Here is a 72,089-nt window from a genome sequence, read left to right as displayed (position 1 = left end):
TTTTCTTTCTTTCTTTCTAAAGAGCGGGAATAGGCCTGCTTGGTACAGCCCTATGATATGGATTAGTATTCATAGATGGTTGGTTTGTAAGCTCAAAGCCCAGCAAAAAACGTGACAAGGTAGCTTAAGCCTAAGCACTCGCAGCCTTAGAACAAGCGTCTCTCCCTGAAATTCAACTATCTAGGCTAAGAAAGTAGCCTATGACTGAGACCCTCTCAGTCTATGCACCCCAGGGGTTCAGCCCATTGCACTGGGTTAGATGAGAGGTCTAAGTCCAGCCAGCTCTTGCCTAAATAACTGTGGTACCTAATAGTAGGTTGACAGCCCTTACACTCCTGGGAGCTATACTCCATTGCACAGGAATGGGTGTCAATTCCTCTTTACTATCCCTTAGCCCTTGCACCCAGAGGACTGGTTTCCATTGCACCTGGTTAGGGTAAGGGAAAATCTTCGGGCTATAAGCTCTTGATTGCTTATTCCCCCAAGATGGAGTTTGCTTGATCGGGTTTGAGTTCGAATCTTAATTGGTACTACATTTAATAGGCAAAAGGCTGTTTCATATTAATAATTTAAACAGGGGGAGATGTAGGGAGCCGCAATATAATCTGCCACCCCAAGTTGGCACTAGAAACAATTATCTGCGCAGTTGCTAGGCAGAGAGCCTGCCAAAGTCACTGAATATTGGGTGGTGAGCGAACAGCCAATCAGAAGTGAATATGTCACTCTAGACTGTATTTAAGCCAGGCCCCTTCCACAGCTCAGCCCTTCCGCGTTTTTCCACGTGTGTGATACAGATTAAAGCCTCGTTTTGCAGTAACTACCCGATCTCTGCGTCTCGTGTTTTATCCTCCACGGATGCAAGGCTGGGGGTGCGCGTTAGAGCAAAAGCCTATAAATACCCCAGATTCCCCTTCAAGAGAATACAGGAGGCAATGAGAGAAACAATAAACGAGAGAGAGACACAATAAACGAGACTTGATCAGAACCTCTGTCTTGTCTCCATTCTTCCCGTCTCTTCCCCTTAATCCCCACTCTCTCTTGCTAGACCCTGACCCGCAGACTGGAGCAGCAGCTTGGGCCGGGAAACAGTGGCCGCCAAGTGTTGAGTGGAGAGGGCTACAACATTTTTGGCGCCCAATGTGGGGCAGTGGGAACGAGAGACCCAGTGAGGGACGTTACTGGAAGAAGGATCTATTGATTGCCGCAGGAATCTGCTGCTTGAGAAAGGTATAATGAAAATGGGGCAAGAAATAAGTCAGCCTGAACTTAACTCTCTGTTTTTGTTTTGTTTTTACTGCTCACGTGTGTTAATTGCCTGCTTTTGTTTTGCTGTTTAAATGCTGTCTTTCAGGTTCAAAATAAAAAGAAACCTCCACTTCCAGAGGCTCCCATTGTGAAGACAGTGGTTGTAGATCTCAGAAAGGAGTTACAGGATAAAATTTCTTTTCTTACACAACAAATAGAGTTAGAAAAAGAGTATCAGGACTTAATCAGCTACAAAAATTAAGGACAGGGAAGAGGTCTCGAGAGGCCAACTTCGAAAATCCCCCGGATTTTCATGTTCTTCAACCCAGTGTCCAAAGGCAGTCCCTATCCTCTAGCTTTAGTTCAGCTACAGATCAGCCAGAGGAGGGAGACACTAAGGCTTTCCCTGTATCAGAGACCAGAGACGCTCAAGAGGTTGCTTGGCAACATCACACAGGGTTTAATTTTCAAATTATTAAAGAATTAAAAAATGCAGTATCTCAATACGGTGCCACTGCTCCTTTTACTCTTGAAATTTTAGAGTTTGTTGCAGAGGAGTGGCTGACTCCTAGTGATTGGAATACGTTAGTGAGAGCAGTTCTTAGTGGTGGAGACTATCTTATTTGGAAATCAGAGTAACATGAGAATTGTAAAGAGACAGCTAGGAGAAACATTCAGGCAGGCAATGGTTGGTCCTTTGATGCCTTAGTAGGAGAAGGGCAATTTGCTTATAGTGATAACCAGATGCATTATGACCCAGGTTTATATGCTCAAATTCAAAATGCAGCTATGAAGGCTTGGCGTAAACTTCCGGTAAAGGGACACCCTGGTGCATCTTTAACAGCAGTCAGGCAAGGGCCTGATGAACAATTTTCTGACTTTGTTCATTGATTAATGACAACAGCAGGAAGGATTTTTGGTAATGCAGAGGCAGGTGTAGATTATGTGAAACAACTTGCACATGAAAATGCTAATCCTGCCTGCCAAGCGGCCATTAGACCTTATAGGAAAAAGACAGACCTTACAGGGTATATCAAACTCTGTTCTGACATAGGTCTCTCTTACCAACAGGACTTAGCTATGGCAGCAAGGACAATCTGTAAGAGATTTTTTGGTAAATAGAGACAGAAAGACATGTTTTAAATGTGGCAAGCCTAGACACTTTGCAAGAGATTGCAGGGTAGAAAATGAGTTAATCCAGAGACAGCCCAGAAAATATCCTGGGCTCTGCCCACGTTGCAAATGTGGAAGGCATTGGGCTAGTGATTGTAGGTTTAAACAAGACGCACAAGGTAACACCCTTTCCCATAATCATGGAAACGGGAACAGGGGCCAGCTCCAGGCCCCGAACCAATGCAAGCCAAAACAGGCTTATGGAGCAGTCAGTGTCATACCAGCAAACACCAATCCCTTTCTGAACTTAGTCAAGCAACACCAGGAAGTGCAAGAATGGACCTCAGTTCTGCCACCTACACAGTATTAACCCCAGAAATGCGACCTCAGGCCTTACCCACTGGAGTGTTTGGACCGCTCTATCCAACTGTGTTTGGCCTGATAGTGGGAAGAAGCAGTGCTACTATGCAGGGACTACAAATTTTTCCTGGAGTTATAGATAATGATTATCAGGGTGAGATTAAGGTTATGGCCCAGGCAATTCAGAATATAGTCACCATTCCTATAGGAAAGAGGATAGTTCAACTATTGTTACTTCCATTATACCCTACTAATCACAAATATAAGAATCCTAAAAGAGGGGATCAAGGCTTTGGTTCCTCTGATGCATACTGGGTACAGCCTATAGTTAAACAAAAACCTATGATGACAATTTGGCTGGATGGAAAGGCATTCCAAGGCTTGGTTGACACAGGAGCTGATGTGACTATCCTAAAACAAAGTGATTGGCCTGCCACCTGGCCTCTTACCCCAACCTTAACCAATTTAAGGGATATTGGCCAAAGTCAAAAACCACTACAAAGCTCTAAGGTGCTGACGTGGAAAGATAAAGAAGGAAATACAGGAAATATACAACCCTATGTCATCTCAGGCCTTCCCATTAATCTCTGAGGCAGAGATCTGTTATCCCAGTTGGGATTGATTATGTGCAGCCCTAATGAAATAATTACAGCTCAAATGATAAACTCTGGATTTTCCCCAGGGAAAGGATTAGGAAAAAGTGAAGATGGGATCACTCATCCTAGTGAGGTTTATGGTAACACTGGAAGACAAGGCTTGGGGTATTTTTGATTGGGGCTACTGATTCATCTGCACCCCTAGGGCGTTGTGCAGATCCCATCACCTGGAAAGGGGACTCGCCCATCTGGGTGGATCAGTGGGCCCTAACCACCGGAAAAATTACAAGCTGCCCAGTTGCTAGTGCAGGAGCAATTACAGGCAGGACATTTAGAAGAGAGTAACTCTCCCTGGAACACCCCAATATTTGTCATTAGGAAAAAGTCAGGAAAGTGGAGATTGTTGCAAGACTTGAGGGCTGTTAATGCAACCATGATTAAAATGGGAGCCTTACAACCTGGGCTGCCCACACCGGTGGCCATACTTTTAGGTTATTATAAAATAGTTATAGATTTAAAAGACTGTTTTTTTACTATCCCCTTTCATCCTAATGATAGAAAATGTTTTGCTTTCAGTGTTCCCTCTATAAACTTTAGAGAACCTATGAAAAGATATCAATGGAAGGTATTGCCTCAGAGTATGGCTAACAGTCCTACCTTGTGCCAAAAGTTTGTGGCTTCTGCCATAGAGGGTATTAGAACTATGTGGAAGCAAATCTACATGATTCATTTCTTTTTGTTTGTTTGTTTGTTTGTTTGTTTGTTTTTCGAGACAGGGTTTCTCTGTGTAGTCCTGGCTGTACTGGAACTCACTCTGTAGACCAGGCTGGCCTTGAACTCAGAAATCCTCCTGTCTCTGCCTCCCAAGTGCTGGGATTAAAGGCATGCGCCACCACCGCCCGGCTACATGATTCATTTCATGGATGATATTTTGATAGCTGGAAAAGATGGAAAACAGCTACTCCAGTGCTTTGATGATCTTAGAACAGCTTTAGAGACTGCAGGGTTACAAATAGCACCAGAAAAGGTGCAATTACAAGATCCATATACTTATTTAGGATTTCAGATTAATGTCCAAGTATTATTAATAGTAAAGCCACACTGAGGACTGATTCCCTTAAGACACTTAATGATTTTCAAAAACTATTGGGAGATTTTAATTGGCTATGACCATATTTGAAACTTATGACAGGAGAACTGAAGCCTCTGTTTGATATTCTCAAGGGAGATCCTGACCCTAAGTCTGACAGGGCTCTAACAGAGGAGGGTAGAAAAGCCTTACAGAAGGTAGAGAATGCTATTTCATCTCAATTTGTAACTCATATTGATTATTCTAAGCCTTTATATTTTCTTATTTTTAACACTAAACTAACTCCTACTGCAGTTTTTTGGCAAACTGCACCCATATTACGGGTTCATCTTCCCTTATCCCCCAAGAAGGTTCTTAATCCATACTATGCAGCTGTAGCAGATATGATTATGTTAGGCAGAGATAATAGTCAAAAATATTTTGGAAAAGATCCTGATATCATAGTACAGCCCTGTACAAGGCATCAGGTTGATTGGCTTACGCAGAATTCTGAAGTCTGGCCTATTGCATGTGCCTCATTTGCTGGTCAGATAGATAATCATTATCCACCAGATAAATTGGTTCAGTTTTGTAATCATCATGAATTTGTTTTTCCATCTCGTACTGCACATGAACCTATCAAGGAAGCATTGCTAATTTTCACTGATGGTTCCTCATCAGGAACAGCTGCTTATGCCTTTAAAGATCAAGTAATCTCCTTTGCTACATCATCTGTGTCAGCTCAATTGGTTGAATTACATGCTGTTATTGCAGTGTTTCAAGCATTTCCAAATCAAACTATTAATATTTATACAGATAGCTCATATGTAGCTCAGTCTATCCCTCTGCTAGAAACTGCTGCACAAATAAAGCATTCCTCAGAAGCAGCTGATTTGTTTTTACAGTGCCAACAATTAATTTTGAGGAGAAAGTATAAATTCTTTATAGGACACCTGAGAGCCCACACTGGGCTACCAGGTCCTCTCGCTGAAGGAAATACCAAGGCAGACCTAGCTACTCGTATAGCTGCAGTGACTTTATCAGATCAGAAATCTAACTTGGATCAGGCCATAAAGGATCATGAGTTACATCACCTTAATTCTAAAACTTTAAAAGTTATGTTTAAAATTACCAGAGAACAAGCTAGACAAATTGTCAAACAATGTCAATCATGTGTTAAACTTTTACCAGTTCCTCATTTGGGTGTAAATCCAAAGGGACCGATACCAAAAAGTATCTGGCAAATGGATGTTACTCATTATAATGAATTTGGTAAGCAAAAATATATACATGTATGTGTAGATACATACAGTGGTTTCATTTATGCAACATTACAAACTGGAGAAGCAAGCAAGCATGTGATCACTCATATGCTTGCTACAATCGCTGTATTGGGTGTGCCTAAACAGATAAAAACTGACAATGGCCCAGGTTATACAAGCTCCAGTTTCCACCAATTTTGTGAAAGATTGGGAATACTACATAAAATGGGTATTCCATATAATCCACAGGGCCAAGGTATGGTAGAAAGGGCACATCAAACCATTAAATGTCAATTTGAAAAAATTTAAAAAGGGGAATGGTATCCTACCAAGGGATCCCCCAGAAATATCCTTCATCATGCATTCTTTATTTTAAATTTTTTAACTTTGGATTCTGAAGGAAAATCTGCTGCAGATAGATTCTGGCATCCTGATACCAAAAAGAATTTTGCAACAGTCCTCTGGAAAGACCCATTAACTGGAACCTGGAATGGGCCAGATCCAATGCTTATCTGGGGAAGAGGTTCTGTTTGCATATATTCCCAAACTGCAGATGCTGCATGCTGGCTGCCAGAGAGACTGATTAAACAAATAGACAACAATAACAAATCCAGGGAGGAGAAACCCCCTGAGAAGCGTATTTTTTCTTTGCAGGAAATATGAAGGAAACATGAAGATGCTTCACAATTGCCTTCAAACTGGAACAGATCAACGAGTAAACCTGACTTGGGGAGTTATCAGTGCTGAAGGAGCCATCACCACCTGAATCTCCAGGGTGGCTTTATGGGACTCTTGATTCCCTGACTTATGATTTAGTGGGGTATATTGTTTAAACCCACTACCACAGTTATTATAGTTGTTTTTTTTGGGTTTGAGATTGATTGAACAGGGACAGGGATTTCCTTACTTGTTTTGTTAAGATCAAAGCTATGATCAGTTCTGTATTTTTGTGTGATACCCTTAAAAAATAGTGTTGCTTTTATACTGAATATTCAGGCATTGCTAAGTCTCTTGTCTCTTGGGTTGATGTGGTTCAACTGACTGATGGCTTTTATACGACAACAGCTATTCAAATGAAACCCATACAGGTCCAATATTACAGGCTGGAAGTAGGGGACTCTGAAACCTCTGTTATCAAGACTAATGAGGATTAACCCCTAACTTACTCGCTAAGCCTGATAGTCAATGACCCGTAAGAGAGCATACCGAGACCCTTGCCCCTAAAAGAAGGGAGGCCTCACCATCCTAAGACAGGAACTCAACCAATGGCTGTTGAGTATCCAAGGAAGGAAAAGGGAGGCTGGGATCCTTTGTTTCAACCTAGGACAGGCACGGTTTCTGTAAGTTTTCCCAGCCTTCCCTTTTGAAAAAAATTTAAAAAGGGGGACCTGTTGGGAGCCGACTTTTAGCAGAAAGTGGCTATCAGCTTTGCAGCCATCCAAGCCTGCAAGGCACACAGTGCACGTGCTATCCACGCTATCCACGCTATCCACGCTATCCACGCTATCCACGCTATCCACGCTATCCACACCTGTAAGGCTTACGTCATATCAACACCTGCAAGGCACGTGGTATCCACATGCCTACAAGGCACATGGCAAAAGCCTATAAATACCCCAGATTTCCCTTCAAGAGAATACAGGGGAAAAAAAGAGAGAATACAGGAGGCAATGAGAGAGACAATAAACGAGAGAGAGACACAATAAATGAGACTTGATCAGAACCTCTGTCTTGTCTCCATTCTTCGAGTCTCTTCCCCTTAATCCTCTCTCTCTCTCTCTCTCTCTCTCTCTCTCTCTCGACCCTGACCCACAGACCAGAGCAGCAGCTTGGGCCAGGAAACAGTGGCCGCCAAGCGTGGAGTGGAGAGGGCCGCAACAAGGAGCTGTGACAGGTTATGAGAAGAGAGGACAGTTATGGACGATCCCAAGGTTAGTTTCTTTGACTCTCGAGTAAGGAGTTCAGCAGCTGCTAAGAATACAAGGCACCCAACCCTGGATGGTTAGATCTAGTTTTTTTGACAAGTATGCTATGGGTGCAAAAGAAGGTCCCAGTTGGTGACCTAAGACTCCAAGGGCAAATCCCCTCCTTTTCAGTTACATAGAGGAAAAAAGGACGAGTCAGGTCAGGAAGATGTAAGGCTGAGGCCTTAAGGAGAGCCTGTTGGAGCCTTTGAAAGGGCTTAGTAACAGGTTTGAGAAGAGGTTTGTGGATGGGGCCTAATGCTGCTTCATATAAGGGGTGAGAAAATAGGGAAAAGGAAGGAACCCAGGCACACAAAAAGCTAGCCATTCCTAGGAATGATAAAATCTCTGCCTTTGTAGAAGGAACAGTTAGAGACTGAATCAGATTCTTTCTAACTAAGGTAATAGTCTTGTGGGTTGGGGTAATTGTTAGTCCCAAATAGGTGACCTGACAAGTGTACAATTGGACTTTAGAAGGTGAGACCCTGTAGCCTCTACTGGAAAGAAAATTTAGAAGAGCAGAAGTGTCAGCTTGGCTAATTTCTAAAAAAGGGCTACAGAGAAGGATGTAAAGTATAATCTTAGATTTACGGAGAGACAGAGACGATAAGTCAGAAGCCAGAGCCTGGCCAAATAGGTTGTGGGCTGTCCTGGAATCCCTGGGGTACAACAGTCCAGGTAAGTTGGGTAGAAAAGTGGGTGTCAGGATCTGTCCAGGTAAAGACACATATGTTCTGTGACTTGGCATCTAAAGGGCTAGAGAAAAATGCATCCTTGAGATCTAGGACTGAGAAATGGGAAGTCCCTGAGGGTGTGTAAAGCGTTAGCCACAACAGGATGGAGGGGAACCACTGCAGAATTAATGCATCTGAGGTCTTGAAGCAAGCGATAGGTACTATTAGGTTTCTTAACTGCTGGTATAGAGGTGTTAAAGGGGGAAGAGGTGGGGCAAAGGAGTTTTTTCCTCAAGGGGTTAGAAATGATAGGCTTAAGTCCCCTGAGGCTCTGGAGAGAGAGAGGATGTTGAGTTTGAGTTATGTACCTGGTAGAATCCAGTAACTGGATGACAACAGGAGAATGGTGTTTAGCAACAGAGGGGTTCTGGACGTCCCAGACTCGGGTAAGGAAAACAAATGTTAGTGTTAGTAGGTTGACTGGCTAGAAAAAGGAGCAGAGGAACCGCTGGCGAGCTTGGGTTTAGGTGAGTGTGGGTAGCAACGGAAATAGAGGCTCCCAAGCTAGCTAGAAGATCCCTTCCCAATAAGGGGACAGGACATGTTGGCACTACCAAAAAGGAATGGGTGAGAGAACACCCCTAAAAACACAACTAAGTGGTGGGGTCTGGTGAGGAAGGTAAGGTTGTCCTCCTACCCTGACAATAGGAAAATGCGAAGGTGAAGTGGGTCCCCAAAACTCCGTCAGGACTGAGTAAGTGGCCCCAGTTTCCAAGAGGAAGGAGATCAGCTGCCCACATACCACAATGGCTACCAGGCTAGAGGCCTAAGTCATCAGTAAGGCTGGAGGCCGGCTATACACTGTAAGTCCTGGACTTACTAGAAAGCCTCTCCACCCTAGGCCTAGGGATTTCTTAAACAGCTGCAAGAGCCCAGAGGGGGAGGGGTACGAGAGCTGCTTTCAAGGTATGTGGTCATCCAAGAGTTGATGTCCTATCCTGTATGTCAGCTGGGAGGCTAGTCATAATGACCGTGGCCGTGAAAAGCCAACCCCTTATCCCAAAAGAAAGACTGGCCACAGCCGGGCATTGGTGGCCCACGCCTTTAATCTCAGCACTTGGGAGGCAGAGGCAGGTGGATTTCTGAGTTCGAGGACAGCCTGGTCTACAGAGTGAGTTCCAGGACAGCCAGGGCTACACAGAGAAACCCTGTCTCAAAAAAACAAAAACAAAAAACAAACAAACAAAAAAAACCAAACAAACAAGAAAGAAAGAAAGAAAGAAAGAAAGAAAGAAAGAAAGAAAGAAAGAAAGAGAGAGAGAAAGAAAGACTGGCCAGACAATGTCTGGGAAATTGAGGTCCTTCCCACCGACTGGCCGTCCAATAAGTCGGTGTCTGTGTGAGGATTTTAGTGATCTGGTAGCAGGAAAGAGTGGAACTGAATGGCTGGTGTGGGCCTGAACAACTGAGTAACCCACGTGACAGAAGCTAGCCCCACAGTGTGGACCAGGGAGGCACAGCTCAAGTGGTAGAAGTTCTTAGGTCCCACGGCGGCAGCAGCTCACATGGTGGAAGGCTGTGAAGCCTGCAGCGGCCAGCAGGTGGCAGTTCTGCAGTAGGGCTGGGAGCCGGTCGGACGGCTTTGGTCCACTGGCTATGGGCTAGGTAGGCAGTGCTTCTGCAGCTGAGGGGCTGGGATGCCTGCTGTTCCCCGCCCTCCCGGCAGCTCCTCAGACCCCAGCACGGCGAGCAGCAGGCCCAGGGCAGAAGTTCCCCCGGGCTCTGGTTGAAGCTGTGGTGTGGGTGAGGGTCTTGGAGCTAAGCCAGCAGCGGCTGTGGCTTAACAGTGGTGGCGAGCTCTTGCTCATGGTTCAGTCATAGCAGCCAGCTGGCAAAGGTCCATGTGGCCACAATCGGCCATAGGCCCCCAGCCTGCTCCCTGCAGCTGCTGGTGGCTCCCGCTGAGTTCCCAGGTTTCAACACCAGTGTTCTGTTAGATAGACTTCACCAGGCCAAAGCAGTTCCACAAGGCAGAGGTTTTATTAGGAAAGACCAGGGACAAAGAGGAGAGAGGGGAAAAAGGGGGAAAGGGGGGTTGAAGGTGGGGAAAGGTTTGCCTTTTATCTAGGCTGTGACATAGACTGTTAGCAGGTGAGTGTGAGGAGTGGGCTCTAAGAAGGTATGCAGGGTTGTCATGGCAACAGATGTCACCTATGTGTGACATTCCTAAGTTTGGAGCCAGTTTGCCAAACTGGCTCTAGATACCAACACCTACTGTGTGCTTAGCACTAAGGTAGACTCTAAATATACCCTGTCTCGTTTTCACAAGGGCACTCTGAATCGGGCACTATAGCGCCCACCAACCTATAATCCAGGAAACCGAGGCTGAGAGACTAAAACATCTTGTATTCCCGCCCAACCTGCACCAGTTTCTCCACATCAGCTGTTAAAAGCCAATGAAGGGAGGTGGAGCAGTGTATGTGAAAAAGTTGTACTTTGATCTTTGAACTCTAAATTTCTTCCATACTTAACAAGCCAATTAACCTTAAGCCAGAGAAATAAAGCCATAGGGGAGGTAGAGTTGTGTCAGAGTGGTGGGCACCTTCATTTGTTTTACCCTGTGAGTTCCTCCTCCCCAGAAACCACTGAGAAAGCTAATGACCTAAAATAGATCAGTGGGACGTTAACCAAGGTAGCCTCCTGTGATCACACCGACGCCAAAGAACTCATCTTTGGAGCCTGGCATGAGGGTGCCTGCCAGGACACTGGAGTCTGAGGCAGGGTATTTATTTCAAGCTTGAGGACAGCCTGGGCTACTTAAAGAACCCTGTCTTGGGTTCATGAGATGGCTCAACAAGTAAAGGCACTTGCCAGGAAGCCGAACTCTGAGTGTTTCCTATAAGATGTGTGTGGTAGAAGGTGAGAACTGACATGTACACGTATGATGTGGCGTGTGTGTGTGTGTGTGTGTGTGTGTGTGTGTGTGTGTAGACTCACCTTAGTATCTTAGATGTCCTTCCCCAAAATCCTGGACAAAACATCGGCATACTGCTGTATTATTAGAGCCTCTGCCCCGAGGCCCACAGCTCTGCCTACATTCTCCCCTGGAGAAGAGAAAACAACTGATGTTAGAGAAAACTCTCCAGTGTCAGCTACCAAGATCCCATTCATTGGTACATCCCCAATAGGCAGTGCTACTCTTACAAAACAAATAAATGCAGTATCAGCAGGTCCTCCACCCCAAGCTAGTGACTCCATCAAATCTAACCACTTAAAGGAGAGGTGTGAAAGGTGCTTGAGAGTCACTGAGGGAGGATCCCTCCTAAGGCATGGAGGACACAGAAGGAACTGCAGGTATTGGTTCTCACAGGGTTGATACAAAAGGCTGTGGTTGCCTGGTAAATGCCAGCTGTTCCTGCAGAGACAGGCTCAGACACACCCGGTGCTGCAGCCTGATATTTGGGAGCCCAGTGTGGGAGTGGTCATTAACTCTTCTCCCAGATTGTAGACTCTATGCTGTCTGTGCTGGAGCAGGCTGAGGACCTGTCTCCTGGGAGATTTTGGTTCCTGGAGACTAATTCTGATAATGGGATCCTGTCCTTGTTAGCTTACAGGGGATTCCACTGGGCTCCTCCCAGTGACCTAGGAGTGACCAGCTTACACCATTACCTCTGCTACCAAGTGTGGGCAGTGTACAAAAGACTGCTCACCAGCCCTGTTCTCTCTCTCTCTCTCTCTCTCTCTCTCTCTCTCTCTCTCTCTCTCTCTCTCTCTCTCTCTGTGTGTGTGTGTGTGTGTGTGTGTGTGTGTGTGTGTCTCACCTGTTCCAAGCCTCTCTTCTCATTTCTGTCCTCCTCTGTCCCCATGGCTCTGCTCCTGTCTATCTGCCTCTACCCCTTCTCCAGGCTCTCACTCCTCTCCCTTCCCCCATGTAAACCTCTTTATTACCAGATCTGTTGCGTGACATAGTTTCTCAGGGGACAGCTCAGCGTGGGCCCACCAGGTGCCCCCTTGTCACGTTATATTTCATAGTAGTCCTCAACTGCTACAGTGGGCCAGATAAACCTGCTAAGATTCGTTGTGGTCATCTTGTTCACCTTTCCCAAGAGCTATGGGGAAACTGAGTGTTAGTTGTTAGAAAAAGTCCGACCGCAGTTCAAGAACGGACCACTCCAGACCACACGGTTCCAAGGGGGAAGAGGTTTATTCGGGAGATAAGGCAAAGGTAGGGAGAAGAAGGTGGAAAGATAAGAGAGAAGAGAAGTAGAGGCCGGCCATGACCACGTGGAGAGAGAGGAAGGCGGGGAGGGGACAGAGAGGCAAGAGGGTAAGAGAGAGAGTAAGAGAGTAAGAGAGCGAGGAGGGGGCAAGCAGCCCCTTTTATAGTGGATCAGGCCTACCTGGCGGTTGCCAGGTAACTATGGAGGTGGAGTTTAGACAAAATACTAACACTGAGGCTACAGGATACAGAATTAACTACGTGTACAGGGAAATGTCACCATGGGGCGGGGGTGCTAGAAAAATAACCTGTGTGCTTCCCATGCCAAATCCAGTCTTGGCCCTTTGGGGTGTGACTGCGACAAGGAAGTCTAGACCGGTTCCGTGGCCCTCAACTGGTCACGTAGAGCCTAGAACACCAGTGTGTCCACTGAAGGGGAGCAGGAAAGGGGGAAGGAGGGAAACAGGAGTGAAGCAGGAGGCTGACATCCAGCTTGTTCACAGCCCTTCACTGCTACATGGCATTTACTAGTCTAGTGACCATCAGAGGCTTTCACAGGCTTCCAATAGGTGAGAAAGTTGTCGAAGTAAGCTGGTAAGCGGGTGCTGGTCATGGGAACACCAACAGACCGGAAATCCTCCTCCGCTCCTCCCTTCCCATCCAGGTGCAACGCCTTCAGCTTGCCCCACTTGACCAATCCACCTTCTCCAACCTGCCCTATACCACATAGTTTCAAGGCCCAGGTGCTTGACAACATCTGCCACCAGCTTTCCCTGATGGACAAAATGAAAGCCTTTGCACACAAACATTTACATTTTTTTCTGATGTCTGCATACCATTTGGATTTTGTGGGCAAAATGGAGGAATACGTACACAAGTAAATATATGTATTCTTCTCCTTCCTTTTTCTCTCTCTACACCTGGCTTGTGGATTCTCATTTTTGGTTTTAGTTCCAAATGTCCTCCTGTCTCCTCCTCTCTCCCTTTTGCCTTCCTTTCTTCATGTTGCTTTATTTTACCTAGAAAACCTCATGTAGCCACAGTCAGGAGAGGCGAGCCTGAGAAATGATGGATAACCCTGGGTTTGGGTTTTAGCTGAATTGATGAATGTCAGAATTAGAATGCAAGAAATACTTTTAAAGGGGGGTGGAGGCAGGGCTGGGAAACTGGGCCCAGTGGCACGGACCTGAAATCGCAACTTCTTGGGAGCCTGTGGTAGAAGGATCACAAATTCAAAGTCTTTTTGGGCTGCAGACTGGGTCCATGCTATCTTGAGCAACTTGCTAAGACCCTGTCCAAAAAACCAAAAACCAACCAAACAAACAGTTAAAAAGAAAGAAAAAGGCTGAGGAGAGAGTTTAGCAACAGAGAACCTATTACACCTGGGTTTATCCTCACTACAAAAACCAGCAGGATTCCAACCACCCCTCCCAGATAGGACACCCCCAAATTAACTCAGTAAACAGTAGGTAGCATGCCCAAATCAGCAAACATCCCAAGGTAGGTCCATCCTGTATTTACTTTTCTGAATTGTGCCATTTTGACAAATAGCTGATGCCATCTATAACTTTGTAAAAGCTTAATAAGTTTTTTCAAATTTACACACACACACACGCACACAGGTAGGAGGGTCGGGAGAGGGAATTTTCACAGGAGAATAGATCCTATGATTTAAAAGAACAGTTCTTGGCTGGCCATAGTGTCTCACAGCATTTGGGAGACTGAGACAGGAGGACTGCTGTAAGTTTGAGACCAGCCTGGGCTACCAAGTGAGTACAAAGCCAACCAACCAACCAACCAAGCATAATCCAGCTTCCTGCCCCTACCTGCTGACCAATACCCTGCAGAGAAAGCAGCTCCTCTTTCCTTAATTCTGGGGAAACACATTTATTGCATGCCTCAATTTTCTTGTTCAGCTACCTAGTAGGTTCCTAACAGTAAGGACTTAGCATCGTCTCTCCTCTCCATATCCCTCTTCCACACACACAAACTGGCACAGAAAGCTCTCTTCTACTAATATACAAAGGCACCATCCACTTTTGCCCCAATGCACTGCCATGGTGTGACCTCGGCTTGGTGTGACACACAGCAGAGATGTGTGAGTCACAGCACACTTTACGGGTGCCCTTACTTCCCCCACAAGCTCCTCCTTCCCTGGAACTGTTACTGGATTTACCAGCTTGCTTATTTTTTTTTTTTCTTTTTACCCTTTACTAACTCATTCCATATTCTCTGCTTGAAGTATAAATATACTGTTCATATTTTTTAAAGATTTATTTATTTATTTAATGTATATCAGTACACTGTAGCTCATCTTCAGACCATAGCTGCCCTTCAGACACACCAGAAGAGGGCATCGGATCCCATTACAGATGGTTGTGAGCCACCATGTGGTTGCTGGGAATTGAACTCAGGACCTCTAGAAGAGCAGTTGGTGCTCGTAACCACTGAGCCATCTCTCTAACCCTATTGCTCATATTTTACCTTCCCACTTCTATCCAAGTAACATCAGTGTATGTGGAATATCCCTGCCCTCTACCTACAAGCCGTGCTAAGTGGAGAAGTTAATGGTTGGGTCTATTAGGCAGCTCTCCTCAAACAGCCAAGTTCTTCAGCTTTGAACAGATGCCATATAATCTTAACTGTACCAACACTACTTCCGCAAGGATCTAAAATACGTCTATCTCCTAAGTCCCAGGGTGGATGTTGTGGGGTGAGTCATATTTTGGGGACCAAACTGAGACTAGCACAGACAGAAGTAGATCTGGAAAAGGGGAAGGGACTTGATGAAGAAAGAAAGAATGCTTGGCTCCCACCTGACACACTTCCTTCTTTTTGCTGAGGTGGTCCGAGAAGTTGGTCACCAAAAAGGCTTCATGGTCCCTTTTGAGTCTTCTTCCACAGATGCGAGTCATCTAGGTAGCATCTGACTGCCTCAGCACCCAGGTCCCAAAATACTCAGGCCCTCTGCTGAGTCACATCCCTGGTCAGTACTCTCAAAGTGAATTGTTTGTTCTCCAGAATGAACCTGGCCACAGAGCCACCCTGAGCCCCTGTCAGGAGAAGATGAAACACAAGGTCAGAAACAAGGATCAGTGTGGGGCAATGGACCGTGAGAGGAAGCCTGGTAGGGTCAAGCTAGGGCTTGAAGCCCCGGGGTCCCTAAAGGGGACAGTAGGAGCTTTGCCTGCTCCAGGTACCAGCCAGTCATGTAGCCAAAGAGCCCTGTAAAGAGAACCGTGGCCATCACTCACTTAGGGGCAGTGCCCTCAAGACCCTCCACATGTAGACGAGACATTTCAGACTAAGCCAATAGGAAGTACCTGCCGTCAGACCCCAACCCATCCCAAAACTATATATAAGAGCCTATCCAGAAGGAATAAAGGTGTGTGAGCATTACTCCACACCGGAGAGCGAGTGTCTGCCACAGAGCTGTTACCACTGCCTGGGAAGAGAGTGCCCTCCCAAAGCTTTCACCACCAGAAGCTTCCCAGCACTCCACGCACTAGCCAGCCCTCTGCAGGCTCAGCTCTGCTGGGTTCGGTTCAGTGAAGCCAGGGCGTCTAGGAGCAGAGACGGCTGCCCTGGCAGTGGCACCAGGGGAGCAGCAGCAGCAGCAGCCAAGTGGGCAGAGGCACTTCCCCCTCCCTGCTCATGCCCTTTCCCCTTTGACTGAACCCTCCCACTGGGCAGGAACAGAGATCTCCACGGATGGCCTCCAGTACACAGACCAGCAGATCAGTAGAAGGTCCTAGCTGCACACAGAGATGTTATTGAAGGATCCACTTCTAGAGGCACCATGGGGGAACTTTAGGCATCCCATAGCTTTTAAATTATTTAGAAGTACCTTTTTACCAGCCATAGGAGGAAACAGAATAGGAAAGACTGGAGGGGAAAAAAAAAAAAAAAAAAAAACAGGCTACATGATCAAATGCCAGACCCCCAAACTCCAATAAAACAAGGGCAATTACATTATTATGCTGGCATAGATATAATGTTGGTTTTTTTTTTTTTTAAGTTTTTAGTTCCCACCCCTCTCTCCAATTATATTTAATATTTAGGTTTTATTCAAAAATTTTCAGTGCTAAGGATTAAGCAAGGGCTTCACATATGCTTAGCAAATGGTTTACTACTGAGCTGCATCTCCCCACGCTTAGTCTATATTTATAAAACATTTTGAAATCTTTTACAAGTTTTCCTTTTGCCGTTGTTGCAGCTGTTTTGCCATCCATGGCCAATTGTAATGGAATCATGTAATTAGATCCTATTGTAACAGGATCTAATCACCTAATTTATGTTTTCTGAATATTATAATACAGGCCAAGTGCTGTGCTGTCTGAAAGTGACCTCTCTTAAATGGTTCTTTTAACCTGTCTTGGGAAGCTGACCCTTTTGTATTCTGTCTATGTCTGTGTCAAATTGACAACCCGACCAGCCTCTTGTCAATAGTCACAGAAACATAGCACTATTAAACTATAACCTTTCCTTTCTTGTTTATCCCCAAGATCTCATATCAATATCAACATCACAATATAAAACACATTCCAACTTTTAAAAGTCCCACCATCTTTAAAAATTAAAACAAGTTAAAAGTTTAATCTCTTTAAAACATCCAAAGTCTCTTCAAAAGTTCAGTCTCTATAAAATATTATGAGTCTCATAACTGTCGGTTCTGTAAAGAAAAAAAAAAAAGTCACATATTTTCTTACTCTAGGGCACAGTTACAAAACTGAAGCCCAGCAATGTTACAGGCCGTGTCAGACATTCTGACTCCATGGCTTGAGCAGCTCCTCCTCTCAGGGCCTGCCATTCCACACAGTGGTACTCACAGAGCATCTCACGGGTGCAGGCAGCCTCCTTTCCACTGCCGCTGCTATGCTTGGTGCTCCTCCCAAAATGCACTTCACCCACAGCCTCTTGGGGGCTCTATTCAGGAACTCTGACCCAGCCACATAGTGTCAAGCCTTAACTTTTCTTTATGACCTCTTCAATCCTGGGGCTTCAAACTACAACTGAGGCACACCTTCACAAATGGCCTCTGCTGTCCTCTCACAAAACTAATACCACCTTGGAGAATTGTAGACAATACCAAGTTTGGCTACCAGCATAAGGTACAGACAGCCTTGACCCCTCTGGACCACAGCTTCTCTATGCTGACTATGAGGAAACATTTCAAAGAAGATTTTACTTCAGTGATACTGGTCTCTTCTCAATCACAGAAACACAGAATTTTTTCCCCCAAGACTGGGTTTCTCTGTTTAGCTCTGGTTATAGACCAGGCTGGCCTCTGCCTCCGAGTGCTTGGATTAAAGGTATGTGATACCACTTCCCTTTTATAAACCACAGATTCTTAATTCAAAATATCAAATGGCCCTTGACAGTCTCTAAGGAACTCTCAAACTTCCCTCTGAAACTTGACAAGATGGGCTTCCACCATCTGCACTGTTCTCAGCCTTATCTTCTAGATTCCCATAACGAACACTCCCTAAGCTCAGAGAACTCAATAATTTTTCTAGCCAAAAGTTTCCAATTCCTTTCACAATCGTCCCCAAACTACGACCAAGTCTGTCCTGGTAATATTCCAAAATCCTGGTACCAATTTCTGTCATCATTGACTTCTCCTTTCTCCTTCCTCACCCCTTCTCCCTTCCGTTTGTTTGTTTTTTGTTTCTCTGTGTAGCCTTGGCTGTCCTGGAACTTGCTTTGTAGACTACACTGGCCTTGGGCTCCCAGAGATCAGCTTGCCTCCCCAGTGCTGAGATTAACGCTGTATGCCACCACCACCTGACTTGATAAGAATTTCTAGTGCTGTGATAAAACGCCATGACCAAAAGCAGCTTGGGAGCAAAGTGTTTATTTCATCTTCCAACATTTTTTCAAGACAGGGTCTCACTGTGTAGCTCTGGCTGTCCTGGAACTCACTCCATACACCAGACTGACCTTGAAGTCACAGAAACCCAACGGCCTCCTGAATGCTGGGATTAAAGGTGTAAAACACTTTGCTCAGCTAGATTTACATTTTAAAAAGAATTATTTTTATGTGTATAAGTGTTTGGGGCCAGAAAAGGGTGTTAGGGCTCCTGGGATTGGAGTTAAACACAGCTACCATTTTACAACTTTTTTTTTTTTTTTTTTTTTTAGACAGGGTGTCTCTGTGTAGCCCTGGCTTTTCTGGAACTCACTCTGTAGACCAGGCTGTCCTCGAACTCAGAAATCCACCTGCCTCTGCCTCCCAAGTGCTGGGATTAAAGGTGTGCACCACCACTACCACGGCCATTTTACAACTCTTAAGGTCACATTTCACCACTAAGGGACGTCAGAGCTGGAACTCAAGGCCAGGAACCCAGAGGCAGGAAACAAAGCAGAACCATGAAGAAATGCTGCTTACTGGCTTACTCCTCATGGCTTGCTTGGCTTGCTCCTCATGGCTTGCTCAACTTGCTTTCTTTTTATTTGGGTATTTGAGACAGGGTCTCATGTAGCTCTGGCTAACCTGAAACTAGCTATGTAGACCAGGCAGACAAGAAACTCACAGAGATCTGTTGCATGTAGCTCCAGGAAGTGACCGCACTACCAGCCCCCTCCCAGCTTCCCTTGAATCTGAGGATAAAACACACATTCACACACACACACACACACACACACACACACACACACACACACGTTTTTCCTTTTCTATTTGCCTTCTTGGGACAATTGCTGGGTGTTACTATCTCTGACCTGGAAAAGTGTGTCCTTGATATTTTTATCTCTGCTCCTCCTACCTGCCCTAAATTTCAGTGGCTAGTCCCATCTTGCCCCTGCCAAACATCCCTGGTCACCTGCCTGTAGTAGTGGGCCCAGGCCCCAGCTCCTCCCAAGACTGTTGCTGCTTTTTCTCCCTCCCAAGCATGGCAAAAAACTCCTTGAATCTGCCTTTTCTTCCTGGGACCTGGAACTCCCGCCTGTACCTTCCGCCAGCAATTGGCCCATGGCTTTCTTTACTGACAGATCAAGAACCAATTGGGGAACAGGACCTTAGCACCATAACCTCTCCCTACACCTCACCTTTTCTGTCCAATAAAATTTTTTTAAAAAGACAAACTCTTCTCCTAGCCATAAATTGAACAAAACCATAACAATCATGTATATTACATAATATTATATACAAATGACATCCAGTCCCTCATAGTTGTCAATTAGATAAAGTACTCTATCATCATTCCAATCTGAAAGAATTATGATTCTATCCCTAGATTATGTTTGGATGTTAGCTTGTAACACCATCTGAAAAACATGTCTTCCACTCTATAATCTCTCTCAATATTAAACAATTTGAGTTTGATTATGAGACTAAAACTAGTTTTCAACCCCATCATATATCTGAGAACAACTTAAACATTACCTAGGTATATAGGAAGCATCAAACTTAAACAATTACTGAGATAGCTGACTACCTAGGCAGTCCCCTAATTCCTCAAAATCTTGGAGCATCAGTCTTTAGCCTTCTGGACCAGGATCATCTAACAGACCCCTGCAAAGCAGAATCATTAAAGACTGCTTACTCTGTCTTGGCAGAGCCAACAGACATTCTGTATAATGTGTCATTTTCCTGGGAAGTATTTTGTCTGCAGATGAAATAGGCAGTTCCTGCCCAGTGGCTACCTTGCCAAAATAAGCAACCTTGCCTGGAGGTGAAGATGATCAAAATTGTCTTTGAACCAAGAAGGGAGAAGGGGGTGCTGTCAGGAGCATGTCTCATTGTCAAATGATTAAATAACATTAAATGTCACATTCTATGAATTTCTGATATTTTTTGAAGACTATCTATCTATATATGAGGTAATCTGAACTGTTAAACCTTAACTACTCTTAGCTATTTCTAATTGGAATATATTGAAAACACTCGTTTATAATTAAATCAGAATCTCACATAGCCATGCGTTTGCTATCTGGCCCTTAACTCATATTGCTTAATCATCTAAATACAGTTTATCATAGCAATTATAGAAGGACTGGGTCTAAGATTTGTATTCTTAAATGAGTTGCATAGGGACAATGCCTATCTAAGAGTAACAATATTAATCATAAATTTTGTATCAATATTAGAAATTCATACCAAATGAAAACCTTAAATCTGTATCAAAATAAATTCTGTACCAATGTAAAAGAATTATAACTTCAACTTTGCATCAATTATAAAGATTTCTACCAATTAAAATTATGGCTACATGATCCCACCTATTTCCACCTTGTTCAAAATTATGACCATTCCCAAATTATCCCTTAAATGACAATTTTTCTTTCTTTCCTTTTTTTCTTTTTTGATTTTTGAGACAGGGTTTCTCTGTGTAGCCCTAGCTGTCCTGGAACTCACTCTGTAGACCAGGCTGTCCTCGAACTCAGAAATCCACCTGCCTCTGTTTTCCAAGTGCTGGGATTAAAGGCATGCGCCACCACTGCTCAGCTGACAATTTTTCTAAAATTTGTAAAATAACCATTACCAGAACCCCAAACCCAGGGAATTTGTCTGATGACTCTCCATAGCTTTTTTTTTTTTTTTTTTTTTGTTGTTGTTGTTGTTTTTCGAGACAGGGTTTCTCTGTGTAGTCCTGGCTATCTTGGAACTCACTCTGTAGACCAGGCTGGCCTCGAACTCAGAAATCCGCCTGTCTCTGCCTCCCAAGTGCTAGGATTAAAGGCATGCGCCACCACTGCCCAGCTCTCCATAACTTCTTTTGACTAAACATTGGGCAACAAAAAATTCCTTAAAGGGGATGGGGGTAGGAAAATTAGAAAATTTGGTTAGATTTTAAGAAAGCTAACTTTAGCATCTGTTATCCAGTCTCTGTATGCTTAGAAGGCTCGGGGCTTGACTGAAGTTCTGACTGTATCCATCTGAAAGGTTGAATGAGGCAATATGACTTGGAATCCATGACACAGGGGGTCCAAGTAGATCAGCTCGGCATCTCTAAGGATGAATCTCATCAAAGTTGTACATTCTGTAATACATAAATCTCACAGCCAAAATTTTAGTACTATTAAGATATCCATATGGATTGTACAGGGTGCACAGTTTAGTTAAAGATGAAATTCTGCTCCTTGTTTGAGCATGTGAAAGACAGCTGCCTTTTCTATGAGTTCTTTTATTAATAACCAATTATAATGAGTCTTCATTCATGCCATGTGAGGGATAGCACAAAGAATCTTTACCTGTCCTATTTGATTCTCTTGAATATTTCTAGTTCTTCAGGGGGTCTCCCCCTGTCATATCAGATCCATATCACTCTGTAAGGGGTCCAGAGGCTATTCTCCTTTCCTGGCAACACAAATGCAGAGTCTTTCTCCCAAATTGTCCTTGGTCCAGTAACAGAAAATCATTAAACCTTTAGCTTGACCTCTCTCCCAGAGGAATTTTAGTATAACCAAACTCAAAATTACACTCATTTTGATAATTAAAACAATTAAAAGCAAACAAAGCAATCTAAACAAACATTATCTGTTGAGACAGTGCTTCTACTGTCCCCTGCCCCGACCTTCCATGAGATCAAGGCCTCAATTACTTATTTAATATCTCTGTCTACTTACTGCATGAGCCTATTTCTAGGCTCTCTCTTTATTAATTTTCAAGGCCTAAATTCCTACTGTTTGAGATAGGCTAGGCATCCTATTCCCTGCCTACTGTATAAGCCTGTTCTTAGGCTTTTACTCTGTCATGCCAGGAATATTGATCCCAGAATTCCCATGGAGTCCACATTCACAGAATTTGAGTATATCCTGGCAAGACCCTTTCAAGTCTTTCCTAAAGCATTTTTTCACTCATCTCACTTCTATCTTTAAGAACAATTAAACCAAACTTTAGAATTTTATCTTTTGATTACCTGTTTATAGAAAGCAGGCAGCTTTTGTCTGGCTCTCTGCCTCAGAGCAACCATCCTGTCTCTTTTCACAGCAGGGTGAAAAAACCCAAAGGGGGATTCTCACTCAAGTCTCAGGATGGTGCCCACCCAAAAACTCACGAGAGACCGGCTTGCTGCAAACACATGAGGCAGTTTAATATCAGAGCTCTGGGCCAGCCCATATCTCCATATCTCACATAGGAGATAGAGGGACTGACTCCGAGGCTCAAAGGATTAGGACTTTTATAGGCAAGGGGTGGGGGAAGTGGGAGATTTTTATGTGGTACACATGCTTGGTTGTTTTACATTTTTGAACATCAGCAGGCTATGCAGTCCGAGTGGGCCCAAAAGGGGGAAGGGTGGAAGAACACCAGATGGCCCATTACTCATTTGGACATATCTCTGTTCTTCTAAGGATGTCCTTGCATACTTTTTATCTTTCATGGTCAGTCAGTTTCTTGGATGATTCAACAGGCCTTTGTCTTGTAACTCCACATCCTCTGTAGCTAATTAACTGGGCCCAAACCTGCTGACAGGCATTTTTAACTATTTAGGTTAGGGAAAAGGAATCACAGGGCCCTGCTGTTTTTATTAGTTTGGGCCTATTTCAAAATTTTCTTTCAAGGGAATCTCAGCTGTTGCTGCCAGCAGCAACAATTGAACCGGGTTCACCTGTAAGAGAGGTTAAGAATAGGGAAACAGGTGGGAAGAGATGAAGCCAAGACAAAGTATTCTGATCAAGGCCCGAAGTTTAATAATTTGCTTTCACATATAAAGGGGAAGCCCCACCCCCCCAGAGTCTCTTCTCGGTTCAGCCCAGGGGCTGGGCAAGGAGATAGCAGTCCAGAAGGTGTCAAGGCTAGCTCAGCAGGCAGCCCATTCTTCTTAGCTCAGGTAGCAGGCTCCAAGGCTCCAAGGCTGGTAATGCAATGCCTCTCCTAGGTCCTACTGTTGCTTGGTCTATTGTGGTAAATGACTTTGCAGGCCTGCTCAGGCCTGGGGGAAGGGCACAGTGTGCCCCCCCCCCCCAAGGTTCACCTGGTTACTGCCATTTACTTGACTCATTCTGACTCTGCAGTTTTCTTCATGGACTTGTTATGTGGCTGGCTTTGAACTCATAGAAGCCTACCTTCGCCTCCCGAGTGCTGAGGGTAAGAGGGCAAGGGGGGCACAAACAGCCCCTTTTATAGCGAGCCAGGAGGGCTGGAGAGGTGGCTCAGCCATTAAAGACTAGGCTCACAAACAAAAATATAGTGAGTCAGGCATACCTGGTTTTGCCAGGTAACCGTGGGGCAGAGCCTAGAAGGAATGCTATCGCTTTGGAGCTACCTTTATTTATTTATTTTATTTTATTTTATTTATTTTTTTTATTTTGGTTTTTCAAGACAGGGTTTCTCTGTATAGCCTTGGCTGTCCTGGAACTCACTCTGTAGACCAGGCTGTCCTCTTACCCTCTGTCCCTTCTCTCGATGTTCCCCTACCCGCTCTCTCCACATGTTCATGGCTTCTCTCTCTCTCTCTCTCTCTCTCTCTCTCTCTCTCTCTCTGTCTTCCCCCCTTCTCTGTCTCTACTCCCCCAACTCTCCTTATGCCCTAAATAAACTCTGTCATATACTATATCTGTTGTGTGACTGGTACCTCCCAGGGAAGGGATGCTTCAGCATGGGCCTGCAGAGGCACCCCTTCCACCTCACCGGTGATACTGAGCCTCTACTAAACATATCCCGGGTTTCCATTTCTTTTTTATAAAACACAACATTGTGCTGTAACTGGGATTTAGAAACTCACAGGTTCACATCTCCACTGATGTGATGGAGTTACAGCCATTAGATTGCAGATTGTAAGAGTCCCATTCTTGGCAGGCAGGTGTCTTCTGGTGAGGTTGGGGTACCCCAGGCCTGAGCAGGCCTGGGGGAAGGGCACACTCAGCATCAGTCAGTTGAGGCTCTCCCTGTGTTCCTTTGTTTAAGTTTCCTGTGTGCTGCTGGAGACACTACATGACTCACTTTGCTAAACCAATTCTCCCCTCTTCCTAGACCTGTATCACAGTGTGTGTGTGTGTGTGTGTGTGTGTGTGTGTGTGTGTGTGTGATCAATCCAAGAATGGATTCTTGCCTTCCACGTTATGCATCATCTGTTGCTTTAGTTTTATGCTTTATCTGCCTTTAGCTCCAGGAAATGACTATGCTACCAGCCTCCCACCTGACTTCCCTTGGATCCTCAAACAAAAGACACACACACAGTTTGTTCCTTTTTAACTTGCCTTAGGGCACAATTGCTGGCTTCGTCTCCCTCCAAAGCATGGCAAAAATCTCTCCTCTCCTTACTTGCATCTGCCTTTTTCTCCTGGGATCCAGAAGTCCTGCCTGGACCTTCTGCCCAGCAATTGACCCATGGCTTTCTTTACTGACAGATCAAGAACCAATTGGGGAACCGGACCTTAGCATCAGAACCACCCCTACAGGGATCCACCAGCCTTGCCCTCCCACCCCCATACCAAGTGCTGGAATTAAGGACACACAACACCACACCCAGCTTTCCCCCCCCCCAAGATCTTGTTAAATGGCCCTACACCATGAAGTCTAGGCTAGCCTTGGACTTCTAACCATCTGTGTAAGCCTACTAAGTGCTAGAATTAGGCCAGTGCCACATTCTCAGCTTGTTTGTTGCTTTAGGGATTTTGTTTTTATTTTGTCATCGTTGAGACAGGGTCTCATGTAGCCCAGAAGAGCCTTGAACTCATAATATATCAAAGCTAATCTTGAACTCCTGACCCTCTTTCCTTCCAAAAATTGGTATTACAGGTGTGTGTAACTATACCTTGCTGCAAAGAATACTTTCTGCAAAGAATACCAGGAGCATAGTACCTCATCTCAATAATCAATGAATAAGACCACAAGGGTTTAAAGAAATATCCAATAAAAATAAATAAATAAATAACCACAAGGTTTAAAGAGGCTTCTGTGTAGCCAAGGAAACAATCATCAGCCTACAGAGTAGGAAAGAGAAATACTTCTCAACTATGTATCAGATGAAATTAAAATCTAGAATGTATCAAGCACCAAAAAAACTAAACCCACAAAATCTATCTAATCAATAAATAGGCTATTGAATTGAAAAGACAGTTCTTAGAAGAAGAAATAGTCTACAATCACACCACTCTGAACTCACCCTATCTTGTCTGATCTTGGAAGCTGAGCATCATGGGGAAGCTAAGCATCATAGGGCTTGACTAGTACTTGGAAGGGAGAAGAAATGCAGAGGGCCAGTAACTATTTGGAAAAGTGTTCAACATCCTTAGCCATCAGGGAAATGCAAATTAATATTGCTTTGAGACTCCAGAAACAGGACTGGGAAGATGCTAAGTGGGTAGAGGACCTGCTGTACAATCATGAGGCTCTAAGTTCTTATCCCCAAACTCACATAAAAGTCAGACATGGGTGGCACCCCTGTAACCACAGTGTTGGGAGTGGAGACAGCTTATCCCTGGGATTTACTGGCCAGTAATGATGACCTTAAAGTTCAAGGAGAGATCCTGTCTCAAAAAGTAAGGTGGAGAAAGGGCTGGCTAAGAACACTTGCTGGGGACCCAGGTTCAAGTCTCAGCACCCACAAGACAACTTACAACCAACTGTAACTCTTTAGGCCTTCATAGCCACCAAGTACCCACATGGTGCAGACATACATGGAGGTAAAATACCCATAAACATAAAATAAAAATAAGTCCCTTTAAAAGTATAAATAGTGCCGGGCAGTGGTGGCACATGCCTTTAATCCCAGTACTTAGGAGGCAGAGGCAGGCGGATTTCTGAGTTCGAGGCCAGCCTGATCTACAGAGTGAGTTCTACGACAACCAGGGCTACATAGAGAAACCCTGTCTCGAAAAACCAATAATAATAATAATAATAATAATAATAATAATAATAATAAATAGTGATAGAGGAAGATATTGAAAGTGTGTGCGCATGTGGGCATGCATATGTCTGTACACACACACATCAAAAACAAAGGATGGGTGTTTTGGCACACACCTCTAACCCAGCACTTTGAAGGCAGAGGCAGGAGGATCTATGAGTTTGAGGCCAGGTTGGACTACATAGAGGGACTCTGTGTCAAACCAACCAACCAACCAACCAACCAACCAACCAACCAACCAACCAACCAACCCTGCAGTAGTAAAGAAAGATGGGTCCTAGGGGAGAGGCACAGACTGGAATGTTTGGGAAAGGTTGGGGCAGTCATTGCCAGAGCCGACCTGAAGAGGGCGCTGATGAGGCAGTGCCGCTGTCCTCTGAGTAACCAAATGGGAACAGCAATTTTCTGTTTCCGGAGACTTTTTTTTTTTTTCAAGAATTTATTTATTTATTTATTTATTTTATTCACTTTACATCCTGATCACAGCGCCCCCCCCCCAGTACCACCCTTACAAACTCCTCCCACTGCCTCCTCCCCTTTCTCAGAGAAGGGAAGCCCTGTTTGGGTACCACCCCACTCTGGGACATCTAGTCCCAGCAGGACTAGGCACATCCTCTCCCACTGAGGTTCAACCAGGCAGTCCAGGTAGGGGAAGGATCAGAGGCAGAGAACCAGACAGACACAGAATCCCCTCCCACGCTCCTTGTGAAGGGACCCACATGAATACCAAGCTGCCCATTAAGGCCTTCTTAAGGGATGACTACATCCTTTGTCTGGTGTAGCTGCCTGCAGCCACGAGTACCGGTTCTCTTGAGAGGAAGCCTGGGAATTAACGGGAATGGAGGGCGAGAGAAACCAAGACAAAGTATTCTGATCAAGGCCTGAAGTTTAATAATTTGCTTTCACATATAAAGGGGAAACCCCACCCCCCAGAGTCTCTTCTCATTCAGCCCAGGGGCTGGGCAAGGAGATAGCAGTCCAGAAGGTGTCAAGGCTAGCTCAGCAGGCAGCCCATTCTTCTTAGCTCAGGTAGCAGACACCAAGGCACCAAGGCTGGTAATGCAATGCCTCTCCTAGGTCCTACTGTTGCTTGGTCTATTGTGGTAAATGACTTTGCAGGCCTGCTCAGGCCTGGGGGAAGGGCACAGTGTTCCCCCCCCCCCACACACACACACACAAGGTTCACCTGGTTACTGCCATTTACTTGACTCATTCTGACTCTACAGTTTTCTTCATGGACTTGTTATGTGGCTGGCTTTGAACTCATGGAAGCCTACCTTCGTAAGAGGGCAAGGGGGGCACAAACAGCCCCTTTTATAGCGAGCCAGGAGGGCTGGAGAGGTGGCTCAGCCATTAAAGGCTAGGCTCACAAACAAAAATATAGTGAGTCAGGCATACCTGGTTTTGCCAGGTAACCATGGGGCAGAGCCTAGAAGGAATGCTATCGCTTTGGAGCTACCTTTATTTATTTATTTATTTATTTATTTATTTATTTATTTATTTTGGTTTTTTGAGACAGGGTTTCTCTGTATAGCCTTGGCTGTCCTGGAACTCACTCTGTAGACCAGGCTGTCCTCTTACCCTCTGTCCCTTCTCTCGATGTTCCCCTACCCGCTCTCTCCACATGTTCATGGCCTCTCTCTCTCTCTCTCTCTCTCTCTCTCTCTCTCTCTCTCTCTCTCTCTCTTGATCTCTCTGTCTGTCTCCCCCCCTTCTCTGTCTCTACTCCCCCAACTCTCCTTATGCCCTAAATAAACTCTGTCATATACTATATCTGTTGTGTGACTGGTACCTCCCAGGGAAGGGATGCTTCAGCATGGGCCTGCAGAGGCACCCCTTCCACCTCACCGGTGATACTGAGCCTCTACTAAACATATCCCGGGTTTCCATTTCTTTTTTATAAAACACAACATTGTGCTGTAACTGGGATTTAGAAACTCACAGGTTCACATCTCCACTGATGTGATGGAGTTACAGCCATTAGATTGCAGATTGTAAGAGTCCCATTCTTGGCAGGCAGGGCCTCTTCTCCCAAAGAGGTTTGGCCACTCTCTACGGGCCTAAGGGACAAACTTTCCACAAGTCCCTATGACTAGCCTCCCAGCCAAGGCCCCAGGTTAGGACCCTTGGATGACCTTCCTTTCCCCCTTAGAAGCGGGTTTCTCTCACTGCTGAAGAAAAATCCTAAGCTTAGGTAAACCCTTCTCATGTGGGCCCAGGGTCCACTCAATCGCTAGCTTCTGCGTGATGACCAGGTAAGCATAGACTTTGCTGCTCTGGACGCCAGTAGGAATATTTTCATAACATCCCTCACCCAAAGGGAAGGTTTTTGAAGCTGTGTCCCTACTGGGACACCTCTCATTCTAATTCACTTGACCCCTATAACCACAAACCAATAGGAGTACAGCCTGTCAAAGTCACTTAACAATTAACATAAGGTTTTCATTCTATCCTGCCTTGGTAAATAATGATTTCTAAATGGTAAAAAGTTAAAGGTCACTGCCTTAAATATATGTTTAGCCTTGTTTTTGCTATTGTCATTGAGTCTCTTGTACTCTCTTTATGTCCTAGATACATCTAGGACAAATAATTAAACACAGGCTGTCTAACTCAGATATGCTTAATAGATACTGGCTCTCAAGCTTGTCAAAAATCTACTAAATGTAACATTAAATGTTTAAACTTATCATGACAGACAGAGACTCCCAAAGCCTAACAGTGAACACAGTGAACCTCCCTGCCCCCCACAAGGTCTCTGAGAAGATAATGGATAAAGTGATAAGACTGCCTGGATCATGGTATGATGACCTCTGAGAAACTGCCATTGCCGTGTCCTCTGCCAAGCCTTGGCCTACACTGCTGACAAACAGAGGATGCCCAGGGAGTTAAATGTCTCATATTGCCTAAGTCAAGGTGGGTTATTTCTCATTTCACACATATCTATTCCACAGGAAAAAAGCTTTTCATCTTCTATACTTGACAGCCGGACTGACTCTGCCCAAGTTGTCATGGAGACCGCAGGGACCTGGGAACTGTTTAGGTAGTGGACTAGAGACCAACCTAGTCTGGGTGTATTATACACTTTCAGTCCCAGCACTTAGGAGGAAGAGGCAGGAGGATCAGGAGTTCAAAGTCAGTCTGGGGTTTGCCCTATCTCTAAAACAAAACAAAACAAAAAGAAAAAGCTAATCCTGGGCTGTGAATACAGCTTCATGGTAAGGCACTTGCTTAACATTCAAGAAGACCCTCAGTTCAATTCTAAGGATTACCAAAAATTACTGCAATCCTGCAATTTAAATATACCTTTGTTCTTCAAATAGGGAGATACAGAAGATTTATTGGGTTTTCTCTAAATCCACACAAGGAAATATCAGCAGACTCCCTTGAGTTCCAGTCTCTCTACCGCCCTTGACACCCTCTGCCTTTTCAAACACAAACACCAGTTTCTCCCAGTCTCACCTTTGACTTTTGCTCCTTTATTTGAGTCAGGAACTCATTATGTAGACCAGGCTGGCTTCCACCTTGTAGTGATTCTCTCAAGTGCTGGGATTTTGTGAATTCATCACCATACCTGGCTACCATTTTCTCTTAGATAAAAGAAACAAGAAGAGCTAGGAAGATGGCTCAGCTGCCCAAGCATGAGGTCCTGAGCTGGGATCCCAAGAAATCAAGTAAAAAGTCAATCACGGTGGCATGTACTTTTAATCCCAGCATTTGAGTGAAGCAGAGACAGGGATCCCTGGGTCTTGCTGGCCAGCCAGTCTAACTAAATCTTTGAGCTTCTGCAGGTTCTATGAAAAACCCAGTCTGGAAAAAAATAATATGTAGAGTAATTGGAGAAGACATTAACTGACAATCTCTGGCATCCACGTACTTATGCACATACACCCCACACACAGACAGCACATACACCCCTACACAGACAGCACATACACCCCCCCCCACACACACACACAGCACATACACACACCCCCAGCACATACACACCCATTAAATAAATAAAGTGCAGCAGTGGTGCACACCTTTAATCCCAGCACTTGGGAGGCAGAGGCAGAGGCAGACAGAGCTCTTTGAGGTCAAGGCCAGCCTAGTCTACCAAGGGAGTTCTAGGACAGTCAGGGCTATATAGAGAAACCCTATCTAAAAGAAAGAAAACAAAACAAAATCCCAATAAATAAATAAGGTGGGAACTCTTTAATAATTCATCTGATAATAAACTTAGCTTGATTATTGGTTGAATTTATTATTTTTAGAGACACTGAGTAAAGGGATAAAATTAGGGAAATGTTTATGAAAGTCTTGGTTGCTCAGTGAATAAAAGCATTTGCTCCCAACCCTGATCTGAGTTTGATCTCTGGATCCCACCCACCTGGTAAAAGAGAGAAATGACTCTCACAAGATGTTTTCAGACCACCATATCACACACTCCTGGCATGCATGTATGCACTCATTCAAACACACACACACACACACACACACACACACACACACACACACAACCTGAATGAACAAATGTAAAACAATACCAACACTGCCATTGAATTTCCATGAAGAAAATCTGGAAAAGTTTGCCAACTGTGGAAAATGAGAAACCCTACCCCTGAGACAGGGTTTCTCTGTGTAGCTCTGGGCTGTCCTTGAACTTACTCTGTAGGCCAGGCTGTATTGAACTCAGAGATTGGCCTGCCTTTGCTTCCCGGATGGTAGGATTAAAGGCATGAACCACCGCCTCTGCCTCTTGAAAGGGTTAAAATTTTCAAAATCTCCTAACAGGCTGGGCAGAACCAAGAGTGCAGGTCAGCTTGGTCATGAGCTCTGTGTTTCAGGAACTTGGCTGACCACAAGATAGATGGCTGATTACGTACAGGCTCTTAGAGAATAGTCTATACAAAATGTTCCCCATGACTCTTCCTTGTACCCTGTCACAAACTGAATAATAGACTGGGACTTTTCACAGGTACTCTCCAATAATCTCCCTCCACTCCCCCTGGGTTGTGGTTTCCCCCGTGGGTTGTGGTTATTGCCTTTAAATTCTCTGTCTCTAAAGCCCCGGGGTCAGACCCCATTGCTCCTCCGTGGGCTACAGGTCTTGACCTCAACATATTGATTGAAATATACCTCTTGCTGATTGCATCAAGTTCCGTGTCTTATGAGTTAATGGGTGGCCTCGAATTCCTGAGACTTGGGTGAGGTCCTCCCTTCGTGGGGGCCTTACACTCTAATTTTGGACTCTTGATTCTTCTGCCTCTATTCCCCAAGTGCTGGGATTACAGGTGTTCTACCACATCCAACTCAAATGGGAAAACCATAGCAATAAGGGGAATCCAAAATACCTGCAGCCAAAACATGCAAGAGCATGTAGCCGAGGGACCGAGGTCACAGTATGTGGTGTGCTTGCCTGGAATGGTAAATCTGTGGGCTTGATCCATAGTACAGGAAGAAGGAAACATAGACAATAAGTATTAGGGAGCTGATGTTGGCCAGTGCTGCAGATCCAGATGTGGAGCTGCTGCCCAGGACTATCTGGTCTTGTTGAAGTTTGGCACCACCTGGTGGAAATGATCTCAGGTTGAAATGATGACGTGTTTGGTGACTGAATTCTGTGTGAAGTTGGGCTGACCAGATCAACAGCAATTCTTTCATTAATTGGCTTTTGTTTTAGTCATTGAAACTAAGAGTGTTGGATCACCCTGTAGCTCAGACTATTCACAGAAGCTATGTATTATTCAAGACTGTCACTGTTGCTCATTCAAAATGGTATTCATCTTGAGAACTCATTTGTCATGGTTTTCTTTAGATATATTCAGTGTTCTTTCATGCCATCCTTAGAAGCCAGAGGACAGGCAGCTTCTCTCAAACAGAAATACATTACTACAGGATTTATTTGTTGTTTTGTGTCACTTTCTTTAGAGGGCCACTCACATAGCCCAGGTTGGCCTTAACTAGCTAACTGTCCTTGGGCTTACCTCTCATGCTGGGATTACAAATGTGCATCACCCTGCCTGGCTTCCCATTTCTTTCTTTCCTTCCTTTCCTGGGTAGGGGTGGGGGTGGGGTATGAGACAGGGTTTCTCTGTGTAATCCTGACTATCCTTGTTAGTATTCTGTCTAAACTCTACCTCTACAGGCCTGGCCCACTATAAAAGGGGCTGCTTGCCCCCTCCTCTCTCTTAATCTCTTGCCTCTAGCTTCTCTCTGTCCCCTCACCCCTACCCCCTTCCCCCTCTCTCCATGTGATCATGGCCGGCTTCTGCTTCTCTACTTCTCTCTCTCTGTCTCTACTACCCTCCTGGTTCCCCTCCCCATGTCCTGAATAAACTCTATTCTATACTATACAGGTGTGTGACTGGTCCCTCTGGGGGAAGAGATGCCTCTGCATGGGCCCTCTGAGACATCCCCTTCCCCCATACCTCTCCACACACCCACAGAACATACTCTCTTTATCTCTTTATAAACACTTCAATCCTGGAACTCGATTTGTAGATAAGGCTGACCAGGAACTCACAGAGATCCGCCTGCCTCTGCCTTAAAGGCGTGCACTGCCATGCCAGGCCACAGGACTGATGGTTCATAACTGTAACCGCAGTTTGGGAGGCTGGCCCAGAAGAGTTAATACATTCCTAACATCAGCCTAGGCTACATACTGTTAGTTGTTATCTCAGACGTCCAACCTCAGCAAACAGACCACTCCAGGCCACAGGGTTCCAAGTGGGGGGAAGTTTATTCAGGAGATAGGGCAAAGGTTGGGGGGGGGGAAGAAGATGGAAGGATAAGAGAGAAGTAGAGGCTGGCCATGACCACGTGGAGAGGAAGGGGGTAGGGGACAGAGAGGCAAGAGGGTAAGAGTAAGAGATTAAGAGAGAGAGAGAGGAGGCAGCAAGCAGCCCCTTTTATAGTGGACCAGGCCTACCTGGCTGTTGCCAGGTAACTGTGGAGGTGGAGTTTAGACAGAATACTAACACTTACATGATGGGTTCAAGGTCAACCCAGGCAACACAGTGAGGGTTTGTCTCAAACCTCAATTTTTGTTTGTTTGCTTTGAGCCAGGGTTTCTCCGTGTAGACCAAGCTGTGCTCTGCTTGTCTCTGCCTCTTTAGTGCTGGGATTACAGGCATGCACCACTATGCCCGGTTTAAATTGCAAACGTTTTGAATGAAGGTTTTATTTGGAAAGGAAAGATCTAGAGTTAAGTCTAAATAAACGGGAGGTGAGAATCCAGTGTGTGGCTGTGTTCTCTCCTAGATCAAGAGAAAGAACAAAAGGAGAGGAAACTGGTAACGCAGAACAAAGGCATGGAGGAAAGCGCAACTATCTCTTCTCTTCTCCCTCCCAGGACGGTTCCCTAGAAGGTTCCAGAAACGACTGTGGCAAGGCTACCGACATCACGTTGTCCCAGGGAGACCATTACAGACGCCCAAAGGCAGGCACACACTTTCCCGCCACGCTGTGGCGGGGTACTAGGGGCGGGTGCGCGCAGGGCGGTAAGATAGACGTCACGTCCGGTTTGGGAAACGCCCCTGCAGGAGAAAGCGGTTCGAAGGCGCGGTGAAGTGGGCGGAGCCAGGAAAGCGCGCCTTCGGGGGAGTGGGTGGGACCAAGTTAAAGAGCGTGGCGTCACATCCGGTAGCGTTAGACCGGTGCGGAGGCGGTGCGGAGCGTGTCGGCTTTCAGCTACTCTCAAAGTGTGGCGTCGCGCGAGGCTGCGGCGGAGCCTCTGTCAGGAAGGCGGGAGCTTGACAGCTTCAGTAAAGGCCAGCAGCGGTGACGGAAACCCGGAGTCATGAGCGACAGCGGCGAGCAGAACTACGGCGAGCGGGTAAGCGCGGGGGTGCGCGGGCGGCCGCGGTCCCACCCTGCTTCTCCTTCTAGGCCTCTCGGCCCACTCCGGCCGGCTGTCGGCAGCCTGACGTCTGGAGGGAGCCGGGGCGCCGAAGGGCCTGGTGGACGGCGCCTCTGGTCGGAGGGAGGCCGCCCGTGGGATGTGTGCCTCGCGCCCGCCACGACCGTTTTTTATTTTCTTCCCGTTACGGAAGGGAGGGGGATTAAAAATGGCCGCGGCGTCCCTTGGCGTTGGGGGATGGGAACGGTATCTTATTTCGCCGTTGCTCTCCTGCAAAGCCGCGCCGCAGCCATCTTGGGCTCGCGGGCCCGGCGCGCTGCCAGAGGCACAAAATGGCGGAGCCGCCGCCGCTCCCTACAGGCAGGCTTTGCCGCCTCTCCCCGGGGCTCCAGGGTAAAGCGGAGAAAGGCCACATGTGACCGGGAGCCCAAAGGGGCTGGGACATTCGGATGATGGGGAGGGGGAGCACCTGGTCCCCGGAAGGGACAGCTCTGGGATGCTGTTGGAGCATCTGGGAGACAGAAGCAGCCGAGGGAAATTGGTGCTCGTTAGCTGACGGGCTTTGTGCTGTAGCGATTTTCTCATTGTTGAGATCTTACTGGAATAGAAGGCAAGGTCGTTAGGCATTGTTGTGTGGATTCTCCCTCCCCACCCCCCAGGGGGACTTGTGAAGGAGAAACCAGTGGCGACAATTTATGGCGCCATTAAACTCTGGAATCGACGTGTTTTATTTTTTTAAACTTCACCTCCCAGAGGGTGAAAAACCGGTGGAGGTTGGTTACATTGTATATAACGGGCCTGGATTAGACCCAGTCCCGAAGCTTAACAAATGAAGCGCATGTGGCGTGGCTTTAATACTCGCATGTGGCCTGTATTAAACTACCACGTTAAGATGCGGAAGTGCAGGGCACAGTGAACAAGTAATTGCAGTTTGAAAACTGCTTAGAAGCATCATAAGAATGATTGTTCTGCTCCTCGGTACTAACGTTTTTATTTTCACAAAACGTTCACAGGAACTCCTAGCCACTAGATCATAGTTTACTTTTTGGTCAAACATTTTTAGTTAGTAAACTCTAAAAGGCCTTTGACGGTACAGAATATTCTGGGACTTTTCCATGGTGAACTTGGACCCAAAAAGAGTAGTTTGAACGGATCTGATCTTTACATGCCGAGATAAGTAAGTCCCTTAATATATATAATTTAAAGTTCAGTGTCAACCAGTGAATGCCTTGTCATTCTAGTCTTTTCTAAGAAACCGATGGGGGAGTGGGACAAAATGTTTTTCGGTTAAAGGAGATGGAACCTAGTCTCCGTGATGGGCAAGCCTCTACTACTAAATTGTAGCCCACACATACCTTACGATGTTGATCCTGCTTCCCGAAGTTGCAATTAGTCTGTTTAGAATTAAAAGCAATTTTTTTGTTGTTTTGGAACTAGATAGATATGCATCATCATGCCCGAGGAAAATTTTCATCTATTAGCTGTGGGTCACTTTACTCAAGGAAAAAAAACAATTGAATGAAAGTGGGTACATTTTGAAAGAGCTGAGAAATTAATACTCTTGTTAATTTGAGGGCTTTCCCCCCCCCCACTAGTAAGATACAACTTCTGGTGATTTTCAATGTTTGAGGTGGGGTTGCTTAATGTCCCTGTTTTGGAACTTGCCTCTGTAGACCAGGCTTCTGCCTGCCTCTACCTCCCTAATGCTGTGGTTTAAGGTGTGAATCACCACATCCTGCTGATCTAACTACTTAATTGGAAAGAAAAGTATTTAAAAACGACTTTCTGATTTATTTCTACACTTCAAAGTTGTGGAATACTTATACCTCAAAACAATTTTTTTTGTTTTTGTTTTTAGAGACTTTCTCTGTGTAGCTCTGCCTGTCTGAAACTCAAATTATGTATACCAGGCTGGCTGGCCTCAAATTCAATGAGATCCTCCAGCTTCTGACTACTGAGTGCTGGGGTTAAAGGTGTGTGTCATCACCCCATGGGGGTGGGAGGCTCGAAAGCTACCTTTTTAGCCCATGTGTACAATTTTGAGCTACATGTTGTGGGTGCTGTGACACAAACCTGGTCTCCCTAAAGAGCAGTAGGTGCTCTTAACTGCTGAGCCAATTCTCCAGCCCTGTAATTAAATTTTTTTACTTTTTAATTGGAATCTTGGGATGAGTGGAAAACTGAAACAATTAGCTGAACTTTTCAAAGAGGCTTGCCAAAACAAAGTTCAGAGGTTTAAAAATACTTCAGGGTAAACTGGGCAGAGTGTTTGCAGGTTTGTAAATCCTAGCTACTTATCCTGGATAGGATCCAGAGTTCAAGATATCCGGGTAATTTATTTAGCAAGACTAGACATTTTCCTCTAAAGGAATAAGGGATAGTTTAAAGACTGGTTGTGTAACTCAGAATTCTTGCCTGCCATGTAGGCTCACACACAAACATAGTACAAGGTAGCTCAAGCCCCCCTTGTATTTAAGTCACAGTTGTAAATGCAAAGTAATATGGTCAGATCTGATTGATTTTTTTTTTCCCCCCTTCTCCTTTATAAGTGTAAAAATCATGTTCAGAGTAATAGTCTTGGATATGCCTGGTATAACCACCTATCTCTGGAACCTGAAAATGAGTTTCATTGACTTCTAGACCCTTAAAAAAGGAGTTAATGTTCTACTTGGTATAAATTGTTAAGCTCCCTGGAGTCTCAGTAGTGACTACTTCTCTTCCTGTGGACACTCCCACACTTCTGGATTCCCTCAAACCCTTTAGGCTTTCAAAGTTGTTTCCTAAGCAGATTATAATTGAATGTGTTCAAGTGTTTAGTTTGATTACAAATTTTATTGGATGGATGTTAGCATTTAGCTCTGCTGTTGTATGCTCTCATTCTTTACTATCTGTAGGACTTACTGAGTTGGGGTTGGGTGTTTTTTTTTTTTTTTTTTAACTTATTTTAAAGTTGATGTGATAAAATCTCTTCTAGTATTTTTCAAAAATTATTTTGTAAAGCACCTTTTCTTTGAAGAAAACCACTGCCACTCTTAGAAGTGTAATTGGTGTTGATATTTGAAAACCCAGTAATAGTTCCAGTATAGGGTGTAAGGCTTTTATTTATTCATTTTGATTGTCCACTTAGCATAAAACTTCTTTGAGATTGTGCATTTGAGTCTTTGTCTTGAGAGAACCCAGAAACTAAGGATTGCACAAGCTAGATAATTCAAAATTCTGTTAAGCTATTTTATGGCTATAGTAACCAAGAGGTTAAAGTTTGGAATTAGCAAATATTCTGGTAGGATAGTAGATGTTTATTTAGAAATAGTGTTTGGAACATAAGCCATCTGAATCAAGGACTCCACCCCCATCAAATTGCTTTTCAGATTCTGCACTTTTTCTTTATATCCTGTGACTCCTTTGTATATTCCTTTTTTAATCCCTTAACTATAAATTCTCGATTTTAAAGCTAAAACTTCTCTAAAATAATTGTAGCCTTCACACATAGTTTTCATTGAGAAAGAATTGATGAATTGATGGCAAGTTTAAGAAAATTGCATACATTTTTCATTGCTGACTAACTAGACAGGTATAAGTCACTTGAAACTGTTGAATTGGTTCCTTTGGCTTAAATAAGAATGCTTTTAATGTGGCTATTGTCAAAGTAGAAAGTGGTATTTTCAAGGTGAAGTTACAAATGATTTTACAAGGTAAGTACTATTGGTTTTGTTGAAAGCTTGAAGAGGAATTTGTCTTGTACAGCCTTTTTTTCCTTTTCAGTAAGACCACAGACCTAAATGCTAAAAATGAATACTTTTAACCTTGACTTTGTAATTTGGCCAAGTCACTGATTAGAGCTATGGTTTATGTGTCCAGCATTTTGTTGATTATATTAGTATTTATACATAGCTACTGTTTTCTAAGAAAGTCTGGTGTTTTAGAAATTAGTGCTTTTACACAGATTATTATTGTAGGATGTGGGCCATATAGAATTAGGTGTTATTGGTTTTTTGTTTTTTTTTTTTTAACTTTTCAGGTCAAAATTGACTAGCAAATTATAGTCCCCAAATCACTGCTTTGAATTGGGTTTTGGAAGCTATTTTCAGGTTACTTGTTGGCATAGATTTTCACCATGGCAGTTTGGATGGGATGGGGCCCTCTTCTGCATCAAATTTTTTGTGTTTAGATAGTGGATAAGAACTTTCTAACCAAAAAAAAACCATATGTGCTTTTGAGGGAAAGAATTGTTATCAACAAAGTTTAAGGTTTGGTATTTTTGCAAGTTTATAAAAGGCACAGACTTTACAGATAGCATAGGTATGTCAGGCCTCTTCCCCCTTTTAAAGAAACTGCTTAAAGCATTTGAGGATTTTTTTTTTCTTTTCCCCATCCTTCTAATACTTGGAGAAAAAAAGTAGAAACCTAATTATTTTATTGCATTTGGGAGGTGGAGACAGGAGGATTGGGTCATCTGAAACTATATAGTGACTTTGAGGCCATTCTGGGCTACATGAGAGTGGCTCAAAAAAAAAAAAAACCTTTATTCATTTCTGTGTTGAGCATTTCTTTCTCTGTAGCAAGGTGGAGTTTTTCTTTGCTCATCTCATTTCATTAATAAACTCCCCCAGTAAAGTGTTTTTCTAAGTAAAATTCTTTTTCAACCAAATGTATGTTAACCCAGTAGTTGATCTTGTAGTTTTATGAAGTGGCTGCTTCAGTTTAGCTGAGTTCAAATAATCCTAAATACAAATACTGTTTAGCAGTGATTTTGTTCTTTAAGTATAAGAGAAGGAAAACTTAGAAAGTGGTAATGAAGCAATACCAAAGTGGCCTCAACATTGAAAAGTCATGGCACCTAGCCCTTTAGTGTTTTCTGAATCTAAGCCCTGTGTATATATATATATATATATACATATATAACCTTTAGGGAGGCCAGGCACTAAGGAAATGTGCTTGGGCATTCTGATTCCATGATTACATTTGTGCTTCTAGTAAATATTTCCCATTGCATTTTAGTGATGGATATTACTAGGAAATGAATTATTGTGACTCCCTTAAATAAAAGTCATTAAAATGTTTCTAGATTAAATGATAATTGACTATAAAATTAGGCTGGAGATTAGGCTTTTTCTTAGAAAAGATGCTACTATAGCCATGGTTGCCTATACCAAACATATAGACTTGTTTTTCTTTTTCTTTTTTTTTTTTTAAGAAAAAAAGTTTTTCATTTTTTAACAGAAGAAAATGTAGGAGGAAATAGTAAGCATGCAGAAGTATTTAGCAGGGCAACAAGGGAAATTGGACTGTTTTACATGGACAGTAGTTTGCTTAGTGTTCCAACAGTGTTCCAGTTTGTATTAAAATTCACTAATATGCTAAAGTGAGCCTTTTTAATAATTTGAGAAGATTAACTACAATTTTCTCATAACCAACCTTTCAAGTAGGATCTCTCCTTTGGAAATCCAGAAGACTAATATTTTGTTAATAGAGGGGAAAACTTTCAGAATTCTTGGGACATAACCACTGTTGGAATCAAGTTTGCTGTTTTTCTTTATAGCTGTTGGCATGTAATAGTTGGTTAACTTTATTTAATATTAGGATTTCAGTTCTAAATTTAGTAATTAAACTACTCTTAGTTTGGCAAATGCAGATATCCCAAGGGTGGGTTGAACAGATCCAAAGTCAGGTTTGCTGACATTGTTTAACAATGCTGTTTTTAAATACACAGTAATGTGGCACTAAATAGATTTCCTTATCTAGACAAGTCACACTATTGTAAACCTCTTCAACCCCAGCCTTTGTCATTATTGTGCAGATGAGTTGTCCATGATTTTCTTTCTTGCACTTTTGTACTGAAATGTGTCATTTTTTAACTAGAGATGTGCTTTTGACACTTAGCATTTCCTCTTTAATACAGTAAGAAGTGTGAGATGTGATTACAGTTTGTAAAAATGTTAAATGAACAGTAAATGTTCAGTGGCGCATTTCACATTCACGTTAAGCATGATAAATTTATTGGAATAGACAAATGATTACCATATACAACAGGAAACTATGGAGTTTCAGTTTTTTGAGCTGCATATCTAGTTTTTTTTTAAATCCAAAACTACAAAAAGGGATTTTTTTTTCTAATTTCAGTTTTGGCACTGGATTTTATCCTGGAGTTTTAAAATATTCTTCATCCTGTTCTTTTTCTATTAAGGTTAATGTTGAAGAAGGAAAATGCGGAAGTCGTCATTTGACAAGTTTTATAAATGAGTATTTGAAGCTCAGGAATAAGTGAAGCTGAAATTTGAAAATATAAAAGAAAGAATGCATGCTAATTATCAGACCAGAAGTCCCACTTGTAGAATATTGAGCAATTTGTGTGAAGTGGGGAAGATGAAAGAAGTCAGAATTTGAAACGGAAGAATGAAGAAAAGAAATAAAAATGAAGTTAAGATAAGAAGTAATCTGGAATCAGAAAGCACTACGCTAAGTAATTACTAGTCTGTTTATGTGTCCCTGTATATTTTGCTAAACATGCATGCATTATTTGTTTAATAGAAGAAAGTATATACAGGGTAAAGAAGTGACTTCCAAGGGAATCGTTTAAATTAGGTAATAATTCTAATTTTAACTGCTTAGTCAAATGGTGGAAATGCAATTCTTTAAAAATAACTTTGTAGTCAAATAGGCTTCAGCATTGTGCTATCCATCTTGGGTAAATGGCCTCCCACTTTGCCTTAGGCCTTTCATCTATTATACTCTGGTTCTGGGGCATGAGTGAGTATGAGTTGGAACTGGTGGTCTCTTACTTAATGCCCTTTGGACTCTCAATGCACTGATACTTTATGCTTAAGTGTATAGTACAATTTTCTACTGGAAAAATTGAAGATTGTTACCAGGGTGATAATGGGACTAAACCCCCACAATCTAAGCAAAGCATCCGACATCATTGTTTATATTGTGATAAAAGCATTAGGTTTTTTCACATATTTGTATAAAGCTACAACCAGTTAAGTCCAAATGTTGAGATCTACATGTGCCAAATAAGGATGGTTCATTATTTCAGTTTAACGCCTGTTCCAACTGAATTAGGGTTTTCTCTGAAGTATATAGTAGCTTCCCTTAAAAGAAATGGGTTACAAGTGAAATGAGCTAATTCAAAGTGATAGTAGTTGGTACTTTGTGCCTTTTCTCTTATCTTTGTTTATTATAATGATCCTAAAGTAAACATTGTTTTCTTTCTAGTGTGCTACTCCAACTGAGAAAATACACACAATTCCTGTCTGTTTTGACTGATTATATGTAGTTAGATGATTAGCATAATGCTAATACAAAGCACACATAATCTACAACTAATAGTTGTCTTCATGCAGAATATTAAAGATTATCTTAAAGCAGAGTGTTAGGTCTTTAGAGCTATTGGCAAAAATGACTTAAATGACTGAAGTATGCATGTTGTCTTGGTACACTTCAACCTATTGTCGGTGCCTTTTACATTATTTCTGTATCTTGCAAAGAACATAATACTCTTATAGGAGACAGTTAGTTGCTTTGTAAGACTAATTGAGTGGTTTTAATTTTTTTGTTAGTACTCAAGCTTATGTGAATTTGGGATTTTATTCTATAGCCCAATTGGATACACTTAAAGGGAAAATAATGTTGATGTTAGTATACATTTCCCATTTGTTTTATTATTTCATCTTTGGATCTTGTGTCTCCTTTGAGGGTGATGCTTTTAAGTCCTGTTCACAGGGGAAACTGATTTAAAATCAGGGCTGAAATGGGGTTAGGAATCAGGGAAGATTACTTACCGAAAGAATCATAGAAAATACTTAATAGAGTTTGTGAGGCCTTAAATAGCATAGGATTAGGGTACCTAACTAAAAGCTGCACATAGGGCTTTGTATTTTGAGCTCCTATTCTCTATAGGAGATAAAGAATGCTTGAGATTTTGTTTTTAAACTTGACCTGTTCCTTATAGCTTGTGCTCTAGTTAAAATGATAGCTAAGATTCATTTGAGAACCTTGTTATATTTTTTTTCTGGGAATTTCTGGCTTTGTTTTGTTTATGCTTTTACGTTCATCTCTTTCCTTTCAACATTGACTCTCCAGGGAGTAATTTCTCATAGTTTTTTTTTTTTATATAGCTTTCTCATGCAGTTGAATTAAAAGTATTATGTATAAAAGATTTTCCTAGTTGATTTCAGAATTGTTTGTGCATTAAGGTTTAAGATTAGCATGGAGCTTTGGATTTAGCTAATCCAAGTCTCATTTCTTCACACAATCTTTTTTTTTTTTAAACGGATTAAAGATGGTCAACATAACTGGAAGGATTTAACATCTCTAAACTCTGGGAATGTTTAGAAGTGGTTTCTTGTCCCCACCCTTGTTAGTCCAGCAGGGTGGCAGTATACAGACAAGTGAAATCTTTTGTATTCTGGTGCATCCTCTCATTTCTAATAGAAAAAAAATAGTTGCTCAAGAAGTACATCTGACATAACCTATAGGGAAGCTGAGTGGAGCCTTGGGGGCATTCTAAGCCATCTGTTTAGAGCCCTTTAGCTTACTAGAGTTTTAAGGAGAATCCTTACTGTGGCTAATTTTTCATACTAGAAATCTGTTTTTTTTTTTTTTTTTTTTTTTTATTTCCTTTGAACAAACAGCAGCAAGTCTGAAGGAGGGACTTTTTATTTTCTACCTCTTTATTCCTAGGCAAATATCTGTTAGCCAAATTTACCTTTTGTTTTATGCTGTGTGGCAGTATATTATGTTTTTTAATCTAAAAAAGTGAGATTAAAAATTGCCTTGCTGAATGTTTGCTTGAGCATTTGATACAGAAATCCAGGGGCTGGGTAATTGGAGTAGTCTCCCACCAGCAGCAATGAATGAATGTTAAACTGTATCTTGTTATTAAAGGCAGCTGTTCTCTCACTCAGCTTATTTTAATTTTTAGTCACTCCTTGGGGATTAAGGAAGGTCTGATAGGTGATGCTATCTATGACATGTGACATCACACCCTGTTTTAGTTTCATTCAGGTATTTTCTAGATGATTTGGGGCCTTGAAAGCTGAACTTGTTCCTCTAGTTTATATCTTTTATTTGAGGTCCCCTCTCTTCTGTGTTGTACACTGATACATATTTTTATGTCCTGAGCACAAATGGACCAATGTTCTAAATTGTCTTCCTTATTCTGTATATAAATTAATTTTGGATTTTTATCTCTTTGAGAATGGCCACGCTATTCTGTCAAGGAAGAGCTGTTGTGGCTACTTTTATTTATAAGTGTCTGTTTAGATTCATGTCCTGTGGTTTGGTGGTGTGGGTTTTTTGTTTGTTTGTTTGTTTGTTTGTTTTGTCTCTCTAAAGTTGTTGTAGTTAAGGCTTAGCTGTCTAGGAGAGTTAGTACTGTCCTAGCCATTTAGAGTTATTTTTTTTAATGCCTTTGAATTTTTCTTTGCATTCTATTGCATGTTTTTTCTACTAATTGACACAAGCCTTTGGCTTATGAAATGGTTATTCTGTTTAGCCTTTTTTTTTTTTTTTTGAGATTTCATTTGTGTTGGCTAACTAGCAGTTGATAGGAGTTTTGACAGAAAACCAAGTGCATGATACTTGCCTAGGCATCTTGAGAATTTTTCTTCTAGGCTCCTAGACAACAAGCTTCTTATTTTATCCTTGTTTGAATGTGCCTTTGGCATTTCTACTTTTTCTCAGTTACCTGTTGTATTTTGTCTTGGCTCTTGTCAGTTTAGTCAATAAAACTAGATCTTTGCTACCTTCTCTGCTCTTACACTGTTTGCTGCCTTTCTCTGTTAGCTCCTTTTGGTTGCTCTTGAGTTTTGTAGGAGGTCCCCAGAAACATTAAAAACTAAAACCTAGCTAGATTTTTTTTTTCCTACTTTCAGAGCTTGAAACTCAAGCTTTCACCCCGTATTCAACAAACTTTAATTTGGAGTTTCATACATTTTGTAGGGTGTTTTTATTGCTACTGGAGTAGAATAAATTTCATGGTTTAACTGAAGTTTGTTCCCTGTCTATGTAGTATCGTTCTCCAAATATAATCCTTGGGCAGTTCTTTAACAGTCTGGTTTGGACACCTTTTAAGGGAGTGGAGTTAGTTACTACTTATCTCTGCTCCAGAAAGGTGGAAGAAAACCAATTGATTCATGTCAGTTGAAGCAATGAAACCATTATACCAGGTATACTCAATTCCTGCCCTCACATATGTTTTCTTATCTTTGGAAGAGGATTGCTCTCCTTGGCCATTTATCTCACAGAAGCTTATTTGTTTTTAAGTTTTCAAAACAGTATACAAATTAAAACTTTTGACATCTGCGTGTAGGAATCCCGTTCTGCTTCCCGAAGTGGAAGTGCTCACGGATCGGGGAAATCTGCACGGCATACACCTGCAAGGTCTCGCTCCAAGGAAGATTCAAGGCGTTCTAGATCAAAGTCAAGGTCCAGATCTGAATCTAGGTAAGAAAGGCTATTTTGAGATCTCTTCTGTTAACTCTGCTGATATGGTATAGTCGATCAACTAGTGACCGTCTGTTATGTGTTGGTATTAGCAGTGGGGGCCGGAAGGCTGAAAGAACTTAAGGGGTTCAGATCTTTCCCCTATTTTTGCTAACAACCTTTTGAACTTGAGATACTTAGAGCACCAGCACTCTGAATGTGTTGAGGTTTAGTGACCTAGTGACCACTTTATACAGAAGCAAACACTCTAGTCAAAAGCCATGAAGTTATTAAAAAATAAACTACTTGTGATGCCTAAATTCTTAGTGGCCATAATAAGAAATACAGATAGCATTGAGATGTGCACAAACCAAACTAGGAATGTGCTGTGGTGAAAATCTAATTTTCAAAAGATTTTTTCTTTTGGGGGGTGGAGGGGGCTCAAGACAGGCTTTCTCTGTGTAGACCAGGCTGGCCTCGAACTCATAAACCCACCTGCCTCTGCCTCCCTCTGTTGGGATTAAAGGCGTGCGCCACCACTGCCCGGCTCAAAAGAATTTTTTAGCATCATATCTGTTTCAGTTATTGAGTCATAACTCCAAAGACTTCTGTCTTGCAGATCTAGATCCAGAAGAAGTTCTAGAAGGCATTATACAAGGTCACGATCACGATCTCGCTCCCATAGACGATCCCGGAGCAGGTCTTACAGCCGAGATTATCGTAGGCGCCACAGCCACAGCCATTCTCCCATGTCTACTCGAAGGCGTCATGTTGGGAACAGGGTAAGATTTCTGAAGTGCTAGGAACTGCATGCACACTGGGCAAATCGGTGTTCTACCACTGAGATGCAGATCCCAGTCTGAAGACTATTTAGAACTTTGTACTAGCTGATCTTTGTTTTGCCAGTGGAGTTTTAACAGCTGAGTATTCATATTGGGATGTACTTTCCCTAGGGATGTACTTTCCCTAATAAGTCTGATTGTCCTCCCTTGTCCCATCTCCCATGTAAAATTACTGGAACCTTTTAACATTTATTTTGATTGGAATGCTTGTAATATATGTGGCAGTTTAATTTTACTGATACTAGCTGTTTAGTTTCTTACGTTTTATGGTAGATTTCATCTATGATCACTTAATACAACATAATTGCCCTCTCTGACTTCAGCTGCTAGACATTCAGAAGGAATGATGGAAAAGCATACAATAATTTATGAAGCTTAATGTTTGCTTCATCCTTCTTGCTTCACACTGTCACCCTCATCTATTAGTAGTAGCAGCATTGCTGTTTTTTGATCATTTTTTGTTTTGTTTTTCAAGACAGGGTTTCTCTGTGTAGCCCTGGCACTCCAGGAACTCACTTTGTAGACCAGGCTGGCCTCGAACTCAGAACTCAGAAATTCGCCTGCTCTGCCTCCTGAGGGCTGGGATTAAAGGCGTGCGCCACCATTGCCCACCTCTGGTTTTAATCTTAATGTCCTTAGTTTGCAAATCAAATTTTACAATATCTGATCACTTCAAATGATGATCTTTAAGCAGTTGTTGCATATGCTATACAGCTCTTGTCCTCTGTAGATCAGCTGTGTCTCCTGAGTGCTGAGATGTGGGTGTATGCTACCCACCACCCAGCTGGTTCCCATATTAAGACAAGGTTTTGCAGTAGTATGTCACTCTTGCTGTCCTGAAACTCACAGATCAGGTTATTCTCTAAAAAGATCCACTTGCTTCTTCTTGCTTGCTCAGTGATGGAATAAAGGTGTGTGTGGCTACACAAAGCTCAAGTTTTATTTTTTTATCACCTTTTTGAGGTGGGTGTATGCTACACACTCAGAACCAACGTGAATGGGTTGGTTTGTCGGGCTAGCAGGGTGTAAAAAAAAAAAAAAAAAAAAAAAAAAAAAAGCAAGGGCTTTTGCTTTTCATTTTGTTGGTGGGACTTGAGTTGCCATGAGTTTGGGGCCAGCCTGAGTTGTGTGAGACTCTGACTATGAATATAAACTAAATGGTCTCTTTTTTTTTCTTGATAGGGATTGTGCTACTGATTTATATCTGCTTTTAATTTTCTTGTGAGATTTTTTTTTATCTTTTGTGGTTATTGTACTATATGCCACAATGGTTTGGGGTTTCTTGTTTTTTTTTTTTAAGATCTGATGGTTCTTGATTTAATCATTTACTATTTTTCCATACTGGTTAGATTTATGTTAGATTTTCAAAGGTTAAAAATCTATTATTTCTGTTTTCTAGGCAAATCCTGACCCCAACTGTTGTCTTGGGGTGTTTGGGTTGAGCTTGTACACCACAGAAAGAGATCTAAGAGAAGTGTTCTCTAAGTACGGCCCCATTGCTGATGTGTCTATTGTGTATGACCAGCAGTCTAGACGCTCAAGAGGATTTGCCTTTGTATATTTTGAAAATGTAGATGATGCCAAGGAAGTAAGTAAATTTTTACTTCACTTTCATTAAAAATGAATCCTGTTAACTGTTCTGATAACCAAGTGATTGACAAGGTTGTTTCTGTTTTATAGTATAAATTTAGTATAGTATAAATTTAAGATTTAACTAAGATCTAACACACAATTATAGATTTGAGTCAAAAACAATTTCTACTTGGAACATGTTAGATTCAGTGATATTCCGAAGTCATTCTTAACCTTGTGCATGCCCATGAAGAGCAAAGTATGACTCAGGGCAATTCATCTTAAAACCAAGCTTCATTAAGGCACTGTCTTTAATTTAACCTGGTGCACTCTATTTCTTACATTATTTTGAAGTAAATTCCAAACACATGACTTGCTGTTTCTGTACTGCTGTGTTGATACATAAACCATGAAGTCTCGTAAAAAATTTGACAAGTTTGGTAAAAAATACTAAGCTATTTTCTTTTTTTAAAAAAGGTACATAGTGGCAAACAAGTGACTTCGTTATTTGAATTTCTTGCCTGACTCAGTAAAATGTGAGAATGACTCTGTTTAGAAAGGCACAACTTTGCATTTTAAACCCTAAATTTGTATGTCTGGTGTTTTGCCTACATGAGTGTCATTGTATATTATGTGTGCAGTGTCTGTGGAGGCCATCAGGATATCAGAGCTCCTGGAACCAGAGCTAGAGACCATTGTGTATCTCTTCACGGGGATTTGAAACCATGTCCTCTGGAAATGCAGCCAGCACTGAACTCCAGTCCATGCTTATTTTAGTGTAAAGAGGGAGCTAGTAGCAGGTCCGTTGGTTGCTGTTGAGACATGGGATTAAGCTTTTGCTAGAATTTTAATACAATGTTCTTCATGAAATTGGGAGTTCTCAAATAGGTTTTTTAATTAGATATAAATAATTACAAAATGGCATTGAACTTTTAAATAAAATTCAGAAAGAGCCTTCTAATATGCCAAAAGATGTAAGGTATAGGTAGGTAATAGGATTGGCAGTCTTTGACAGTATCAGTGTTTGTAGTTGTAAACCTGTATGGCACTACAGTTTACAAACCTTAAACTCAAAAAGATAACTCAAGCCTTTTCATCAAGGCTTTTGGCTTCCACAACAGGTGTTTTGAATCACAAAATGTCAGTGACAATTTTTTTTCTAATTTCAAACAACAGTGTGTGAAGGGGAATATTTGAGCTCTTTTTATTTCCTGGCCAAAAATAGCTTTAGGATAATTAGATTTATTGCCCAGGATGTATGTAACAATTTTTATCTTTTGAAGGCTAAAGAACGTGCCAATGGAATGGAGCTTGATGGACGACGAATTAGGGTTGATTTTTCTATAACCAAAAGACCCCATACCCCAACACCAGGAATTTATATGGGGAGACCCACTTAGTAAGTGTAACTTTATTTGTGTGAGGATGGGTGGGTACTTGAATGGTCTGGAGGTTCGTGTTAGGTATCTTCCTCTGTCATGCTTCATTTCCGCCACCATCACCAGTCTCTTGAATATACTATTTATATGCACCACCTCATGTATGCAAACTTCATGGGGCAGCTTTGTGGAGATGACTGCTTCCTTATACATACATGAGTTCTGGAGATGATCTCATTTTCAACCTTGCTGTTAATGTCATTATTACAAATGTACAACCCTTAACTCCAAATATTTTCCATTCTCATGTCCTCTTTCTCTTTTTAAAAGTACATAGTCTTGTTAATACATCCATATGCTTCATGAATATGTGGCCATTTACTGTATCATGTTCAACCTACCATGCTTCACACATTCCTAGAAAACTGGCTCTTCACTAGCAGCCATCAGCTGCATCTAGCTGGTTACTTAGGTAGGGGTAGGGCCTTGGTAGGAACATCACCTCACCCCCACATGCTGGAATGTTAATTGATACAGGTAACTAGACTGTGGTTACTGTTAGCTCAAGAGTACAATTCTCTATCTGTAGCTTTAGAATCTTTCTCCTGTTTCTCTGATGTTTGAGTCTGGAGTGGAGAAATCTATCAATATTGATGTTCTGATTATGGTTGATCATACCTATACACTTAGTCTGCTGTCCAATACCAAAAGAAGCTTCTTAGGGTTAGGTTGCTCCAAATCATGGGTCTCAGCTTAAGTTTTGAAACAGTGTTTCAGTGAATCTAGAATTTACTGACTGGCTGCAGTGAGTTGCTGTAACATTCCTGTATTTCACCATACATTGTGTGGGTGCTGATGACCTATTTCAGACCTCATACTTCAGCATTTATCCATCTTCAGAACCTTTAAATAAAATTTATTATTAAAAATAGTGAGGGGGGTTCAATTGCAGATGTTATTCTCAGCTTCTAATCAATTTTTTAAAAGATGTTTTTAAGTTAGGATATTAATGGAGCCCTCGTAATGCAAACCTTTAATTCCAGCACTTGGCAACAGAGGCAGGCAGATCTCTGAATTCATGACAGACAGGGCTACGCAGAGAAAACTGTCTCAAAACAACAAAGACAGGCTCCTCACCATACAACCTCGACTAGTCTCAAACACACAGGCATGTGCCTTCCTCTGACTCCTTGGTGCTGGAGTTAAAGAACTGTGTGCCACTGGGCCCAGCAGTTGGTTGACTTTTAATACAAAGTCAGTTGGGTGTATGTGCTCCTAAAATCAGAACATTGCACATGTCTGTACACAGACAAAGTGTAACAAAGGAAAAGAAAACATGGTGTAGATACTGATAAATTCTATAGAAATATTTTTCATTCAGTTAACATACTTAAAGAGGAGGTCTGTTAGACAGCTTTAGTTTTTGTACAGGAAAACCAAAGACACATTTAATCATATACAAGGTATTAGGTTAAGTTGTTCTCTTTCTGTCTATGAGGACCAATTTTAGCAAGAGGGAAATTACTAAAAGATACATGTTGTCGTTTATAGTGGCAGTTCACGCCGCCGAGACTATTATGACAGAGGATATGATCGAGGTTATGATGACCGGGACTACTACAGCAGATCATACAGGTAAGCTGTTTAGAAGTCACTCAACACTGAAAACATTACAGAAAAAAAAAAAGCCCAAGCTTTTAGAATTTAAGAAATAGCCAAGATTAAGGGCAAAATTTAATAGTTATGTCTAATTTGGTATATAGTTGGATGCCTCTTTTGTTTGTGTTTGTGTTTGTTTTTTTTGTTTTTGTGAGACAGGGTTTCTTTGTGTAGTCCTGGCTGTCCTGATACTCTGTAGACCAGGCTGGCCTCGAACTCAGAAATCTGGCTGCCTCTGCCTCCCAAGTGCTGGGATTAAAGGTGAATGCCACCATCGCCCGGCGCCTTGTTAATTTTTAAAGATGAAGAAATACTTAGCCAATACAGAGGTGAAACTTAATTTTGTTTCTCTGTTTTATGAATATGACATCGATAAGTCACCAAACAGTGACTCTAAACCTTTAGTGTAAACTTTTGTAATTAGGTATGGGTCACAACTCTTGGCTTGCTTATTGGTGTGGTATGCATGTGCTTTCTTTCTTTTTAAGTTAATTGTTCACATACTATATTTAAAGTCCAGACTTCTACCAAAATGACATCTCCCCACCCCTATAATCATTACTGTTTTTAGTGGTTCTTGGGACTGCAAAGTTAAAGGTCTCTTTTTTAGAACAACTGCATTTCAGAAAGGGCTTTTTAGCATGTTAACTATAGAAGAAACTGGGTTTTGTCCATTGTTTGTGCCAGTTGTTTTAACTAAACAGTTCTTTTTCTGTCTTTACAGAGGAGGTGGTGGAGGAGGAGGTGGATGGAGAGCAGCTCAAGACAGGGATCAGATTTACAGGTGTGCCAAAAAGGTTTTAAAATCTGGATATAGTAGAAAACTTGTTAAAAAAAAAAAAAGTTTGCTTGATACTTAGGCAGCTTTCCTCTTAGTGGCACAACAGGTTTTGTTTTGAAAGAGGGATTGATTGTCCTGGGACTCATAGAGATCTGCCTGTCTCTGTTGTAGTTCCCATGTGTTGGGTTTAAAGGCTTTCCGAACCTATCATAACTAGCTTTTTATATTTTTAGAGATTAGTTTATTTCTGTATTTTGCCTGTATTTATTTCTACTACATTCATGTTTGGATATATCCTTGGGGTTTCCACGTTTTGTGAGTCAGCTTATAGGCTTGGGAATCAGACTTGCTAGAGTAGCCATTGCTCTTACCTATCTTTCTGGCCATGGTATTTGATTTCTTTAAGTTTGTAAAAGTAGTTTTCAATAGACAGTGAAAAAGGATTTGTAGAAGTTGCGAATTAATTGAGCTTATAAGAGGTAATTAGTTGATAGCACCATTTTTTAGGTAGTACATTTTGTAAGCTTTGAATCACATGAAGAGTCATGTTTAAAACTTTCTGCTTGCTAGGTCCGTGTGCTCTTAAGTTTTCTTTTGTTTTTAATTTATGTAACAAGAAAATGAAAAGAGGAAACTAAAGCTTATCCAGTGGATTTTTTTTGGGGTAATCATGAAAATGGCTTTTGAATGAATGGTTTTTGTTGTGGAACATCATTTTTAAAAGTAAACAGACACTTTAATTATAATGTTTATTTGATATTTGGATGTAATATGCTGCATTTAAAAGGTTGATCAGAATCTTCTAGCTTGGGGACTGGCAAAAATTTGTCTTTATCTTATTATTAGTAGCCCAGTATCATCTAGATGCAGATGCAATCTTTAATTTATTTACAGAAGGCGGTCACCTTCTCCTTACTACAGTCGTGGAGGATACAGGTCACGTTCTCGATCTCGATCCTACTCACCTCGTAAGTTACCTGGATGGGATTACCTGTTGTGATGTGATCTGCTGAGTCTTGTGAGTAATTGGCAAGTCCATGCTGTTCCATCCCAACTGGTTATGTCTGTGTATCATTCATATGTGGTACACATGAATGATTTAAATATAAACTTACTAAATTAATTTTATTTATTTCTTAAACATTTATAAACTAATCTATCAATGCTTGGAGTGAAAAATTTTACTCATGGGAGAGATTTCTCAGGTTATAGGGAAAAAAATCCTCCCATTTTAATGCGTGGTTTGTTTTTATTCCAGGTCGCTATTAAAGCATGAAGTTGAAGACTTTCTGAAACCTGCCATAGAGCTGGGATATTGTTTGTGGACAATATTTTCTATTGTCTCCTGTTTAAAAAGTGAACAGTGCCTAGTGAAGTTAGGTGACTTTTACACCTTTTATGATGACTACTTTTGGTGGAGTTGAAATGCTGTTTTCATTCTGCATCTGTGTAGTTCGGTGCTTTGTTCAAAGTTAAGTGTTTTCAGAAAAGTATGTTTTGCATGTATTTTTTTACAGTCCAAATTTTGACTGCTGAGAAGTTTCTATTGTACAAAACTTCATTTAAAAGGTTTTTCTACTGAATCCAGGGTATTCTGAAGATCGAAGCCTGTGTGTAAAATGCTACCAGATGGCAAAAAGCAACAATAAACAAGTTTGATTTTTACTTTTCTTTCTAAATATCAATGCTTAACCAGAACCATTCTTAAGTTATCAGTAAATTTAAAAATTAAAAATAAATTTCTTTCAGGAGTCCATGAAACTTGCCATATTCAATATACCTGCAATTAAGTGTTAAAAATAACGCTATAACTCTGTACTGCTAGTATTAGAACAGAAATCTTTCCATACAGCAAATGCTTAATGCTTACATCAATGTGGATTTGTCAACCTTTATGTAATCTGTATTATATATAGCAGGGAATAAGAGCTACAGATACATGCCTTTAAAAGGCTGTTTCTTACAGCTGTTACAAGGAGATAATGGTATTTCAACTAATTATCAGCAAGGGACAATACATTCCACCACAAATGTACTCTTGTTCTTCTAGCTTTTAGACTATGAAAATACTGGGTGCTTCAAAGTATGGAATGAGAGAAGGGATCACCACACCTGTGTCATGGATAAAGACTGCCTGTTCATTTTTTAAATATGATTTTCAGGTCCTTTGCTTACCAAAGGAGGCCCAATTCACTCAAATGTTTTGAGAACTGTTTAAATAAACGCAAGAAAAATTGCTGATGCAACTTGTTTTACAAAGAAGTGTTGGTTTTCTTTTTAACTGTTGTAATTAAAGTCCTGTAGTTTATTTAGTGCCTCGTGCAATATTGTTGTTGCTTCAAGATAACATTAAATGTGTTTCTCAAATACATTGGCCAAGTAGATACTGGAATGAACGTTTCTCTTTGGTGCTGAGGTTTTATTAAATAACTAACCTCCCCACATCTCTGGGTATTTTGCTAGCTTGTTTTTAGTACCAATTTCCTTCTGTTTAAGGCTGTTACATGTAGGGCTTACTCATGGGCTTTTAGTGCTTGGATGTTATTTAGTGTTTCATACAGGTGTTTCATAAGTGCTACATATTATTATAGTATCCCTGTGCAGAGGAAGTTTGACTTAGATTAATTTGATACAGTGCCAGGATTCAAACCTATGTGGGGACTTTGTGTTACCTTATATATAGTTCCTCTAATACCCTGTTAATTGTGGAGTCCACCTAGAGCTTCAAGCAGGCAAACACTGTGGACTAAAGCCCCAGCAACGGTCTTGGTTTTATGGTTGGTACTAGTACAGAAAACACAGTGCTACCCTACAGCAGTCTTGCTTAAAGAAAACTTGGGTGGAAATGTCTGGAAGTAGTGTAGATTGTGTTAGGTCTGGAAATACATTTAAGGAAATAGATAGTTTAACCTTTATGGGGGCTCCTAGCTTCCTGTAACTCCTAACTCCATAGGAACAGATACTTTTTGCCCCCTGTAGCTAGCACACCTGCAGATAAATCTTGTAAAAATTTAGGATCTTACCAGATTGAAGAATGGGATGTGCCATATACTTAATAATGCTGCTATGTCACAACATGCCTTATTTTACTCTTTGTAAGCTTAATGAGGTACAATGTAAACACTAAAATGAAGTTAGTCCTGGAGTGTAGTGGCATGAGTGAAGCTCTGGTTTTGATCCCCTATAATCTCTACACATTACAATTTAGTATATTTCTATCACTATATCATCTAAAAGTTACACATCTGATATAAACTCCTAAACAACTATCTAACTGGAAATTAGATAATTGTACTGTTAACACAGGACCATGGCCCTCAAAGGAAGCAGGCAAGTGGCCCATAAGCCTTTCCAGCTTCTGGATTGTGTTGGAGCCATGATCTGAGCACAGCTGACTCCTACGCTTAAGATAAACTCTTGGGCTCTCTAGAAACATACGGAAAGGTAACCAAGGAGAATAGAGTTACTGAGAAAATGAGCTTAGGAACCTAAGTCATTGGCTAAACTGTACACAGATTAAGAGTCTCAAAATGAACAATTCTACCTTCTAATATTTATTTAATGTATATAAGCACACCGTAGCTGTCTTCAGACACACCAGAAGGGGGCATCAGATAATTGTGATGTGGTTGCTGGGAATTGAACTCAGAACCTCTGGAAGAACAGTCACTGCTCTTACCGGCCAAGCCATCTCTCCAGTCATACATAAATTTATTTATTAGAACAAAATCTAGCCCACCAAGAGCTAAAGGCTGGCAGGGTGACAAGTACCCAAAATTATCACCGGCTACATCTGAGACCAGGGCATGAAGATCAACTGAGCACAGGAGTTCAGCACTGGCTTATATATGGCTTGTACCAAAACCTCTTAAGTAGGCTGATTTTATTTTATTATAACTAGATTTAAAAAAAAAACAAAAGCAGGCTGGAGGGCTCAGTAGAAGAGTGCTTGCTGCTTTTACAGAGGCCCCAAATTTGGTTCCCAGCACCCACATTGGGCACCTCAGAAGTTCCTGTAACTTGAACTAATTTTGCCCTACTTCAGTACCTTCACTGGCACATACCCCAACATGCACATATATATAATAAAAAATAGTAAAAGAAATCTTAAAGAATAAAACAAGCAAGGGGAAGGAAAGTTGGTCAGGTAGCACTTCAGAACACTGTAGAGGACTCTGATTCTCAGCACTCTCCATCCTGTCTCAGTCATCTATAACCCTAGTTCTATGAGATAAGATGCCTAATTCTGACCTCAGATGCCAGCACGCATGCGATACGTTTACTTGCATGCAGGGAAAACACTCATACACATTAATTGTTAAAAATGTATTAAAAATAAGCAATAGCAGCCAGGCAATGGCCACTCATGCCCTTTTATTACTAGCAATTGAAAGGCAGTGGCAGACAGATCTCTGTGAGTTCAAAGCCAGCCTGGTCTACAGAGATAGTTCTGGGACAGCCAGGGCTACACAGAGAAACCCCTTCTCAGAAAACCAAAAAGCCAACAGCAATAAAAAAATCTTCCACATACCACACACACTGTAGTGCCTATAATATCTGGCATGTAATTTTAAAATAATAGATACAAGAAGAAAGTATGGTCTATAGCCAAGAAGGAAATCAATAGAAACACCTCAAAATGATGGAGAGGCTGAGGGTGTCGCTTAGCTGGTAGAGTGCTCAGTGTATACGAAGGCCTCCATTCTATTCCCAGCACCACACAAGCCAGCTGGGATGCCCTAATCTGCATCCTGATGCTCTGGAAGTGGAGGAGGATCAGAAGTTCATGGTAAAGGTCATTCCTACTCAGAAACATCAAAGGGCCAGCCTTGGAGACCCTGTCTCAACACCATAAAAACCTATTATTATAGTCACATTTAGCTGTTGCAAGGAAAAGACAAATATTGTGAGAGGAAAAGTGGGAGAGAATTGAAAGATCAAAAATATAAAAATTTTTAAATAGAAATTCTAGCAACCAAAAACAAAAATGTATGAATTAAAGATTTCACCAGATAGATTTGATAAAACACTAAACCACAAGAAAATCATCAAACTGTTCATGTGGCCTGAGATCCAAAATGGCAAAAAAGCTTGAATTGCTAACATAGTCACTGTCCTGTTGCTATGAGCGACACCATGACCAAGACAACTCTTTTTTTTTTTAAGACAGGGTTTCTCTCTAGTTCTGCTGTCCTGGAACTCAGAAATCTTCCTGCCTCTGTCTCCCAAGGGCCAAGATTAAAGGCATGCATCACCACCCCAGCCACAATAACTTACAAAAAACAGCATTTAATTGGGGGGGGGGGGGGGGCTTCCCTTCGGTTTCAGAAGGTTAGTTCATTATCATGGTGGGAAGCAGACAGGAATGGAGCTGGAGCAGTTGCTGAGTGCTTTACATCTTGATCCAAAGAAGGAGGAGGAAGAGGAGGGAAGGAAGGAGGGGAGGGGAGAGAAGAGAGGAGGAGAGGAGACAGACACTAGGTCTGGCATGGGCTTTTGAAACCTCAGAATGTAACCCCAGTTACACACTTCTCCCAACAAGGCCACACTCCTCAAACAGTCCACCAACTAGAGGTCAGACATTCAAATACAGGACTCTGTGGGGTCATTCTACCCGAATGCTACACGTGGCCTCTCAGTGACCTGCTGACAGGATCGGCTCAGCTACTGCACCTGAAGTTCAAATCTGAGGAAAACAGGTGAAAAGCTCTTGATAGGAAAGCACTTGAATGATGTGACAGCATGAATAAACATTGCCACCACCCCACCCCACACACCCCAAGTTTCCAAAACATAAACCCACAGATCTGAGCAGCTCCAGGAGCCCTAAAAAAGAAAAAGTGAAGTCAAACATACCAGAGACATGGGAGTGAGCTACTGAAGCCACAAGAAAACAGATGAGAAGCAGCCAGAGAAGGAAGTATGCATCCCATGGGGGAATGGTGGGAAAATATCCTCGAATGTCTCATGAGAAACAATGCGTCAGAACACCCAGGAACATGCATGGAATGTGACAGGAGAAAAATCTTGGAGCTGGACAGGACTTCGTTGGTTAGTGCTTGCCTTTTGTTTTCAGAGGACCTACAGCTGGTAGTTCAAATCCACCTGTAACTACAGATCCAGGGGATTCTGGCTTCTCTGGGTACTCAAATGTACACACACACACACACACACACACACACACACACACACACACACACACAGAGGGGAAGACATACATAAAAAGCAAGTTTAAAAAAGGAAAACCGATTAAACTATGTAAGAGTCTATATTAAGAACCTTCAAATATAGGGGAATAAAGCCATTTTCTAACAAATGAAACCTAGAGAATTTCATTACCAATATATAAGATCTACGGAGAATTTAAAAAAAAAAATCTTTAGGCTGAAAAAAAAGTATACTTGGTAGAAAAATAAATGAAAAAACAAAGATTAAAATAGCAGAAGAGGTAAATACGATAATGGATGCAAAACAGTACTTTCCTCAGTCTTAAACTTCTCAGAAGATAGATTTAAAAAAACAAAACCAAAACTACCCACAGGGTGTTCCCTTCCCCCAGGCCTGAGAAGGCCTGCAAAGTCATTTACCACAATAGACCAAGCAACAGTAGGACCTAGGAGATGCATTGCATTACCAGCCTTGGCTCCTTGGAGCCTTGGAGCCTGCTTCCTGAGCTAAGAAGAATGGACTGCCTGCTGAGCTAGCCTTGACACCTTCCGGACTGCTATCTCCTTGCCCAGCCCCTGGGCTGAATGAGAAGAGACTCTGGGGGGTGGGGCTTCCCCTTTATATGTGAAAGCAAATTATTAAACTTGGAGCCTTGATCAGAGAACTTTGTCTTGGCTTCATCTCTTCCCGCCTGTTTCCCTATTCTCGGCCTCTCTTACAGGTGAACCCGGTTCAGCTGTTACTGCTGGCGGCAACAACAGGGCAGGAGAGATAGCTCAGTGCTTAGAAGTATGCGCTGCCCTTTCAGAGGACCTGAGTTCGGTGTCCACAACCCACCTCAATTGACAGAAACTACCTTCAGGAGTCTGACATTCTCTTCTGGGCACTTCGAGTACCTGTGCACATGTGTGTATGCCCACACACAGACATGTACAGACATATACATACACACACAGACACACACATACATACATAAACACACAAACAGACACACAGACACATTCATACATACATGCACAAACACACAGAGACAGACACACAAACACACAGACACACACGCACATCATTGAAGACAGAACATGTTTTAGAAAATGACAACATACTTCAGGGTTATGCCAAATGTGGAGATGAAACCTATGTAAACCACAGCATAGAACGCAGGTATGAAAATAGACTGTTGTGTAAGTTTCATAAACTAAACATGAGGGTTGGAGTGATGGCTTGGTGGTTAAGAGCACTGACTGCTTTTCCAGAGGTCCTGAGTTCAATTCCCAGTAACATCATGATGGCTCACACCATCTGTAATGGGATCTGATGCTCTCTTCTGGTGTGCATGAAGACAGCATACTCATACCTAAAATAAGTAAATCTAAAATACACTTTTACAGGATTTTAAAAAAAATGATTAAACATGAGGTCTTATTATTTAACATAGAGTAGCCTAAGTTAAAGAAGAACTTTGGCTGGATATTGGTGACAAACGCCTTTAATTCCAGCACTCAGGAAGCAGAGGCATGTGGAGCTCTGGGTTCAAAGCCAGCCTGGTCTATAGAGTGAGTTCCAGGACAGAGAAACACTGTCTAATCCTCTGCATCACAACCCCACACAACATGATGATGAAGTTTGTAAATCCTAGAAAGATCATTAATCTTATAAAATAAAGACTCTATATAGATGATAAGGAACTTGAATAATTAATATGCCCAAATAATTAAAATATAGGGGAGGGGGAAGACAAAAACAAAACATGTGAAAGAAATAAAAGCCAAGGGCTGAAGAGATAGCTCAGCGGTTAAGAGCACTGACTGCTCTTCCAGAGGTCCTGAGTTCAATTCCCAGCAACCACATGGTGGCTCACAACCATCTGTAATGGGCATCTGATGCTGTCTTCTAGTGTGTTTGGAATAAGACAAGAAAGAAAGAAAGAAAGAAAGAAAGAGAGAGAGAGAGAGAGAGAGAGAGAGAGAGAGAGAGAGAGAGAGAGAGAGAAAAGGCCAAATAGTGGAGCCTACATAGATAGTTTGGCAGTTAAGAGGACTTAATGCATTCAGAAGACCTGCATTCAGGTTCCAGCACCTGTGTCAGGGGCCTCGTGTATCTCACTCCAGCTCCAAGAGATTTAGTATCTTCATCTGGCCTCCAGTGGCTCCTGCATTTATATACAAGCATGCACACACATGTGTACACACAAACTGTAAGGCCCACTAGAAAAAGAACTCACGGTCCGTGGAAAACTGCAGACTCACCCCAAATCACTCACGAGAAACACATCTTGATGCAAACGCAAGAGGTTTACTGGCTAGCCAGGGCTGTCCTCCCTTCCAGCCCGCGCAGGGGCCTGAGGGATTCCGCAGCCCCGAACAAAAGAAGTTTACAGCTTTTAAGGGTGAATCTACAAACCAGGTGGGGGTGGAGTTAGGGAAGGGGGAAGGCTGAGAGTGGAGTTAGGGAAGGGGGAAGGAGGGGGAACAGGTCACTAGGTCATCGATGCATTTGATCTCAAATTCCTAAGATGCATGGTGTGTCACTTTATAATTGGCTATTTCGAAGTAGTTTCACACTATATATCATGAGCTCCAGTTCAAGGGGGTCAGGCTTATCTCAAACTTTTAGCATCCTGGCACCAACTGTCTCAGGGCTGCTAGTTCAAAGCCCGGCCAAGCTAATCTCGGGCCCATAGCATCCTGACACCATGAATCTTAAGGTTTGTTTAGTTAGGGCCATCTGTTCAAATGGTCAGCTAATTTCCTGGGACTGAGGCAACACAGTGTTTGACTTACAGGTTTTTATGTCTTTGCTTTTAAGAGTAGGGTTCAGGGGATCAACTTATGATTTTTCTATCTTTCAAAACAAATCCAACAGACAGCAATGTAGGAGGCTAGATGTACCCACAAAAAAAGTTACGTTGTTTGTTTTTTTACTTTTGAGACAGAGTTTCTCTGTGTAGCTCTGGCAGTCTTGGAACTGTAGACCAAGCTGGCGTCACACTCAGAGATCCACCTGCCTCTGACTCTCAAGTGCTGGGATTAAAGGCGTGCACCACCATCTGACATTAAATGATTTTAAACGTAAGTTAAGTGTTGTGACAGTAATGTAGTTAGTGGTAGACTGCTTTAGATGTGCAAGTCCCTATATGTCCCCAGTGCAGGAAGGACAAGGGAAACCTTAATTTTGTTAGATATGCTAACCGAAAGACAAGAATTTATCAAACTTGATTAAAGAACAATTATATATTGTTCAAGATACACCTGTAAAGTACAATAATCTATGTGTATGAAAGTAGAATATTATTTTGTTTGCTCACTGAAAAAGTCAAGATATACTTATTAAATAAACAACAATTTGTAGGCATGGGGTGGAAAACTCTGCCATAGAAACACTAATCTTACAAAAACATCTATAAGCAAAAGTTCTTTTCAAGGCTAGAATATTTCATTTTCTAAACATCAAACAGCATAATAATCTTAATATCGACATATTAAAAACAATAAATCTGATATGAACAACAGACTTCAAGACAAAGAGATTATTGAAGACACAGACACTTTATTAGGATAAACTGTCAGTTTGTAACGAGAGTGCAGTTACTGTACGTATGAAGTATAATGACAGAGATTTACTCAGAGATTTACTCACACAAAACAAAACTGACGAATGAAAGAAGAGCCAAAACTTTACAATTATAGTTATCCAGACAACAAAACCAGGAGCTGCTGAGATGGCTCTGTAGTGGGTACAAGTGCTTGCCATGGAAACCTAATGGCCTGGTTTAACCTTTGGCACCCACATTTAAAAAAGAAAAAAGCTGGGTATGGCCACATGCATGTGTGATCCCACCCTTCTTCCAGGGAGATGGGAGGCAGAGATGGAATTGCCCTAGAAGCCTGAAGTCCAGGGTACAACATTCACAATAGAACCCAAACAATGAGACACCCTGCCTCACAACAAGGCGATAGGTAAAAACTGACTCCCAGACATTGTCCTCTGACCCCCACACACCCTGACATGTGCATGCCATCTCCCACATATCGTACACACATGCAAGCAAATAGTAACTTTTTTTTGTTTTGCTTTTTGAGACAGGGTTTCTCTGTGTATCCCTGGCTGTCCTGAAACTCACTCTGTAGACCAGGCTGGCCTCGAACTCAGAAATCCGCCTGCCTCTGCCTCCCAAGTGCTGGGATTAAAGGCATGCGCCACCACCGCCTGGCGCACAAATAGTAATTTTTAACAAATCAGTTATGCTACAAGGCTTGACTGAAACTATCAGCTAATTCAGTCTTCTCACATACACGGACTATCAACGTGGGGAAAAACAAAGAACATACCTCATATTTAGGTAGAATATCAATCATACTCTTGAAGAACATTTTAACTAAAACTGAATTCAGTAACTGAAAGACGTTGAAGAAATCCCTAAATACTTGGAAATTTAAAAACATGCTTAATCATCCCATAGTAAGATTGCATGCTTACTCTCTTTGGAGACCCCTACTCTCTAAGTCTTCAGATATGAGTGCATGCCTTGGAGTAACTGCAGAAACCAGGAAAGCAGCAAGGAGTAATTGCCAAGGCTGAAAGGACGGGAGAATAATGAAGAGGAAAATAGCAATGCACATCAATCTGATGGGGAAATGAGGAGCCTCTAATTAGGAGGAAAGAGGGCCATAAATACAGAGGTTAAAGTAGCAGTGAAGACTCTGAAAAAGTCATAAGGCATCGTAATAATTACCTACCAAAAATTCCTGTAATATACTTAAGTCAATGTATAAATACATATTTTTAGTTTAAATGAAAATTTCTGCCGGGCGGTGGTGGCACATGCCTTTAATCCTAGCACTTGGGAGGCAGAGGCGGGCAGATTTCTGAGTTTGAGGCCAGTCTGGTCTACAGAGTGAGTTCCAGGACAGCCAGGGCTACACAGAGAAACCCTGCCTCAAAAACAAACAAACAAACAAAAAAAAAAAAAAAAAAAAAAAAAAAAAAGAAAGAAAGAAAGAAAATTTCCCATCTGAGTAGATAATGCCTTCCTCAAGAGCCAAAAACTACCCTCCCCACCACCCCCAACAAAACAAGGTTGTTCAAGAGATGTCCAAAACATTATGGCTATTGCTACTGTTCTTGGTTGCCCCAGAGAGGTAGAAGATAAGTCCCATATTGCTGAAGACGCCATGTATTTCAGTCACAGCACCCAGAGCACCCTGAGCTGGAACTGACATCAACACTTCCTCTCTGAGTGTGGAAAAACTCTGCTAATTAATGTTGATGTCCACCATTGATTGGATAGCCTTCTGTGGCTCTGCGTGTAATGGGGGGGAGGGGGGCTCTCTTTATTAGTGGGACTTCTCTTTCTCTGACCTTATCTAGGGAATTCAAAACCCCCACACAATATCTCTACCTGAGGAATGGCCTGTAGCCTCAGTTAGATTGCAGGATCAATTTCCTTTCTCCTGATAAAACCTGTTTAGCTAGCACTTGAGATTCCTGAAAAAATGCTTCCCCATGCTAAGGAGGCATTTTGGTGCCCTAAGCCCTCAGCCAATGACATTTGTCCATCCTGGATGTTCATACCTTCAGTCACCCAAAACTTTATAGGCCTTGAATCACCCTGAGTAAAGTTGATCGGCCTCCTGATAGTGGGTGCTGGTATGGTTATTCACCGCATGTAGTCACAGGGCTTCCAAACACCCTTGCTGTCTCTGTTCCCTTTGCCCACATATAGGGTGACAATCCATGCGAGCAGAGAGTCCCACATCTGAGGACTGCCTTTCAGTAGGATAATTCACCATTCAAGCTCCTAATGGAGGGAAATAACCAACAGTCCTACCATATATGACCTGTGAACCACAACATGTCACAATAACCAAAAGGATGCAGTAGTGGCACACATACCCTGGCAGTAACCAACAGCTCTTTAGTAGTTTGCTTGGGATTAAAGGCTAACCATAAGCCACAACACAACTAGTAACAGTTTTTTTCAGTAAACAACACAATCTCAGGGTTCACAGTGTGATCAAATATCCTGCAACAACTTCTCTTTGATTATTACTTTATTTTATTTTTGGTTTTTTTGAGACAGGGTTTCTCTGTGTAGCCCTGGCTGTCCTGGAGTTCACTCTGTGTAGGCCAGGCTAACCTCGAATTTAGAAATCCTCTTGCCTCTGCCTCCCAAGTGCTGGGATTAAAGGCGTGCGCCACCACCGCCCGGCACGATGAGCCATCTTTCTAGCCCTATATAACTTGTTTTTAAAATAGGATTTTTGAAGCCATCTAATTCTTTGCATTCTATTTTTTTTTTCAGTAAGATGGATAAAGAAGAGAAATACACAGCATTATTTCATAGAGATGGCTACTCCTCATCTGGTTGTGTATCTTTTGATGATGACCAACAATAAGAAATGCATTTCAGATCCAGGAGTGGTGGGTGGCTCATGCCTGTAATCCCAGTGCTTATGAGGCTGAGGCAGGAGGATTGGTATGATTTGAGGCTCCATAGTGAGTTGGAGGCTAGTCTGGGTACAAGAGTTTTTTAGTTAGGGTTTCATTGTTGTGAAGAGACACGATGACCAAGACAGCTTGTATAAAGGAAAACATTTAATTGGGGCTGGCTTAAAATTTTAGAGGTTTGATCTATTATTGTCATGGCAGGAAGCATGGCAGCATCCAGGCAGATATGGTGCTGGGGAAGCTGAGACCTGATCCAAAGGCAGCAGGAGACTCTCTTCCACAGGCAACTGGAAGAAGACTCTGATTTCACACTGGGCAGAGTTCTGGCATAGGAGACCTCAAAGCCCAACCCTACAGTGACACACTTCCTCCGAAAAGGCCATACCTCCTAATAGTGGTATTCCCTGTGGTCCAAGCATTCAAACATACTATTCTATAGGGGTCATACTGACGAGGTCAACTCAGGAACTTTGGAATACTTGTCCCTCTGGAAGGCAGAGGTTAATTAACAGTCCTCAGACTACAGGGGGGACCGATATGCAGATCCAGACACATTCCACAGGATGGACCATTGGCCACCCACAGACAAGGGAAGTCCTTGCCACCTCATTCCCTAAGGACCAGTCAGTTTAAAAGTCACACTGTTCTGCCAAACATATTGTGCCTAGTTGCTGTTTCTCTAGTCTACCCTAAAAACTGTATAAAAACTGACCGCCGGGCGGTGGTGGCACTTGGGAGGCAGAGGCAGGTAGATTTCTGAGTTCAAGGCCAGCCTGGTCTACAGATTGAGTTCCAGGACAGCCAGGGCTACACAGAAAAACCCTGTCACAACACCCCCCCCCAAAAAAAAAAAACCTGACCAAATGGGCTGCCCAGGATCGCCACTCCACCTTCGGTGTAGGACGGCCCCAGTGCATTGGAACATTAAATTCCTCTTGCTTTTTACATTAATTCTTGGTCTGCATGGTTCACTCAGGGGGTCCCCAGTAAGCTACGGCTAGCCAGAGTCTTACAATGCTTATTCAAACCACTAGAAGACATTATTTTCCCCCAAACAAAGAAAATAAGTATTCACATTGTATACACAATTTTTTTAAAAAAGAAAACATGCTTTTTATAAATATGATAAAGAAAAAGCATAGCAAGGTTTAAATAAAATATCAATATTTAAATAGAGTACAGAGAAGTTTCAAATGAATTAAGCTAAACAAAAATAAGGAACAAATTTGGACCCAGAAGAACGTGGATCGTGCTTCCAGGTTCATGAAGACTGATGTAGCCTTTTCCAGGAGGCACCTTGAGTCTAGATTTTTGGCATCTAAACAAAATTTATTTTCTCTTTGAAATAGGCTCCTGTATAGCTCATGCTGCCCTCTAATTCATCATGTACCCCAAAATGACCTTAACCTTCTCATTCTCCTGCTACAGTCTTCTGCCAGATCGTGCATGTTTGTCACTGTGACCATTTTATATGGTGTTGGGGATTGAGTTGAGGGGCTTTGAGCATGCTAGGAAGGCACCGAGCAAACAAACTTCATCCATGGGACCTCAATGAAGTATCTTGTTTTGTTTTAGTTTTTTAAAAATTTATTTATTTTTCTTTCTTTTATTTATTTATTCTTCTATCATGTATTACATTTCAACTGCAGTTTCCCCTTCCTTCTCTCTTCCCATTCCCTCCTCCCCATGCCCTCATGCATCCACAGCAGTTCTTTGGCAAAAGGGACCTTTAATGTGGATTCATCTTTCTTCATCTACAAGGAAAGTTTTAACACCCTATTATAAAACTATTGCTGTATTAATACAGAATTGTAGGATAGAATCATAAAAGTATTTTGGAAAAAATTCTGATGAAATATTTATTCCTTATTACAAGCAGCAATTAAATTGGTTATTGCAGAATGCTGATATTTGGCCTATTGCATGTGTAAACTTTTTAGGCAAAATTGATAATCATTATCCAAAAGACAAGTTATTTCAATTTCCCTCTATGCATGCTTTTGTAAGAATGATGCTGATCATAAGATTACTGAGTGCCCTAACAATGGGGTCAGGGAAGCTGTATTGGACATATGTTCCTGCTTACCTCTATTCCATATTGGACAAACTGTCTTGACTCAATCTTTCAGACCTTGTGGGACAGAGAATGCAAAAGATAAGTTATAATGAGTCTTCTCTTTCCTTTAATGTGACCAGTTATTCCGACTCAATCATGGACTGGTTTAGAAATCAATCCAATATTGAAAAAAAGGAAAAGCCAAGTCTTCATTTGGAATGCTGGCTCTGGACATTTTCAGAGACATAATTAAAAATTGACAGCTGCCTTGCATGATATGTTTGCAGTGAATAAAATTGGAATAGAATCTGGATTTAGAACAATGACAGGATCTGGATTTTGAACATGTGTTAGTGCATGTGTTAAGCTCTTTTATTAGTTGGTCATGTTAAAATTACTTTTGTTTCTTTTATGGTATTTAAAGTAAGTTGTATTGATTGCAGACTTTTTAATTGTGTTAGTGTATTGGAATCTGTCATGTCTGTTATGGTGGTTTATCAACCAGCTTTTGTTTTATTGCCTGTGAGTATTACAGGACCTCGGTATTCTGAAAAAAGCTTACAAATTCTAGAAGTAAGTCAGGCTTTAAACAGAAACAAGAGGGCTGGAGAGATGGCTCAGAGGTTAAGAGCACGAAGTGCTCTTCCAGAGGTCCTGAGTTCAATTCCCAGTAACCACATGGTGGCTCAGAACCATCTGTAATGGAATCTGATGTCCTCTTCTGGTATGTCTGAAGACAGCTACAGTGTACTCATATAAATAAATCTTAAAAAAAAAAACAAAACAAAAGCAAGAGGGTAGTGGGCTTGATTATTGCCGGTATAGCAGCTTTAATTACATTAATAGCTAGCACCACTGCTTCTGCAATTGCTTTGACACAAGAAGTTAAGACAGCTACTTTTGTTAATCATCTAGAAAAAAAATGTTACTAATGCTCTTAGTATTCAGGAGGATTTAGATAGGCATTTGGAACAACAAATTGACACTCTTTATGATACTGTTCAAATTATTGGAGAGGAGGTTCAGAGTTTAAGAGTAGAAGCCATCACGAGTGTCATGCTGAATACCAATGGATTTGTGTCACTTCTAAAATTTGTGTTACTTCTAAAATGATAGTCAGTATAATTGGAAGAAAGTTCAAAGACACTTGCAGGATATTTGGTATAATTCTAGCACCTCTTCAGATGTTTTAAGTTTGCATACCAAGATTGTGAATTTAAAGAATGCTTATCTGCGGAGTTTTAATGCTACAGATACTGCTGATATTATTTGTGGCTTAAGGTCAGTATTTTCATCTTGGTCAAGCTTCAATAACGTCATATATAGCTTGATCATGTTAGCCCTTCTTGTCCTGGGAATACTTTTATTCCCACCCATTGTGATAAAACTTGACTTTAACAACACCAACATGTTGGTGGCCAAAATACATGGCTTGAAAATAAAAATGGATCCCCAGACAGAGTTATTAATTTAATAGGCTGGCAGTCAATGACATGTAAGATTCTGCATAGAGCCTTTACCAACCTAAGACAGAAATGCATTGCTTTTGATAAAGCATGTTCCATAATGGGTAAGGAAAGCATTCTTGTTAGAACAACCTAAGACAGACACAGTCTTGTTTATGAAATAAAAGGGGGGAGGGAGATGTGGAGAGCTTTGGGGGCTGCCTTCTAGGAATTTGGCAGGAATTTGACATTGGGCTAGGATACAGATGTAGGCCCAAGCAGGAATTTTACTTTGGGCTAGGACTCAGGAAGTAGGCTCAAGATAAATACAACTGAGGAACGTGTATCTTGATGGGTCTTGTTAAGACTCTGAATACAGTAATCATGGGACCTTTGTTTCTGCTTTGTTTGTTCCTTAACTACTCTGTTTTTGCCTTAGGACTGACCATATACTTTGCATGTAGTTAGAATGGTATACAAGCAGACTGAAAAAAATAAACCCACTTCAACCTCAGTACTGGCTGGAGTCATGTTATAATGTTGTCTAATTGTCTTTTTCTTTTCAATCCTTGCTCCCTCCCTTGACACCTGGTTGACTGACTGAGCTGGCTTGGTCAGCCCAGGAGTGATATAGCTAGGTCTTCAGGTAGAACTATCTCCAATTTTCTGAAGAACCTCCAGATTGATTTTCAGAATGGTTGTACCAGTTTGTAATCCCACCAGCAATGAAGGAGTGTTCCTCTTTCTCCACATGTGTTATCACTTGGGTTTTTGATCTTAGCCATTTTAATTGGTGAAGGTGGAATTTCAGGGTCATTTTGGTTTACATTTCCCTGATGACTAAGGATGTTGAACTTTTTTTTTTAAAGTGCATCTTGGCCATTTGTGATAAGTCTGTTGAGACTTCTCTGTTTAGCTCTGTACCCCATTTTTAAATTGGGTTATTTGGTTTTTTGGAGTCTAACTTCTTGAGTTCTTTATACATTTTGAATATTAGCCCTCTATCAGATGTAGGGTTAGTGAAGTTTTTTTCCCCCAATTTGTAGATTGCTGTTTTGTCTTATTGATAGTGTTCTTTGCCTTTCAGAATCTTTTCAGATTCATGAGGTCCCATTTATCCATTGTTGATCATAGAGCCTGAGCCATTCGTGTTCTGTTCAGGCTATTTCTTCCTATTCCAGTGTGTTTGAGGCTCTTTCTCACTTTCTCTTCTATTAGATTCAGTGTGTCTGGTTTTATGTTGAGGTCCTTGATCCACTTGGACTTGAGCTTTGTACAAGGTTATAAGAATGGATCAAATTCTACTACATGCAGATTGACAGTTAGACCAGTACTATTAATTGAAGATGCTTTCTTTTTTTTCCACTATGTTTTGGGCTTCTATGTCAAATATCAAGTGTCCTTGATACAAATATAGGTGTGTGAGTTTACTTCTGGATCTTTGATTCTACTCCATTGATCAACCTGTCTGTCTCTATACCAATACCATGTGGTCTTCTATTACTATTGCTTTGTAGTACAGCTTGAGGTCAGGGATGGTGATTCCCCAAAAGTTCTTTTACTGTTGAGAATTGTTTTGGCTATTCTGTTTTTTGTTTGTTTTGTTTTTCCAAATGAAGTTGAGAATTCCTCTTACCATGTATGTGACAAATTGTGTTGGAATTTTGATGGGGATTACACTGAATCTGTAGATTGCTTTTGGCAAGATGGCCATTTTCATTATGTTCATCCTACCAATTCATGAGCATGGGGATCTTTCCATCTTCTGATGTTTTCTTTGATTTTTTTTCTTCAGGAATTTGAAGTTTGTGTCATGCAGATCTTTTGCTTGGTAAGAGTTACACCAAAGTATTTTATATTGTTTGTGGCTATTTTGAAGGGTCTTTTTCCCCTAATTTCTCTCTCAGCCTGTTGATCATTTGTATGAGGGCTACTTATTTGCTTGAATTAATTTTATATTTTTCCACTTTGTTGAAGTTGTTTATCAGCTATAGGAGTTCTTTGGTGGAATTTTGGGGGTTGTTCATGTATACTATCATATCATCCACAAATAGTGATACTTTACCTTATTTCTTTCCAATTTGTATCCACTTGATCTTCTTTTGCTGTCTAATTGCTCTAGCTAGAACTTCAAGTACTATATTGAATAGCTAGGGCAAGAGTGGGCAGTCTTGTCTTGTCCCTGATTTTAATGGGATTGCTTCTAGTTTCTCTCCACTGAATTTGGTGTTGGCTGTTGATTTGTTATATATTACTTTTATTATTTTTAGGTATATGCCATGAATCGCTGATCTCTCCAAAACTTTTAACATGAATGGGTATTGTATTTTTTCAAATGTTTTTCTAGCATCTAATGAGATGATCACATGACATTTTCCTTGAGTTTGTGTATTACAGTAATGGATTTTCATATATTGAACCATCCTTGCATCCCTGGGATGAAGCCTACTTAATCATGGTGAATGATGTGTTCTTGGATTCAATTTGTGAGAATTTTATTGAGTATTTTTGCATCAATATTCATAACTGATATTAGCCTAAAGTTCTCTTTCTTTGTTGAGTCTTTGTATGATTAAGGTATTAGAGTGTCTATGGCTTCATAGAATGAATTAGTGTTCCTTCTGCTTCTATTTTGTGGAATAACCTTAGGAGTATTGGTATTAGCTCTTCTTTGAAGGTCTGGTAGAATTCTGCAACAAAACTATCTAGCCCTGGGGTTTCTTTGGTTGGGAGGTTTTTAATGACTACTTCTATCTCTTTAGCAGTTATGGGACTGTTTAGATAGTTTACTTGATCTTGATTTAACTTTGGTACATGGTATCTGTCTAAAAAAAATCATCTATTTCATCTAGATTTTTCAGTTTTGTTGAGTAAAAAGAAAAAAGAAAAAAAGAAAAAAAAAAAGAAAGAAAGAAATGGGATTTTAGGTCAGAATCTTGCTTTTCAGGTATGTTAGGGTATCCAGGGCTTGCTGTGGTGGGAGAGCTGGTTTCTGATGGTGCCAAGTGGCATTGGTTTCTCTTGCTTATGTTCTTGTGCTTGCCTCTCACCGTCTGGTTATCTCTGGTGTTAACTAGCCTGGGTGTCTCTGACTAGAGCCAGCCTCCTTGAAGGCAGGTAGAGCTCTGTGGCATGGGTTAGAGCCAGCCTCCTGGGAGGCAGACAATGCTATCTCTGGTTGGGGGTGAGGGGTGAGTGTGCTCCTTTGTTCCTGATTAGTGCAGGCCTCTGTGTCCCTGGGTACAGCAATCCTTCTTTGTCCCTGGTTAGGGCAGACATCCTGGGAGACAGGCAGGCTGTGAAGTGAGGGAGGGGAGCAGGTCTGCAGATCCTGCTCTGGTGGAGGAGCAGACCAGACAGAATATGGAGCTCTGGCAGAGGGGGTAGGTCTCATGTCAGCTGGGCTCTGTGGGTGTCCCAGCTGGTGTGGGTCTGGGGGCAGGAGTCTTATCTGTATCTCTGGTTACTGCAGACTTCCTGGGAGACAGGCAGGCTGTGGGGTGAGGAAGGGGAGCAGGCCCACTGATCTGGCCAGGTGGAGAAACAGCAATCACATACCTTTCAGTAATGGTGCTATCCCTTCTGTTGTTCTGTTTAGGAAGATTTCCTCATTATTTCCTTTGTCCCAAGATCATGACAGCTTTGAAGAATCATGGCCACTTACTTTATATAATCTCCTTCAGTTTTGGGTTTGCCAAGGTTCCCTCTTAGGTAAACCCTAATCATTATTATTTTTTTTTTTTTTTAAGAGAAAAGCTAATAGAGGACGAGTGACGTTACTACTTTGTACTAATAATGGAGTAGTGCTGATCACGTTGACTGCAGGAAGCACCAGACATTGTATCTCTCATCATAGAAATGTGTCAGCTGGGCAGTGGTAACATACATTTTTAATCCCAGCACTTGGGAGACAGAAGGAGGCAGATCACTGAGTTTGAGGCCAGCCTGGTCTACAGAGTGAGTTCTAGGATAGCCAGGGCTACACAAGAAATCCTGTCTTAAAAATCTAAAAGGAGAGAAAAAATGTATCCCAGCTAGATGTGGTGATGTGTGCCAACAGTTGCAGTTGCTCTTGAGGGTGAGGCAGGAGGATCTCTTGAGTATGGAAGTTTGTAACACTTTTTAAAAAAGATTTATTTATCTTATGTATATGAGTGCTCTGTTTTAATGCATACCAGAAGAGGGCATCAGATCCCATTTCAGATGGTTGTGAGCCACCATGTGATTGCTAGGATTTAGGATTTGAACTCAGGACCTCTGGAAGTGCCCATAACTGCTGATACATCTTTCCAGCAGAGTATGAGAGTTTGAACATGAACAGCATAGTAAGACTCTGCTGGATAAAGGGGGTTTTGGGATAGGTATACAGCTCAGTGGGTATGAACACTGGATGCTCTATCAAAGGACCCAGGTTCAATTCTCAGCACCCACATGGCAGTTCACAACTGTCTTGTAACTCTGTTCCAGGTAAGTCAAGTTCCTCTTCTGGCTATGGTACAGAGAAACATATGCAGGCAAAGCACCCATACACATAAAATAAAAATAAATCTAAAAGGGTGAAAAAAAGAGGGGCAACACAAACTGTTTCTTTGCTCAAAAAGCAAAGCAACAATCTTAATCTGCTGAATCTTACAGACTTAGCTCACAGGAGTTCACAGGAGTAGAGAGACATATTAAATAATACCACAAGGCTATGAAGACCCCCAAATTCGGGAAACCCTTACTCAAATCTCAGGAAGTCACCGCCACCCAAAAATTGCAAGACACTGTACCTGGATGCAATCAGCAGAGGTTTATTAGGGAGAGTTGGCCAGCCAATGGTCAAACTGCTTGCTCATGCAGGAGCAGAACTGACAAAAGACCAGCAAGCTGAGGGGCTTTTTAAAAGAGAAAAAAACAAACCAGGGGAGTGGGGAGGGAGGTGAGGGGTTGTCAAGGATGCATAACATAAAAATAGCGGAGAATTCCAAAAGAACGCAACCTAAGTGAATCAGGGTCATGTGGAAAACACTCTATACCCATTCCTCTCAAAAATGTGGTCTTGTCCTGTCAGTTGCTCAACTATTTCTCAGTTGTTGCCTTGTCACTTGCCCAACTATTTCTCAGTCTCACCTAGATGACTTGCATTTTTCTTTGTGGTTAGAAATGTGTCTTCCTGCTTTGGGCCTTCCCCACCCACA

At 41.9% G+C, this 72,089-nt stretch overlaps 1 protein-coding gene across 3 annotated transcripts; it reads left to right on the top strand.

Moving 5' to 3' along the window:
- The first annotated feature begins 33,857 nt into the window (after positions 1 to 33,857).
- Tra2b (transformer 2 beta homolog) lies at positions 33,858 to 53,039 on the top strand. Of its 3 annotated transcripts, XM_034515182.2 has the most exons (10): positions 33,927 to 34,111; positions 40,320 to 40,595; positions 44,448 to 44,581; positions 45,180 to 45,342; positions 46,802 to 46,990; positions 48,258 to 48,373; positions 49,905 to 49,988; positions 50,737 to 50,796; positions 51,688 to 51,761; positions 52,052 to 53,039. In XM_034515182.2, exons 4-10 carry the CDS (start codon positions 45,310 to 45,312, stop codon positions 52,060 to 52,062), a joined length of 567 nt encoding a protein of 188 aa, XP_034371073.1. In that variant the 5' UTR covers positions 33,927 to 34,111; positions 40,320 to 40,595; positions 44,448 to 44,581; positions 45,180 to 45,309; the 3' UTR covers positions 52,063 to 53,039. The 3 variants fall into 3 exon arrangements, with proteins under 3 accessions (XP_034371071.1, XP_034371073.1, XP_034371072.1); XM_034515180.2 differs by lacking the exon at positions 40,320 to 40,595 and having other exon boundaries at positions 33,858 to 34,111; XM_034515181.2 differs by lacking the exon at positions 40,320 to 40,595 and having other exon boundaries at positions 33,930 to 34,111; positions 51,691 to 51,761; positions 52,052 to 52,134.
- The last annotated feature ends 19,050 nt before the right edge of the window (positions 53,040 to 72,089 follow it).

Source organism: Arvicanthis niloticus, chromosome 12, assembly GCF_011762505.2.
Source record: "Arvicanthis niloticus isolate mArvNil1 chromosome 12, mArvNil1.pat.X, whole genome shotgun sequence".
Taxonomy (NCBI): Eukaryota; Metazoa; Chordata; class Mammalia; order Rodentia; family Muridae; genus Arvicanthis; species Arvicanthis niloticus.
This window is presented reverse-complemented; position numbering and strand designations above follow the sequence as displayed.

Excerpts from the sequence above, each read along its gene's own strand:
- Tra2b (XM_034515180.2), top strand. The coding sequence starts at position 34,076 with ATGAGCGACAGCGGCGAGCAGAACTACGGCGAGCGG. Across the intron at positions 34,112-44,447 it reads AGCAGAACTACGGCGAGCGG|GAATCCCGTTCTGCTTCCCG; the intron begins GTAAGCGCGGGG and ends ATCTGCGTGTAG. Across the intron at positions 49,989-50,736 it reads TACTACAGCAGATCATACAG|AGGAGGTGGTGGAGGAGGAG; the intron begins GTAAGCTGTTTA and ends CTGTCTTTACAG.